The following is a 72,089-nucleotide window of genomic DNA, read 5'->3' on the forward strand; positions in this document are numbered from 1 at the left end:
CGCGACGAAGCCGCTTCCTCGCCTCCGGGAGCAGGAGACAGCGGCAGCTTCCAAAAGGCGAAGTATTAAGCCGCATCACTCAGGTATAGTGTGGGCACCTTCTACACTTTTAGAAAACAGTACTTTACCACTCTCCTGTATTTTCCACTCACATTATATTGGTAAAAGGGAGTTTTGGACAACTCTATATTGCTTCTTTCTAAACACTCTGCACACCTCCTTGAAACTTCTAGAACAAGTTTGGGGACGTTTTCGGAACTGGCACAGTTTCTCCTTGGAAACCATATTGGAAAATCGTTTTGCTAAGTGTTAAACGAGGAGCGAGGCAAAGACGGAGATAAGGAGCTCTCCGAAGCTAAGTGGCTGTCCCGCTCATCTTTCGGCACAAGCCGCTGCCCGGAGCTCACCGCGACCGGCAAAATGCTCTTTGCGCGACGAAGCCGCTTTTTCGCCTCCGGGAGGTGGAGAGAGCGGTAGCTTCCCAAAGGCGAAGAACCAAGCCGCACCACAGCGGTAGATAGCAGTCAGCTTCCAAAGTTATAGAAAACAGTACTTTACCACTCTCTTGCATTTTCCACTCACATTTTATTGGTAAAAAAATTTTTGGACATCTCTATATTGCTTCTTGCTAAACACTCTGGAGACCTCCTCGAAACGTGTGGAACAAGATTGGGGATCTTTTAAGTTCAGGCGCAGTTTTTCTATGCAAGACATATTGGCAAAGCTTGTTGATAAGTGTTAGGCAACAAAAGAGGCAGAAGACGGAGATAAGGAGCTCTCCGAAGATAAGTTCCTGTCCCGGGCATCTTTCGGCACAAGCCGCTGCCCGGTGCTAACCGCGACCGGCACAATGCTGCTTGCGCGAAGAAGACGGTTTTTCGCCTCTGGGAGATGGAGAGAGTGGCAGCTTCCAAAAGGCGACGAACCAAGCCGCACTACAGCGGTAGATAGTATTCATCTTCCAAACTTATAGAAAACAGTACTTTACCACTCTCCTGTATTTTCCACTCACATTATATTGGTAAAAAGGAGTTTTGGACAACTCTATATTGCTTCTTTCTAAACACTCTGGAGACCTCCTCGAAACGTCTTGGACAAGATTGGGGATGTTTTCAGTACTGGCACAGTTTCTCCATGCAAGACATAGTGGAAAAGCTTTTTGCTAAGTGTTAAACGAGAAGCGAGGCAAAGACGGAGATTAGGAGCTCTCCGAAACTAAGTGGCTGTTCCGGGAATCCTTTGGCACAAGCCGCTCTCCGGAGTTCACTGAACCGGCACAATGCTATTTGCGCGAAGAAGCTGCTTCTTCGCCTGCGGGAGACGGAGAGAGCGGCAGCTTCCAAAAGGCGACGAAGCAAGACGCACAAAACTGGTATAATATGGGCAGCTTCCAAACTTAGAGAAAACAGTATTTACCACTCTCCTGCATTTTCCACTCACATTATATTGGTAAAAGGGAATTTTGGAGAACTCAATATTGCTTCTTTCTATACACTCTGCACACCTCCTTGAAACGTCTAGAACAAGTTTGGGGATGTTTTCAGTACAGGCACAGTTTCTGAATGCATGACATTCTGGAAAAGCTTTTTGATAAGTGTTAGGAGACAAAAGAGGCAGAATATGGAGATACAGAGCTCTCCGAAGCTAAGTGGCTGTCCCAGGCATCTTGCGGAACTAGCCGCTGCCCGGAGCTAACCGCGACCGGCACAATGCTCCTTACGCGAAGAAGCTGCTTCTTCGCCTCCGGGAGACGGAGAGAGCGGCAGCTTCCCAAAGGCGAAGAATTAAGCCGCACCACAGTTGTATAGTGTGGGCAGCTTCCAAACTTTTAGAAAACAGTGCTTTACCACTCTCCTAGGTTTTCCACTCACATGATATTGGTAAAAAGGAGTTTTGGAAAAGTCTATATTGCTTCTTGCTAAACAGTCTGCAGACCTCCTTTAAACTTCTAGAACAAGATTGGGGATATTTTCAGTACTGTCACAATTTCTACTTGCACGCCATAGAGGAAAAGCGTTTTGCTAAGTGTTAAATGAAAAGCGAGGCAAAGACGGAGATAAGGAGCTCTCTGAAGCTAAGTGGCGGTCCCGGACATCTTTCGGCACAAGCCGCTGCCCGGACCTTACCGCGACCGGCTCAATGCTCTTTGCGCGACGAAGCCGCTTCCTCGCCTCCGGGAGCAGGAGACAGCGGCAGCTTCCAAAAGGCGAAGTATTAAGCCGCATCACTCAGGTATAGTGTGGGCACCTTCTACACTTTTAGAAAACAGTACTTTACCACTCTCCTGTATTTTCCACTCACATTATATTGGTAAAAGGGAGTTTTGGACAACTCTATATTGCTTCTTTCTAAACACTCTGCACACCTCCTTGAAACTTCTAGAACAAGTTTGGGGACGTTTTCGGAACTGGCACAGTTTCTCCTTGGAAACCATATTGGAAAATCGTTTTGCTAAGTGTTAAACGAGGAGCGAGGCAAAGACGGAGATAAGGAGCTCTCCGAAGCTAAGTGGCTGTCCCGCTCATCTTTCGGCACAAGCCGCTGCCCGGAGCTCACCGCGACCGGCAAAATGCTCTTTGCGCGACGAAGCCGCTTTTTCGCCTCCGGGAGGTGGAGAGAGCGGTAGCTTCCCAAAGGCGAAGAACCAAGCCGCACCACAGCGGTAGATAGCAGTCAGCTTCCAAAGTTATAGAAAACAGTACTTTACCACTCTCTTGCATTTTCCACTCACATTTTATTGGTAAAAAAATTTTTGGACATCTCTATATTGCTTCTTGCTAAACACTCTGGAGACCTCCTCGAAACGTGTGGAACAAGATTGGGGATCTTTTAAGTTCAGGCGCAGTTTTTCTATGCAAGACATATTGGCAAAGCTTGTTGATAAGTGTTAGGCAACAAAAGAGGCAGAAGACGGAGATACAGAGCTCTCCGAAGATAAGTTCCTGTCCCGGGCATCTTTCGGCACAAGCCGCTGCCCGGTGCTAACCGCGACCGGCACAATGCTGTTTGCGCGAAGAAGACGGTTTTTCGCCTCTGGGAGATGGAGAGAGTGGCAGCTTCCAAAAGGCGACGAACCAAGCCGCACTACAGCGGTAGATAGTATTCATCTTCCAAACTTATAGAAAACAGTACTTTACCACTCTCCTGTATTTTCCACTCACATTATATTGGTAAAAAGGAGTTTTGGACAACTCTATATTGCTTCTTTCTAAACACTCTGGAGACCTCCTCGAAACGTCTTGGACAAGATTGGGGATGTTTTCAGTACTGGCACAGTTTCTGAATGCATGACATTCTGGAAAAGCTTTTTGATAAGTGTTAGGAGACAAAAGAGGCAGAATATGGAGATACAGAGCTCTCCGAAGCTAAGTGGCTGTCCCAGGCATCTTGCGGAACTAGCCGCTGCCCGGAGCTAACCGCGACCGGCACAATGCTCCTTACGCGAAGAAGCTGCTTCTTCGCCTCCGGGAGACGGAGAGAGCGGCAGCTTCCCAAAGGCGAAGAATTAAGCCGCACCACAGTTGTATAGTGTGGGCAGCTTCCAAACTTTTAGAAAACAGTGCTTTACCACTCTCCTAGGTTTTCCACTCACATGATATTGGTAAAAAGGAGTTTTGGAAAAGTCTATATTGCTTCTTGCTAAACAGTCTGCAGACCTCCTTTAAACTTCTAGAACAAGATTGGGGATATTTTCAGTACTGTCACAATTTCTACTTGCACGCCATAGAGGAAAAGCGTTTTGCTAAGTGTTAAATGAAAAGCGAGGCAAAGACGGAGATAAGGAGCTCTCTGAATCTAAGTGGCGGTCCCGGACATCTTTCGGCACAAGCCGCTGCCCGGACCTTACCGCGACCGGCTCAATGCTCTTTGCGCGACGAAGCCGCTTCCTCGCCTCCGGGAGCAGGAGACAGCGGCAGCTTCCAAAAGGCGAAGAATTGAGCCGCACCACACTGGTATAGTGTGGGCACCTTCTACACTTTTAGAAAACAGTACTTTACCCCTCTCCTGTGTTTTCCCCTCATATTATATTGGTTAAAGGGAGTTTTGGACAACTCTATATTTCTTCTTGCTAAACAGTCTTCAGACCTCCTCGAAACTTCTAGAACAAGTTTGGGGACGTTTTCGGAACTGGCACAGTTTCTCCTTGGAAACCATATTGGAAAAGCGTTTTGCTAAGTGTTAAACGAGGAGCGAGGCAAAGACGGAGATAAGGAGCTCTCCGAAGCTAAGTGGCTGTCCCGCTCATCTTTCGGCACAAGCCGCTGCCCGGAGCTCACCGCGACCGGCAAAATGCTCTTTGCGCGACGAAGCCGCTTTTTCGCCTCCGGGAGGTGGAGAGAGCGGTAGCTTCCCAAAGGCGAAGAACCAAGCCGCACCACAGCGGTAGATAGCAGTCAGCTTCCAAAGTTATAGAAAACAGTACTTTACCACTCTCTTGCATTTTCCACTCACATTTTATTGGTAAAAAAATTTTTGGACATCTCTATATTGCTTCTTGCTAAACACTCTGGAGACCTCCTCGAAACGTCTTGAACAAGATTGGGGATCTTTTAAGTCAGGCGCAGTTTTTCTATGCAAGACATATTGGCAAAGCTTGTTGATAAGTGTTAGGCAACAAAAGAGGCAGAAGACGGAGATAAGGAGCTCTCCGAAGATAAGTTCCTGTCCCGGGCATCTTTCGGCACAAGCCGCTGCCCGGTGCTAACCGCGACCGGCACAATGCTGCTTGCGCGAAGAAGACGGTTTTTCGCCTCTGGGAGATGGAGAGAGTGGCAGCTTCCAAAAGGCGACGAACCAAGCCGCACCACAGCGGTAGATAGTATTCATCTTCCAAACTTATAGAAAACAGTACTTTACCACTCTCCTGTATTTTCCACTCACATTATATTGGTAAAAAGGAGTTTTGGACAACTCTATATTGCTTCTTTCTAAACACTCTGGAGACCTCCTCGAAACGTCTTGGACAAGATTGGGGATGTTTTCAGTACTGGCACAGTTTCTCCATGCAGGACATAGTGGAAAATCGTTTTGCTAAGTGTTAAACGAGAAGCGAGTCAAAGACGGAGATTAGGAGCTCTCCGAAGCTAAGTGGCTGTTCCGGGAATCCTTTGGCACAAGCCGCTCTCCGGAGTTCACTGAACCGGCACAATGCTATTTGCGCGAAGAAGCTGCTTCTTCGCCTGCGGGAGACGGAGAGAGCGGCAGCTTCCAAAAGGCGACGAAGCAAGACGCACAAAACTGGTATAATATGGGCAGCTTCCAAACTTAGAGAAAACAGTATTTACCACTCTCCTGCATTTTCCACTCACATTATATTGGTAAAAGGGAATTTTGGAGAACTCAATATTGCTTCTTTCTATACACTCTGCACACCTCCTTGAAACGTCTAGAACAAGTTTGGGGATGTTTTCAGTACAGGCACAGTTTCTGAATGCATGACATTCTGGAAAAGCTTTTTGATAAGTGTTAGGAGACAAAAGAGGCAGAATATGGAGATACAGAGCTCGCCGAAGCTAAGTGGCTGTCCCAGGCATCTTGCGGAACTAGCCGCTGCCCGGAGCTAACCGCGACCGGCACAATGCTCCTTACGCGAAGAAGCTGCTTCTTCGCCTCCGGGAGACGGAGAGAGCGGCAGCTTCCCAAAGGCGAAGAATTAAGCCGCACCACAGTTGTATAGTGTGGGCAGCTTCCAAACTTTTAGAAAACAGTGCTTTACCACTCTCCTAGGTTTTCCACTCACATGATATTGGTAAAAAGGAGTTTTGGAAAAGTCTATATTGCTTCTTGCTAAACAGTCTGCAGACCTCCTTTAAACTTCTAGAACAAGATTGGGGATATTTTCAGTACTGTCACAATTTCTACTTGCACGCCATAGAGGAAAAGCGTTTTGCTAAGTGTTAAATGAAAAGCGAGGCAAAGACGGAGATAAGGAGCTCTCTGAAGCTAAGCGGCGGTCCCGGACATCTTTCGGCACAAGCCGCTGCCCGGACCTTACCGCGACCGGCTCAATGCTCTTTGCGCGACGAAGCCGCTTCCTCGCCTCCGGGAGCAGGAGACAGCGGCAGCTTCCAAAAGGCGAAGAATTGAGCCGCACCACACTGGTATAGTGTGGGCACCTTCTACACTTTTAGAAAACAGTACTTTACCCCTCTCCTGTGTTTTCCCCTCATATTATATTGGTTAAAGGGAGTTTTGGACAACTCTATATTTCTTCTTGCTAAACAGTCTTCAGACCTCCTTGAAACTTCTAGAACAAGTTTGGGGACGTTTTCGGAACTGGCACAGTTTCTCCTTGGAAACCATATTGGAAAAGCGTTTTGCTAAGTGTTAAACGAGGAGCGAGGCAAAGACGGAGATAAGGAGCTCTCCGAAGCTAAGTGGCTGTCCCGCTCATCTTTCGGCACAAGCCGCTGCCCGGAGCTCACCGCGACCGGCAAAATGCTCTTTGCGCGACGAAGCCGCTTTTTCGCCTCCGGAAGATGGAGAGAGCGGTAGCTTCCCAAAGGCGAAGAACCAAGCCGCACCACAGCGGTAGAAAGCTTTTAGCTTCCAAAGTTATAGAAAACAGTACTTTACCACTCTCTTGCATTTTCCACTCACATTTTATTGGTAAAAAAATTTTTGGACATCTCTATATTGCTTCTTGCTAAACACTCTGGAGACCTCCTCGAAACGTGTGGAACAAGATTGGGGATCTTTTAAGTTCAGGCGCAGTTTTTCTATGCAAGACATATTGGCAAAGCTTGTTGATAAGTGTTAGGCAACAAAAGAGGCAGAAGACGGAGATACAGAGCTCTCCGAAGATAAGTTCCTGTCCTGGGCATCTTTCGGCACAAGCCGCTGCCCGGTGCTAACCGCGACCGGCACAATGCTGTTTGCGCGAAGAAGACGGTTTTTCGCCTCTGGGAGATGGAGAGAGTGGCAGCTTCCAAAAGGCGACGAACCAAGCCGCACTACAGCGGTAGATAGTATTCATCTTCCAAACTTATAGAAAACAGTACTTTACCACTCTCCTGTATTTTCCACTCACATTATATTGGTAAAAAGGAGTTTTGGACAACTCTATATTGCTTCTTTCTAAACACTCTGGAGACCTCCTCGAAACGTCTTGGACAAGATTGGGGATGTTTTCAGTACTGGCACAGTTTCTCCATGCAGGACATAGTGGAAAAGCTTTTTGCTAATTGTTAAACGAGAAGCGAGGCAAAGACGGAGATTAGGAGCTCTCCGAAACTAAGTGGCTGTTCCGGGAATCCTTTGGCACAAGCCGCTCTCCGGAGTTCACTGAACCGGCACAATGCTATTTGCGCGAAGAAGCTGCTTCTTCGCCTGCGGGAGACGGAGAGAGCGGCAGCTTCCAAAAGGCGACGAACCAAGCCGCACTACAGCGGTAGATAGTATTCATCTTCCAAACTTATAGAAAACAGTACTTTACCACTCTCCTGTATTTTCCACTCACATTATATTGGTAAAAAGGAGTTTTGGACAACTTTATATTGCTTCTTTCTAAACACTCTGGAGACCTCCTCGAAACGTCTAGAACAAGTTTGGGGATGTTTTCAGTACAGGCACAGTTTCTGAATGCATGACATTCTGGAAAAGCTTTTTGATAAGTGTTAGGAGACAAAAGAGGCAGAATATGGAGATACAGAGCTCTCCGAAGCTAAGTGGCTGTCCCAGGCATCTTGCGGAACTAGCCGCTGCCCGGAGCTAACCGCGACCGGCACAATGCTCCTTACGCGAAGAAGCTGCTTCTTCGCCTCCGGGAGACGGAGAGAGCGGCAGCTTCCCAAAGGCGAAGAATTAAGCCGCACCACAGTTGTATAGTGTGGGCAGCTTCCAAACTTTTAGAAAACAGTGCTTTACCACTCTCCTAGGTTTTCCACTCACATGATATTGGTAAAAAGGAGTTTTGGAAAAGTCTATATTGCTTCTTGCTAAACAGTCTGCAGACCTCCTTTAAACTTCTAGAACAAGATTGGGGATATTTTCAGTACTGTCACAATTTCTACTTGCACGCCATAGAGGAAAAGCGTTTTGCTAAGTGTTAAATGAAAAGCGAGGCAAAGACGGAGATAAGGAGCTCTCTGAAGCTAAGTGGCGGTCCCGGACATCTTTCGGCACAAGCCGCTGCCCGGACCTTACCGCGACCGGCTCAATGCTCTTTGCGCGACGAAGCCGCTTCCTCGCCTCCGGGAGCAGGAGACAGCGGCAGCTTCCAAAAGGCGAAGTATTAAGCCGCATCACTCAGGTATAGTGTGGGCACCTTCTACACTTTTAGAAAACAGTACTTTACCACTCTCCTGTATTTTCCACTCACATTATATTGGTAAAAGGGAGTTTTGGACAACTCTATATTGCTTCTTTCTAAACACTCTGCACACCTCCTTGAAACTTCTAGAACAAGTTTGGGGACGTTTTCGGAACTGGCACAGTTTCTCCTTGGAAACCATATTGGAAAATCGTTTTGCTAAGTGTTAAACGAGGAGCGAGGCAAAGACGGAGATAAGGAGCTCTCCGAAGCTAAGTGGCTGTCCCGCTCATCTTTCGGCACAAGCCGCTGCCCGGAGATCACCGCGACCGGCAAAATGCTCTTTGCGCGACGAAGCCGCTTTTTCGCCTCCGGGAGGTGGAGAGAGCGGTAGCTTCCCAAAGGCGAAGAACCAAGCCGCACCACAGCGGTAGATAGCAGTCAGCTTCCAAAGTTATAGAAAACAGTACTTTACCACTCTCTTGCATTTTCCACTCACATTTTATTGGTAAAAAAATTTTTGGACATCTCTATATTGCTTCTTGCTAAACACTCTGGAGACCTCCTCGAAACGTGTGGAACAAGATTGGGGATCTTTTAAGTTCAGGCGCAGTTTTTCTATGCAAGACATATTGGCAAAGCTTGTTGATAAGTGTTAGGCAACAAAAGAGGCAGAAGACGGACATACAGAGCTCTCCGAAGATAAGTTCCTGTCCCGGGCATCTTTCGGCACAAGCCGCTGCCCGGTGCTAACCGCGACCGGCACAATGCTGTTTACGCGAAGAAGACGGTTTTTCGCCTCTGGGAGATGGAGAGAGTGGCAGCTTCCAAAAGGCGACGAACCAAGCCGCACTACAGCGGTAGATAGTATTCATCTTCCAAACTTATAGAAAACAGTACTTTACCACTCTCCTGTATTTTCCACTCACATTATATTGGTAAAAAGGAGTTTTGGACAACTCTATATTGCTTCTTTCTAAACACTCTGGAGACCTCCTCGAAACGTCTTGGACAAGATTGGGGATGTTTTCAGTACTGGCACAGTTTCTCCATGCAAGACATAGTGGAAAAGCTTTTTGCTAAGTGTTAAACGAGAAGCGAGTCAAAGACGGAGATTAGGAGCTCTCCGAAGCTAAGTGGCTGTTCCGGGAATCCTTTGGCACAAGCCGCTCTCCGGAGTTCACTGAACCGGCACAATGCTATTTGCGCGAAGAAGCTGCTTCTTCGCCTGCGGGAGACGGAGAGAGCGGCAGCTTCCAAAAGGCGACGAAGCAAGACGCACAAAACTGGTATAATATGGGCAGCTTCCAAACTTAGAGAAAACAGTATTTACCACTCTCCTGCATTTTCCACTCACATTATATTGGTAAAAGGGAATTTTGGAGAACTCAATATTGCTTCTTTCTATACACTCTGCACACCTCCTTGAAACGTCTAGAACAAGTTTGGGGATGTTTTCAGTACAGGCACAGTTTCTGAATGCATGACATTCTGGAAAAGCTTTTTGATAAGTGTTAGGAGACAAAAGAGGCAGAATATGGAGATACAGAGCTCTCCGAAGCTAAGTGGCTGTCCCAGGCATCTTGCGGAACTAGCCGCTGCCCGGAGCTAACCGCGACCGGCACAATGCTCCTTACGCGAAGAAGCTGCTTCTTCGCCTCCGGGAGACGGAGAGAGCGGCAGCTTCCCAAAGGCGAAGAATTAAGCCGCACCACAGTTGTATAGTGTGGGCAGCTTCCAAACCTTTAGAAAACAGTGCTTTACCACTCTCCTAGGTTTTCCACTCACATGATATTGGTAAAAAGGAGTTTTGGAAAAGTCTATATTGCTTCTTGCTAAACAGTCTGCAGACCTCCTTTAAACTTCTAGAACAAGATTGGGGATATTTTCAGTACTGTCACAATTTCTACTTGCACGCCATAGAGGAAAAGCGTTTTGCTAAGTGTTAAATGAAAAGCGAGGCAAAGACGGAGATAAGGAGCTCTCTGAAGCTAAGTGGCGGTCCCGGACATCTTTCGGCACAAGCCGCTGCCCGGACCTTACCGCGACCGGCTCAATGCTCTTTGCGCGACGAAGCCGCTTCCTCGCCTCCGGGAGCAGGAGACAGCGGCAGCTTCCAAAAGGCGAAGTATTAAGCCGCATCACTCAGGTATAGTGTGGGCACCTTCTACACTTTTAGAAAACAGTACTTTACCACTCTCCTGTATTTTCCACTCACATTATATTGGTAAAAGGGAGTTTTGGACAACTCTATATTGCTTCTTTCTAAACACTCTGCACACCTCCTTGAAACTTCTAGAACAAGTTTGGGGACGTTTTCGGAACTGGCACAGTTTCTCCTTGGAAACCATATTGGAAAATCGTTTTGCTAAGTGTTAAACGAGGAGCGAGGCAAAGACGGAGATAAGGAGCTCTCCGAAGCTAAGTGGCTGTCCCGCTCATCTTTCGGGACAAGCCGCTGCCCGGAGCTCACCGCGACCGGCAAAATGCTCTTTGCGCGACGAAGCCGCTTTTTCGCCTCCGGGAGATGGAGAGAGCGGTAGCTTCCCAAAGGCGAAGAACCAAGCCGCACCACAGCGGTAGAAAGCAGTCAGCTTCCAAAGTTATAGAAAACAGTACTTTACCACTCTCTTGCATTTTCCACTCACATTTTATTGGTAAAAAAATTTTTGGACATCTCTATATTGCTTCTTGCTAAACACTCTGGAGACCTCCTCGAAACGTGTGGAACAAGATTGGGGATCTTTTAAGTTCAGGCGCAGTTTTTCTATGCAAGACATATTGGCAAAGCTTGTTGATAAGTGTTAGGCAACAAAAGAGGCAGAAGACGGAGATAAGGAGCTCTCCGAAGATAAGTTCCTGTCCCGGGCATCTTTCGGCACAAGCCGCTGCCCGGTGCTAACCGCGACCGGCACAATGCTGTTTGCGCGAAGAAGACGGTTTTTCGCCTCTGGGAGATGGAGAGAGTGGCAGCTTCCAAAAGGCGGCGAACCAAGCCGCACCACAGCGGTAGATAGTATTCATCTTCCAAACTTATAGAAAACAGTACTTTACCACTCTCCTGTATTTTCCACTCACATTATATTGGTAAAAAGGAGTTTTGGACAACTTTATATTGCTTCTTTCTAAAACCCTCTGGAGACCTCCTCGAAACGTCTTGGACAAGATTGGGGATGTTTTCAGTACTGGCACAGTTTCTCCATGCAAGACATAGTGGAAAAGCTTTTTGCTAATTGTTAAACGAGAAGCGAGGCAAAGACGGAGATTAGGAGCTCTCCGAAACTAAGTGGCTGTTCCGGGAATCCTTTGGCACAAGCCGCTCTCCGGAGTTCACTGAACCGGCACAATGCTATTTGCGCGAAGAAGCTGCTTCTTCGCCTGCGGGAGACGGAGAGAGCGGCAGCTTCCAAAAGGCGACGAAGCAAGACGCACAAAACTGGTATAATATGGGCAGCTTCCAAACTTAGAGAAAACAGTATTTACCACTCTCCTGCATTTTCCACTCACATTATATTGGTAAAAGGGAATTTTGGAGAACTCAATATTGCTTCTTTCTATACACTCTGCACACCTCCTTGAAACGTCTAGAACAAGTTTGGGGATGTTTTCAGTACTGGCACAGTTTCTGAATGCATGACATTCTGGAAAAGCTTTTTGATAAGTGTTAGGAGACAAAAGAGGCAGAATATGGAGATACAGAGCTCTCCGAAGCTAAGTGGCTGTCCCAGGCATCTTGCGGAACTAGCCGCTGCCCGGAGCTAACCGCGACCGGCACAATGCTCCTTACGCGAAGAAGCTGCTTCTTCGCCTCCGGGAGACAGAGAGAGCGGCAGCTTCCCAAAGGCGAAGAATTAAGCCGCACCACAGTTGTATAGTGTGGGCAGCTTCCAAACTTTTAGAAAACAGTGCTTTACCACTCTCCTGAGTTTTCCACTCACATGATATTGGTAAAAAGGAGTTTTGGACAAGTCTATATTGCTTCTTGCTAAACAGTCTGCAGACCTCCTTTAAACTTCTAGAACAAGATTGGGGATATTTTCAGTACAGTCACAATTTCTACTTGCACGCCATAGAGGAAAAGCGTTTTGCTAAGTGTTAAATGAAAAGCGAGGCAAAGACGGAGATAAGGAGCTCTCTGAAGCTAAGTGGCGGTCCCGGACATCTTTCGGCACAAGCCGCTGCCCGGACCTTACCGCGACCGGCTCAATGCTCTTTGCGCGACGAAGCCGCTTTTTCGCCTCCGGGAGCAGGAGAAAGCGGCAGCTTCCAAAAGGCGAAGTATTAAGCCGCATCACTCAGGTATAGTGTGGGCACCTTCTACACTTTTAGAAAACAGTACTTTACCACTCTCCTGTATTTTCCACTCACATTATATTGGTAAAAGGGAGTTTTGGACAACTCTATATTGCTTCTTTCTAAACACTCTGCACACCTCCTTGAAACTTCTAGAACAAGTTTGGGGACGTTTTCGGAACTGGCACAGTTTCTCCTTGGAAACCATATTGGAAAATCGTTTTGCTAAGTGTTAAACGAGGAGCGAGGCAAAGACGGAGATAAGGAGCTCTCCGAAGCTAAGTGGCTGTCCCGGGCGTCTTTCGGCACAAGCCGCTGCCCGGAGCTCACCGCGACCGGCAAAATGCTCTTTGCGCGACGAAGCCGCTTTTTCGCCTCCGGGAGGTGGAGAGAGCGGTAGCTTCCCAAAGGCGAAGAACCAAGCCGCACCACAGCGGTAGATAGCAGTCAGCTTCCAAAGTTATAGAAAACAGTACTTTTCCACTCTCTTGCATTTTCCACTCACATTTTATTGGTAAAAAAATTTTTGGACATCTCTATATTGCTTCTTGCTAAACACTCTGGAGACCTCCTCGAAACGTGTGGAACAAGATTGGGGATATTTTAAGTTCAGGCGCAGTTTTTCTATGCAAGACATATTGGCAAAGCTTGTTGATAAGTGTTAGGCAACAAAAGAGGCAGAAGACGGAGATACAGAGCTCTCCGAAGATAAGTTCCTGTCCCGGGCATCTTTCGGCACAAGCCGCTGCCCGGTGCTAACCGCGACCGGCACAATGCTGTTTGCGCGAAGAAGACGGTTTTTCGCCTCTGGGAGATGGAGAGAGTGGCAGCTTCCAAAAGGCGACGAACCAAGCCGCACTACAGCGGTAGATAGTATTCATCTTCCAAACTTATAGAAAACAGTACTTTACCACTCTCCTGTATTTTCCACTCACATTATATTGGTAAAAAGGAGTTTTGGACAACTCTATATTGCTTCTTTCTAAACACTCTGGAGACCTCCTCGAAACGTCTTGGACAAGATTGGGGATGTTTTCAGTACTGGCACAGTTTCTGAATGCATGACATTCTGGAAAAGCTTTTTGATAAGTGTTAGGAGACAAAAGAGGCAGAATATGGAGATACAGAGCTCTCCGAAGCTAAGTGGCTGTCCCAGGCATCTTGCGGAACTAGCCGCTGCCCGGAGCTAACCGCGACCGGCACAATGCTCCTTACGCGAAGAAGCTGCTTCTTCGCCTCCGGGAGACGGAGAGAGCGGCAGCTTCCCAAAGGCGAAGAATTAAGCCGCACCACAGTTGTATAGTGTGGGCAGCTTCCAAACTTTTAGAAAACAGTGCTTTACCACTCTCCTAGGTTTTCCACTCACATGATATTGGTAAAAAGGAGTTTTGGAAAAGTCTATATTGCTTCTTGCTAAACAGTCTGCAGACCTCCTTTAAACTTCTAGAACAAGATTGGGGATATTTTCAGTACTGTCACAATTTCTACTTGCACGCCATAGAGGAAAAGCGTTTTGCTAAGTGTTAAATGAAAAGCGAGGCAAAGACGGAGATAAGGAGCTCTCTGAATCTAAGTGGCGGTCCCGGACATCTTTCGGCACAAGCCGCTGCCCGGACCTTACCGCGACCGGCTCAATGCTCTTTGCGCGACGAAGCCGCTTCCTCGCCTCCGGGAGCAGGAGACAGCGGCAGCTTCCAAAAGGCGAAGAATTGAGCCGCACCACACTGGTATAGTGTGGGCACCTTCTACACTTTTAGAAAACAGTACTTTACCCCTCTCCTGTGTTTTCCCCTCATATTATATTGGTTAAAGGGAGTTTTGGACAACTCTATATTTCTTCTTGCTAAACAGTCTTCAGACCTCCTCGAAACTTCTAGAACAAGTTTGGGGACGTTTTCGGAACTGGCACAGTTTCTCCTTGGAAACCATATTGGAAAAGCGTTTTGCTAAGTGTTAAACGAGGAGCGAGGCAAAGACGGAGATAAGGAGCTCTCCGAAGCTAAGTGGCTGTCCCGCTCATCTTTCGGCACAAGCCGCTGCCCGGAGCTCACCGCGACCGGCAAAATGCTCTTTGCGCGACGAAGCCGCTTTTTCGCCTCCGGGAGGTGGAGAGAGCGGTAGCTTCCCAAAGGCGAAGAACCAAGCCGCACCACAGCGGTAGATAGCAGTCAGCTTCCAAAGTTATAGAAAACAGTACTTTACCACTCTCTTGCATTTTCCACTCACATTTTATTGGTAAAAAAATTTTTGGACATCTCTATATTGCTTCTTGCTAAACACTCTGGAGACCTCCTCGAAACGTCTTGAACAAGATTGGGGATCTTTTAAGTCAGGCGCAGTTTTTCTATGCAAGACATATTGGCAAAGCTTGTTGATAAGTGTTAGGCAACAAAAGAGGCAGAAGACGGAGATAAGGAGCTCTCCGAAGATAAGTTCCTGTCCCGGGCATCTTTCGGCACAAGCCGCTGCCCGGTGCTAACCGCGACCGGCACAATGCTGCTTGCGCGAAGAAGACGGTTTTTCGCCTCTGGGAGATGGAGAGAGTGGCAGCTTCCAAAAGGCGACGAACCAAGCCGCACCACAGCGGTAGATAGTATTCATCTTCCAAACTTATAGAAAACAGTACTTTACCACTCTCCTGTATTTTCCACTCACATTATATTGGTAAAAAGGAGTTTTGGACAACTCTATATTGCTTCTTTCTAAACACTCTGGAGACCTCCTCGAAACGTCTTGGACAAGATTGGGGATGTTTTCAGTACTGGCACAGTTTCTCCATGCAGGACATAGTGGAAAATCGTTTTGCTAAGTGTTAAACGAGAAGCGAGTCAAAGACGGAGATTAGGAGCTCTCCGAAGCTAAGTGGCTGTTCCGGGAATCCTTTGGCACAAGCCGCTCTCCGGAGTTCACTGAACCGGCACAATGCTATTTGCGCGAAGAAGCTGCTTCTTCGCCTGCGGGAGACGGAGAGAGCGGCAGCTTCCAAAAGGCGACGAAGCAAGACGCACAAAACTGGTATAATATGGGCAGCTTCCAAACTTAGAGAAAACAGTATTTACCACTCTCCTGCATTTTCCACTCACATTATATTGGTAAAAGGGAATTTTGGAGAACTCAATATTGCTTCTTTCTATACACTCTGCACACCTCCTTGAAACGTCTAGAACAAGTTTGGGGATGTTTTCAGTACAGGCACAGTTTCTGAATGCATGACATTCTGGAAAAGCTTTTTGATAAGTGTTAGGAGACAAAAGAGGCAGAATATGGAGATACAGAGCTCGCCGAAGCTAAGTGGCTGTCCCAGGCATCTTGCGGAACTAGCCGCTGCCCGGAGCTAACCGCGACCGGCACAATGCTCCTTACGCGAAGAAGCTGCTTCTTCGCCTCCGGGAGACGGAGAGAGCGGCAGCTTCCCAAAGGCGAAGAATTAAGCCGCACCACAGTTGTATAGTGTGGGCAGCTTCCAAACTTTTAGAAAACAGTGCTTTACCACTCTCCTAGGTTTTCCACTCACATGATATTGGTAAAAAGGAGTTTTGGAAAAGTCTATATTGCTTCTTGCTAAACAGTCTGCAGACCTCCTTTAAACTTCTAGAACAAGATTGGGGATATTTTCAGTACTGTCACAATTTCTACTTGCACGCCATAGAGGAAAAGCGTTTTGCTAAGTGTTAAATGAAAAGCGAGGCAAAGACGGAGATAAGGAGCTCTCTGAAGCTAAGTGGCGGTCCCGGACATCTTTCGGCACAAGCCGCTGCCCGGACCTTACCGCGACCGGCTCAATGCTCTTTGCGCGACGAAGCCGCTTCCTCGCCTCCGGGAGCAGGAGACAGCGGCAGCTTCCAAAAGGCGAAGAATTGAGCCGCACCACACTGGTATAGTGTGGGCACCTTCTACACTTTTAGAAAACAGTACTTTACCCCTCTCCTGTGTTTTCCCCTCATATTATATTGGTTAAAGGGAGTTTTGGACAACTCTATATTTCTTCTTGCTAAACAGTCTTCAGACCTCCTTGAAACTTCTAGAACAAGTTTGGGGACGTTTTCGGAACTGGCACAGTTTCTCCTTGGAAACCATATTGGAAAAGCGTTTTGCTAAGTGTTAAACGAGGAGCGAGGCAAAGACGGAGATAAGGAGCTCTCCGAAGCTAAGTGGCTGTCCCGCTCATCTTTCGGCACAAGCCGCTGCCCGGAGCTCACCGCGACCGGCAAAATGCTCTTTGCGCGACGAAGCCGCTTTTTCGCCTCCGGAAGATGGAGAGAGCGGTAGCTTCCCAAAGGCGAAGAACCAAGCCGCACCACAGCGGTAGAAAGCTTTTAGCTTCCAAAGTTATAGAAAACAGTACTTTACCACTCTCTTGCATTTTCCACTCACATTTTATTGGTAAAAAAATTTTTGGACATCTCTATATTGCTTCTTGCTAAACACTCTGGAGACCTCCTCGAAACGTGTGGAACAAGATTGGGGATCTTTTAAGTTCAGGCGCAGTTTTTCTATGCAAGACATATTGGCAAAGCTTGTTGATAAGTGTTAGGCAACAAAAGAGGCAGAAGACGGAGATACAGAGCTCTCCGAAGATAAGTTCCTGTCCTGGGCATCTTTCGGCACAAGCCGCTGCCCGGTGCTAACCGCGACCGGCACAATGCTGTTTGCGCGAAGAAGACGGTTTTTCGCCTCTGGGAGATGGAGAGAGTGGCAGCTTCCAAAAGGCGACGAACCAAGCCGCACTACAGCGGTAGATAGTATTCATCTTCCAAACTTATAGAAAACAGTACTTTACCACTCTCCTGTATTTTCCACTCACATTATATTGGTAAAAAGGAGTTTTGGACAACTCTATATTGCTTCTTTCTAAACACTCTGGAGACCTCCTCGAAACGTCTTGGACAAGATTGGGGATGTTTTCAGTACTGGCACAGTTTCTCCATGCAGGACATAGTGGAAAAGCTTTTTGCTAATTGTTAAACGAGAAGCGAGGCAAAGACGGAGATTAGGAGCTCTCCGAAACTAAGTGGCTGTTCCGGGAATCCTTTGGCACAAGCCGCTCTCCGGAGTTCACTGAACCGGCACAATGCTATTTGCGCGAAGAAGCTGCTTCTTCGCCTGCGGGAGACGGAGAGAGCGGCAGCTTCCAAAAGGCGACGAACCAAGCCGCACTACAGCGGTAGATAGTATTCATCTTCCAAACTTATAGAAAACAGTACTTTACCACTCTCCTGTATTTTCCACTCACATTATATTGGTAAAAAGGAGTTTTGGACAACTTTATATTGCTTCTTTCTAAACACTCTGGAGACCTCCTCGAAACGTCTAGAACAAGTTTGGGGATGTTTTCAGTACAGGCACAGTTTCTGAATGCATGACATTCTGGAAAAGCTTTTTGATAAGTGTTAGGAGACAAAAGAGGCAGAATATGGAGATACAGAGCTCTCCGAAGCTAAGTGGCTGTCCCAGGCATCTTGCGGAACTAGCCGCTGCCCGGAGCTAACCGCGACCGGCACAATGCTCCTTACGCGAAGAAGCTGCTTCTTCGCCTCCGGGAGACGGAGAGAGCGGCAGCTTCCCAAAGGCGAAGAATTAAGCCGCACCACAGTTGTATAGTGTGGGCAGCTTCCAAACTTTTAGAAAACAGTGCTTTACCACTCTCCTAGGTTTTCCACTCACATGATATTGGTAAAAAGGAGTTTTGGAAAAGTCTATATTGCTTCTTGCTAAACAGTCTGCAGACCTCCTTTAAACTTCTAGAACAAGATTGGGGATATTTTCAGTACTGTCACAATTTCTACTTGCACGCCATAGAGGAAAAGCGTTTTGCTAAGTGTTAAATGAAAAGCGAGGCAAAGACGGAGATAAGGAGCTCTCTGAAGCTAAGTGGCGGTCCCGGACATCTTTCGGCACAAGCCGCTGCCCGGACCTTACCGCGACCGGCTCAATGCTCTTTGCGCGACGAAGCCGCTTCCTCGCCTCCGGGAGCAGGAGACAGCGGCAGCTTCCAAAAGGCGAAGTATTAAGCCGCATCACTCAGGTATAGTGTGGGCACCTTCTACACTTTTAGAAAACAGTACTTTACCACTCTCCTGTATTTTCCACTCACATTATATTGGTAAAAGGGAGTTTTGGACAACTCTATATTGCTTCTTTCTAAACACTCTGCACACCTCCTTGAAACTTCTAGAACAAGTTTGGGGACGTTTTCGGAACTGGCACAGTTTCTCCTTGGAAACCATATTGGAAAATCGTTTTGCTAAGTGTTAAACGAGGAGCGAGGCAAAGACGGAGATAAGGAGCTCTCCGAAGCTAAGTGGCTGTCCCGGGCGTCTTTCGGCACAAGCCGCTGCCCGGAGCTCACCGCGACCGGCAAAATGCTCTTTGCGCGACGAAGCCGCTTTTTCGCCTCCGGGAGGTGGAGAGAGCGGTAGCTTCCCAAAGGCGAAGAACCAAGCCGCACCACAGCGGTAGATAGCAGTCAGCTTCCAAAGTTATAGAAAACAGTACTTTACCACTCTCTTGCATTTTCCACTCACATTTTATTGGTAAAAAAATTTTTGGACATCTCTATATTGCTTCTTGCTAAACACTCTGGAGACCTCCTCGAAACGTCTTGAACAAGATTGGGGATCTTTTAAGTTCAGGCGCAGTTTTTCTATGCAAGACATATTGGCAAAGCTTGTTGATAAGTGTTAGGCAACAAAAGAGGCAGAAGACGGAGATACAGAGCTCTCCGAAGATAAGTTCCTGTCCCGGGCATCTTTCGGCACAAGCCGCTGCCCGGTGCTAACCGCGACCGGCACAATGCTGTTTACGCGAAGAAGACGGTTTTTCGCCTCTGGGAGATGGAGAGAGTGGCAGCTTCCAAAAGGCGACGAACCAAGCCGCACTACAGCGGTAGATAGTATTCATCTTCCAAACTTATAGAAAACAGTACTTTACCACTCTCCTGTATTTTCCACTCACATTATATTGGTAAAAAGGAGTTTTGGACAACTCTATATTGCTTCTTTCTAAACACTCTGGAGACCTCCTCGAAACGTCTTGGACAAGATTGGGGATGTTTTCAGTACTGGCACAGTTTCTCCATGCAAGACATAGTGGAAAAGCTTTTTGCTATGTGTTAAACGAGAAGCGAGGCAAAGACGGAGATTAGGAGCTCTCCGAAGCTAAGTGGCTGTTCCGGGAATCCTTTGGCACAAGCCGCTCTCCGGAGTTCACTGAACCGGCACAATGCTATTTGCGCGAAGAAGCTGCTTCTTCGCCTGCGGGAGACGGAGAGAGCGGCAGCTTCCAAAAGGCGACGAAGCAAGACGCACAAAACTGGTATAATATGGGCAGCTTCCAAACTTAGAGAAAACAGTATTTACCACTCTCCTGCATTTTCCACTCACATTATATTGGTAAAAGGGAATTTTGGAGAACTCAATATTGCTTCTTTCTATACACTCTGCACACCTCCTTGAAACGTCTAGAACAAGTTTGGGGATGTTTTCAGTACAGGCACAGTTTCTGAATGCATGACATTCTGGAAAAGCTTTTTGATAAGTGTTAGGAGACAAAAGAGGCAGAATATGGAGATACAGAGCTCTCCGAAGCTAAGTGGCTGTCCCAGGCATCTTGCGGAACTAGCCGCTGCCCGGAGCTAACCGCGACCGGCACAATGCTCCTTACGCGAAGAAGCTGCTTCTTCGCCTCCGGGAGACGGAGAGAGCGGCAGCTTCCCAAAGGCGAAGAATTAAGCCGCACCACAGTTGTATAGTGTGGGCAGCTTCCAAACCTTTAGAAAACAGTGCTTTACCACTCTCCTAGGTTTTCCACTCACATGATATTGGTAAAAAGGAGTTTTGGAAAAGTCTATATTGCTTCTTGCTAAACAGTCTGCAGACCTCCTTTAAACTTCTAGAACAAGATTGGGGATATTTTCAGTACTGTCACAATTTCTACTTGCACGCCATAGAGGAAAAGCGTTTTGCTAAGTGTTAAATGAAAAGCGAGGCAAAGACGGAGATAAGGAGCTCTCTGAAGCTAAGTGGCGGTCCCGGACATCTTTCGGCACAAGCCGCTGCCCGGACCTTACCGCGACCGGCTCAATGCTCTTTGCGCGACGAAGCCGCTTCCTCGCCTCCGGGAGCAGGAGACAGCGGCAGCTTCCAAAAGGCGAAGTATTAAGCCGCATCACTCAGGTATAGTGTGGGCACCTTCTACACTTTTAGAAAACAGTACTTTACCACTCTCCTGTATTTTCCACTCACATTATATTGGTAAAAGGGAGTTTTGGACAACTCTATATTGCTTCTTTCTAAACACTCTGCACACCTCCTTGAAACTTCTAGAACAAGTTTGGGGACGTTTTCGGAACTGGCACAGTTTCTCCTTGGAAACCATATTGGAAAATCGTTTTGCTAAGTGTTAAACGAGGAGCGAGGCAAAGACGGAGATAAGGAGCTCTCCGAAGCTAAGTGGCTGTCCCGCTCATCTTTCGGGACAAGCCGCTGCCCGGAGCTCACCGCGACCGGCAAAATGCTCTTTGCGCGACGAAGCCGCTTTTTCGCCTCCGGGAGATGGAGAGAGCGGTAGCTTCCCAAAGGCGAAGAACCAAGCCGCACCACAGCGGTAGAAAGCAGTCAGCTTCCAAAGTTATAGAAAACAGTACTTTACCACTCTCTTGCATTTTCCACTCACATTTTATTGGTAAAAAAATTTTTGGACATCTCTATATTGCTTCTTGCTAAACACTCTGGAGACCTCCTCGAAACGTGTGGAACAAGATTGGGGATCTTTTAAGTTCAGGCGCAGTTTTTCTATGCAAGACATATTGGCAAAGCTTGTTGATAAGTGTTAGGCAACAAAAGAGGCAGAAGACGGAGATAAGGAGCTCTCCGAAGATAAGTTCCTGTCCCGGGCATCTTTCGGCACAAGCCGCTGCCCGGTGCTAACCGCGACCGGCACAATGCTGTTTGCGCGAAGAAGACGGTTTTTCGCCTCTGGGAGATGGAGAGAGTGGCAGCTTCCAAAAGGCGGCGAACCAAGCCGCACCACAGCGGTAGATAGTATTCATCTTCCAAACTTATAGAAAACAGTACTTTACCACTCTCCTGTATTTTCCACTCACATTATATTGGTAAAAAGGAGTTTTGGACAACTTTATATTGCTTCTTTCTAAAACCCTCTGGAGACCTCCTCGAAACGTCTTGGACAAGATTGGGGATGTTTTCAGTACTGGCACAGTTTCTCCATGCAAGACATAGTGGAAAAGCTTTTTGCTAATTGTTAAACGAGAAGCGAGGCAAAGACGGAGATTAGGAGCTCTCCGAAACTAAGTGGCTGTTCCGGGAATCCTTTGGCACAAGCCGCTCTCCGGAGTTCACTGAACCGGCACAATGCTATTTGCGCGAAGAAGCTGCTTCTTCGCCTGCGGGAGACGGAGAGAGCGGCAGCTTCCAAAAGGCGACGAAGCAAGACGCACAAAACTGGTATAATATGGGCAGCTTCCAAACTTAGAGAAAACAGTATTTACCACTCTCCTGCATTTTCCACTCACATTATATTGGTAAAAGGGAATTTTGGAGAACTCAATATTGCTTCTTTCTATACACTCTGCACACCTCCTTGAAACGTCTAGAACAAGTTTGGGGATGTTTTCAGTACTGGCACAGTTTCTGAATGCATGACATTCTGGAAAAGCTTTTTGATAAGTGTTAGGAGACAAAAGAGGCAGAATATGGAGATACAGAGCTCTCCGAAGCTAAGTGGCTGTCCCAGGCATCTTGCGGAACTAGCCGCTGCCCGGAGCTAACCGCGACCGGCACAATGCTCCTTACGCGAAGAAGCTGCTTCTTCGCCTCCGGGAGACGGAGAGAGCGGCAGCTTCCCAAAGGCGAAGAATTAAGCCGCACCACAGTTGTATAGTGTGGGCAGCTTCCAAACTTTTAGAAAACAGTGCTTTACCACTCTCCTGAGTTTTCCACTCACATGATATTGGTAAAAAGGAGTTTTGGACAAGTCTATATTGCTTCTTGCTAAACAGTCTGCAGACCTCCTTTAAACTTCTAGAACAAGATTGGGGATATTTTCAGTACAGTCACAATTTCTACTTGCACGCCATAGAGGAAAAGCGTTTTGCTAAGTGTTAAATGAAAAGCGAGGCAAAGACGGAGATAAGGAGCTCTCTGAAGCTAAGTGGCGGTCCCGGACATCTTTCGGCACAAGCCGCTGCCCGGACCTTACCGCGACCGGCTCAATGCTCTTTGCGCGACGAAGCCGCTTTTTCGCCTCCGGGAGCAGGAGAAAGCGGCAGCTTCCAAAAGGCGAAGTATTAAGCCGCATCACTCAGGTATAGTGTGGGCACCTTCTACACTTTTAGAAAACAGTACTTTACCACTCTCCTGTATTTTCCACTCACATTATATTGGTAAAAGGGAGTTTTGGACAACTCTATATTGCTTCTTTCTAAACACTCTGCACACCTCCTTGAAACTTCTAGAACAAGTTTGGGGACGTTTTCGGAACTGGCACAGTTTCTCCTTGGAAACCATATTGGAAAATCGTTTTGCTAAGTGTTAAACGAGGAGCGAGGCAAAGACGGAGATAAGGAGCTCTCCGAAGCTAAGTGGCTGTCCCGCTCATCTTTCGGCACAAGCCGCTGCCCGGAGCTCACCGCGACCGGCAAAATGCTCTTTGCGCGACGAAGCCGCTTTTTCGCCTCCGGGAGGTGGAGAGAGCGGTAGCTTCCCAAAGGCGAAGAACCAAGCCGCACCACAGCGGTAGATAGCAGTCAGCTTCCAAAGTTATAGAAAACAGTACTTTTCCACTCTCTTGCATTTTCCACTCACATTTTATTGGTAAAAAAATTTTTGGACATCTCTATATTGCTTCTTGCTAAACACTCTGGAGACCTCCTCGAAACGTGTGGAACAAGATTGGGGATATTTTAAGTTCAGGCGCAGTTTTTCTATGCAAGACATATTGGCAAAGCTTGTTGATAAGTGTTAGGCAACAAAAGAGGCAGAAGACGGAGATACAGAGCTCTCCGAAGATAAGTTCCTGTGCCGGGCATCTTTCGGCACAAGCCGCTGCCCGGTGCTAACCGCGACCGGCACAATGCTGTTTGCGCGAAGAAGACGGTTTTTCGCCTCTGGGAGATGGAGAGAGTGGCAGCTTCCAAAAGGCGACGAACCAAGCCGCACTACAGCGGTAGATAGTATTCATCTTCCAAACGTATAGAAAACAGTACTTTACCACTCTCCTGTATTTTCCACTCACATTATATTGGTAAAAAGGAGTTTTGGACAACTCTATATTGCTTCTTTCTAAACACTCTGGAGACCTCCTCGAAACGTCTTGGACAAGATTGGGGATGTTTTCAGTACTGGCACAGTTTCTCCATGCAAGACATAGTGGAAAAGCTTTTTGCTAAGTGTTAAACGAGAAGCGAGTCAAAGACGGAGATTAGGAGCTCTCCGAAGCTAAGTGGCTGTTCCGGGAATCCTTTGGCACAAGCCGCTCTCCGGAGTTCACTGAACCGGCACAATGCTATTTGCGCGAAGAAGCTGCTTCTTCGCCTGCGGGAGACGGAGAGAGCGGCAGCTTCCAAAAGGCGACGAAGCAAGACGCACAAAACTGGTATAATATGGGCAGCTTCCAAACTTAGAGAAAACAGTATTTACCACTCTCCTGCATTTTCCACTCACATTATATTGGTAAAAGGGAATTTTGGAGAACTCAATATTGCTTCTTTCTATACACTCTGCACACCTCCTTGAAACGTCTAGAACAAGTTTGGGGATGTTTTCAGTACAGGCACAGTTTCTGAATGCATGACATTCTGGAAAAGCTTTTTGATAAGTGTTAGGAGACAAAAGAGGCAGAATATGGAGATACAGAGCTCTCCGAAGCTAAGTGGCTGTCCCAGGCATCTTGCGGAACTAGCCGCTGCCCGGAGCTAACCGCGACCGGCACAATGCTCCTTACGCGAAGAAGCTGCTTCTTCGCCTCCGGGAGACGGAGAGAGCGGCAGCTTCCCAAAGGCGAAGAATTAAGCCGCACCACAGTTGTATAGTGTGGGCAGCTTCCAAACCTTTAGAAAACAGTGCTTTACCACTCTCCTAGGTTTTCCACTCACATGATATTGGTAAAAAGGAGTTTTGGAAAAGTCTATATTGCTTCTTGCTAAACAGTCTGCAGACCTCCTTTAAACTTCTAGAACAAGATTGGGGATATTTTCAGTACTGTCACAATTTCTACTTGCACGCCATAGAGGAAAAGCGTTTTGCTAAGTGTTAAATGAAAAGCGAGGCAAAGACGGAGATAAGGAGCTCTCTGAAGCTAAGTGGCGGTCCCGGACATCTTTCGGCACAAGCCGCTGCCCGGACCTTACCGCGACCGGCTCAATGCTCTTTGCGCGACGAAGCCGCTTCCTCGCCTCCGGGAGCAGGAGACAGCGGCAGCTTCCAAAAGGCGAAGTATTAAGCCGCATCACTCAGGTATAGTGTGGGCACCTTCTACACTTTTAGAAAACAGTACTTTACCACTCTCCTGTATTTTCCACTCACATTATATTGGTAAAAGGGAGTTTTGGACAACTCTATATTGCTTCTTTCTAAACACTCTGCACACCTCCTTGAAACTTCTAGAACAAGTTTGGGGACGTTTTCGGAACTGGCACAGTTTCTCCTTGGAAACCATATTGGAAAATCGTTTTGCTAAGTGTTAAACGAGGAGCGAGGCAAAGACGGAGATAAGGAGCTCTCCGAAGCTAAGTGGCTGTCCCGCTCATCTTTCGGCACAAGCCGCTGCCCGGAGCTCACCGCGACCGGCAAAATGCTCTTTGCGCGACGAAGCCGCTTTTTCGCCTCCGGGAGGTGGAGAGAGCGGTAGCTTCCCAAAGGCGAAGAACCAAGCCGCACCACAGCGGTAGATAGCAGTCAGCTTCCAAAGTTATAGAAAACAGTACTTTACCACTCTCTTGCATTTTCCACTCACATTTTATTGGTAAAAAAATTTTTGGACATCTCTATATTGCTTCTTGCTAAACACTCTGGAGACCTCCTCGAAACGTCTTGAACAAGATTGGGGATCTTTTAAGTTCAGGCGCAGTTTTTCTATGCAAGACATATTGGCAAAGCTTGTTGATAAGTGTTAGGCAACAAAAGAGGCAGAAGACGGAGATACAGAGCTCTCCGAAGATAAGTTCCTGTCCCGGGCATCTTTCGGCACAAGCCGCTGCCCGGTGCTAACCGCGACCGGCACAATGCTGTTTGCGCGAAGAAGACGGTTTTTCGCCTCTGGGAGATGGAGAGAGTGGCAGCTTCCAAAAGGCGACGAACCAAGCCGGACTACAGCGGTAGATAGTATTCATCTTCCAAACTTATAGAAAACAGTACTTTACCACTCTCCTGTATTTTCCACTCACATTATATTGGTAAAAAGGAGTTTTGGACAACTCTATATTGCTTCTTTCTAAACACTCTGGAGACCTCCTCGAAACGTCTTGGACAAGATTGGGGATGTTTTCAGTACTGGCACAGTTTCTCCATGCAAGACATAGTGGAAAAGCTTTTTGCTAAATGTTAAACGAGAAGCGAGGCAAAGTCGGAGATTAGGAGCTCTCCGAAGCTAAGTGGCTGTTCCGGGAATCCTTTGGCACAAGCCGCTCTCCGGAGTTCACTGAACCGGCACAATGCTATTTGCGCGAAGAAGCTGCTTCTTCGCCTGCGGGAGACGGAGAGAGCGGCAGCTTCCAAAAGGCGACGAAGCAAGACGCACAAAACTGGTATAATATGGGCAGCTTCCAAACTTAGAGAAAACAGTATTTACCACTCTCCTGCATTTTCCACTCACATTATATTGGTAAAAGGGAATTTTGGAGAACTCAATATTGCTTCTTTCTATACACTCTGCACACCTCCTTGAAACGTCTAGAACAAGTTTGGGGATGTTTTCAGTACAGGCACAGTTTCTGAATGCATGACATTCTGGAAATGCTTTTTGATAAGTGTTAGGCGACAAAAGAGGCAGAATATGGAGATACAGAGCTCTCCGAAGATATGTTCCTGTGCCGGGCATCTTTCGGCACAAGCCGCTGCCCGGAGCTAACCGCGACCGGCACAATGCTCCTTACGCGAAGAAGCTGCTTCTTCGCCTCCGGGAGATGGAGAGAGCGGCAGCTTCCCAAAGGCGAAGAATTAAGCCGCACCACAGTTGTATAGTGTGGGCAGCTTCCAAACTTTTAGAAAACAGTGTTTACCTCTCTCCTAGGTATTCCACTCACATGATATTGGTAAAAAGGAGTTTTGGACAAGTCTATATTGCTTCTTGCTAAACAGTCTGCAGACCTCCTTTAAACTTCTAGAACAAGATTGGGGATATTTTCAGTACAGTCACAATTTCTACTTGCACGCCATAGAGGAAAAGCTTTTTGCTAAGTGTTAAATGAAAAGCGAGGCAAAGACGGAGATAAGGAGCTCTCTGAAGCTAAGTGGCGGTCCCGGACATCTTTCGGCACAAGCCGCTGCCCGGACCTTACCGCGACCGGCTCAATGCTCTTTGCGCGACGAAGCCGCTTCCTCGCCTCCGGGAGCAGGAGACAGCGGCAGCTTCCAAAAGGCGAAGAATTGAGCCGCACCACACTGGTATAGTGTGGGCACCTTCTACACTTTTAGAAAACAGTACTTTACCCCTCTCCTGTGTTTTCCCCTCATATTATATTGGTTAAAGGGAGTTTTGGACAACTCTATATTTCTTCTTGCTAAACAGTCTTCAGACCTCCTTGAAACTTCTAGAACAAGTTTGGGGACGTTTTCGGAACTGGCACAGTTTCTCCTTGGAAACCATATTGGAAAAGCGTTTTGCTAAGTGTTAAACGAGGAGCGAGGCAAAGACGGAGATAAGGAGCTCTCCGAAGCTAAGTGGCTGTCCCGCTCATCTTTCGGCACAAGCCGCTGCCCGGAGCTCACCGCGACCGGCAAAATGCTCTTTGCGCGACGAAGCCGCTTTTTCGCCTCCGGAAGATGGAGAGAGCGGTAGCTTCCCAAAGGCGAAGAACCAAGCCGCACCACAGCGGTAGAAAGCTTTTAGCTTCCAAAGTTATAGAAAACAGTACTTTACCACTCTCTTGCATTTTCCACTCACATTTTATTGGTAAAAAAATTTTTGGACATCTCTATATTGCTTCTTGCTAAACACTCTGGAGACCTCCTCGAAACGTGTGGAACAAGATTGGGGATCTTTTAAGTTCAGGCGCAGTTTTTCTATGCAAGACATATTGGCAAAGCTTGTTGATAAGTGTTAGGCAACAAAAGAGGCAGAAGACGGAGATACAGAGCTCTCCGAAGATAAGTTCCTGTCCTGGGCATCTTTCGGCACAAGCCGCTGCCCGGTGCTAACCGCGACCGGCACAATGCTGTTTGCGCGAAGAAGACGGTTTTTCGCCTCTGGGAGATGGAGAGAGTGGCAGCTTCCAAAAGGCGACGAACCAAGCCGCACTACAGCGGTAGATAGTATTCATCTTCCAAACTTATAGAAAACAGTACTTTACCACTCTCCTGTATTTTCCACTCACATTATATTGGTAAAAAGGAGTTTTGGACAACTCTATATTGCTTCTTTCTAAACACTCTGGAGACCTCCTCGAAACGTCTTGGACAAGATTGGGGATGTTTTCAGTACTGGCACAGTTTCTCCATGCAGGACATAGTGGAAAATCTTTTTGCTAATTGTTAAACGAGAAGCGAGGCAAAGACGGAGATTAGGAGCTCTCCGAAACTAAGTGGCTGTTCCGGGAATCCTTTGGCACAAGCCGCTCTCCGGAGTTCACTGAACCGGCACAATGCTATTTGCGCGAAGAAGCTGCTTCTTCGCCTGCGGGAGACGGAGAGAGCGGCAGCTTCCAAAAGGCGACGAACCAAGCCGCACTACAGCGGTAGATAGTATTCATCTTCCAAACTTATAGAAAACAGTACTTTACCACTCTCCTGTATTTTCCACTCACATTATATTGGTAAAAAGGAGTTTTGGACAACTTTATATTGCTTCTTTCTAAACACTCTGGAGACCTCCTCGAAACGTCTAGAACAAGTTTGGGGATGTTTTCAGTACAGGCACAGTTTCTGAATGCATGACATTCTGGAAAAGCTTTTTGATAAGTGTTAGGAGACAAAAGAGGCAGAATATGGAGATACAGAGCTCTCCGAAGCTAAGTGGCTGTCCCAGGCATCTTGCGGAACTAGCCGCTGCCCGGAGCTAACCGCGACCGGCACAATGCTCCTTACGCGAAGAAGCTGCTTCTTCGCCTCCGGGAGACGGAGAGAGCGGCAGCTTCCCAAAGGCGAAGAATTAAGCCGCACCACAGTTGTATAGTGTGGGCAGCTTCCAAACTTTTAGAAAACAGTGCTTTACCACTCTCCTAGGTTTTCCACTCACATGATATTGGTAAAAAGGAGTTTTGGAAAAGTCTATATTGCTTCTTGCTAAACAGTCTGCAGACCTCCTTTAAACTTCTAGAACAAGATTGGGGATATTTTCAGTACTGTCACAATTTCTACTTGCACGCCATAGAGGAAAAGCGTTTTGCTAAGTGTTAAATGAAAAGCGAGGCAAAGACGGAGATAAGGAGCTCTCTGAAGCTAAGTGGCGGTCCCGGACATCTTTCGGCACAAGCCGCTGCCCGGACCTTACCGCGACCGGCTCAATGCTCTTTGCGCGACGAAGCCGCTTCCTCGCCTCCGGGAGCAGGAGACAGCGGCAGCTTCCAAAAGGCGAAGTATTAAGCCGCATCACTCAGGTATAGTGTGGGCACCTTCTACACTTTTAGAAAACAGTACTTTACCACTCTCCTGTATTTTCCACTCACATTATATTGGTAAAAGGGAGTTTTGGACAACTCTATATTGCTTCTTTCTAAACACTCTGCACACCTCCTTGAAACTTCTAGAACAAGTTTGGGGACGTTTTCGGAACTGGCACAGTTTCTCCTTGGAAACCATATTGGAAAATCGTTTTGCTAAGTGTTAAACGAGGAGCGAGGCAAAGACGGAGATAAGGAGCTCTCCGAAGCTAAGTGGCTGTCCCGGGCGTCTTTCGGCACAAGCCGCTGCCCGGAGCTCACCGCGACCGGCAAAATGCTCTTTGCGCGACGAAGCCGCTTTTTCGCCTCCGGGAGGTGGAGAGAGCGGTAGCTTCCCAAAGGCGAAGAACCAAGCCGCACCACAGCGGTAGATAGCAGTCAGCTTCCAAAGTTATAGAAAACAGTACTTTACCACTCTCTTGCATTTTCCACTCACATTTTATTGGTAAAAAAATTTTTGGACATCTCTATATTGCTTCTTGCTAAACACTCTGGAGACCTCCTCGAAACGTCTTGAACAAGATTGGGGATCTTTTAAGTTCAGGCGCAGTTTTTCTATGCAAGACATATTGGCAAAGCTTGTTGATAAGTGTTAGGCAACAAAAGAGGCAGAAGACGGAGATACAGAGCTCTCCGAAGATAAGTTCCTGTCCCGGGCATCTTTCGGCACAAGCCGCTGCCCGGTGCTAACCGCGACCGGCACAATGCTGTTTGCGCGAAGAAGACGGTTTTTCGCCTCTGGGAGATGGAGAGAGTGGCAGCTTCCAAAAGGCGACGAACCAAGCCGCACTACAGCGGTAGATAGTATTCATCTTCCAAACTTATAGAAAACAGTACTTTACCACTCTCCTGTATTTTCCACTCACATTATATTGGTAAAAAGGAGTTTTGGACAACTCTATATTGCTTCTTTCTAAACACTCTGGAGACCTCCTCGAAACGTCTTGGACAAGATTGGGGATGTTTTCAGTACTGGCACAGTTTCTCCATGCAAGACATAGTGGAAAAGCTTTTTGCTAAGTGTTAAACGAGAAGCGAGTCAAAGACGGAGATTAGGAGCTCTCCGAAGCTAAGTGGCTGTTCCGGGAATCCTTTGGCACAAGCCGCTCTCCGGAGTTCACTGAACCGGCACAATGCTATTTGCGCGAAGAAGCTGCTTCTTCGCCTGCGGGAGACGGAGAGAGCGGCAGCTTCCAAAAGGCGACGAAGCAAGACGCACAAAACTGGTATAATATGGGCAGCTTCCAAACTTAGAGAAAACAGTATTTACCACTCTCCTGCATTTTCCACTCACATTATATTGGTAAAAGGGAATTTTGGAGAACTCAATATTGCTTCTTTCTATACACTCTGCACACCTCCTTGAAACGTCTAGAACAAGTTTGGGGATGTTTTCAGTACAGGCACAGTTTCTGAATGCATGACATTCTGGAAAAGCTTTTTGATAAGTGTTAGGAGACAAAAGAGGCAGAATATGGAGATACAGAGCTCTCCGAAGCTAAGTGGCTGTCCCAGGCATCTTGCGGAACTAGCCGCTGCCCGGAGCTAACCGCGACCGGCACAATGCTCCTTACGCGAAGAAGCTGCTTCTTCGCCTCCGGGAGACGGAGAGAGCGGCAGCTTCCCAAAGGCGAAGAATTAAGCCGCACCACAGTTGTATAGTGTGGGCAGCTTCCAAACCTTTAGAAAACAGTGCTTTACCACTCTCCTAGGTTTTCCACTCACATGATATTGGTAAAAAGGAGTTTTGGAAAAGTCTATATTGCTTCTTGCTAAACAGTCTGCAGACCTCCTTTAAACTTCTAGAACAAGATTGGGGATATTTTCAGTACTGTCACAATTTCTACTTGCACGCCATAGAGGAAAAGCGTTTTGCTAAGTGTTAAATGAAAAGCGAGGCAAAGACGGAGATAAGGAGCTCTCTGAAGCTAAGTGGCGGTCCCGGACATCTTTCGGCACAAGCCGCTGCCCGGACCTTACCGCGACCGGCTCAATGCTCTTTGCGCGACGAAGCCGCTTCCTCGCCTCCGGGAGCAGGAGACAGCGGCAGCTTCCAAAAGGCGAAGTATTAAGCCGCATCACTCAGGTATAGTGTGGGCACCTTCTACACTTTTAGAAAACAGTACTTTACCACTCTCCTGTATTTTCCACTCACATTATATTGGTAAAAGGGAGTTTTGGACAACTCTATATTGCTTCTTTCTAAACACTCTGCACACCTCCTTGAAACTTCTAGAACAAGTTTGGGGACGTTTTCGGAACTGGCACAGTTTCTCCTTGGAAACCATATTGGAAAATCGTTTTGCTAAGTGTTAAACGAGGAGCGAGGCAAAGACGGAGATAAGGAGCTCTCCGAAGCTAAGTGGCTGTCCCGCTCATCTTTCGGCACAAGCCGCTGCCCGGAGCTCACCGCGACCGGCAAAATGCTCTTTGCGCGACGAAGCCGCTTTTTCGCCTCCGGGAGGTGGAGAGAGCGGTAGCTTCCCAAAGGCGAAGAACCAAGCCGCACCACAGCGGTAGATAGCAGTCAGCTTCCAAAGTTATAGAAAACAGTACTTTACCACTCTCTTGCATTTTCCACTCACATTTTATTGGTAAAAAAATTTTTGGACATCTCTATATTGCTTCTTGCTAAACACTCTGGAGACCTCCTCGAAACGTCTTGAACAAGATTGGGGATCTTTTAAGTTCAGGCGCAGTTTTTCTATGCAAGACATATTGGCAAAGCTTGTTGATAAGTGTTAGGCAACAAAAGAGGCAGAAGACGGAGATACAGAGCTCTCCGAAGATAAGTTCCTGTCCCGGGCATCTTTCGGCACAAGCCGCTGCCCGGTGCTAACCGCGACCGGCACAATGCTGTTTGCGCGAAGAAGACGGTTTTTCGCCTCTGGGAGATGGAGAGAGTGGCAGCTTCCAAAAGGCGACGAACCAAGCCGGACTACAGCGGTAGATAGTATTCATCTTCCAAACTTATAGAAAACAGTACTTTACCACTCTCCTGTATTTTCCACTCACATTATATTGGTAAAAAGGAGTTTTGGACAACTCTATATTGCTTCTTTCTAAACACTCTGGAGACCTCCTCGAAACGTCTTGGACAAGATTGGGGATGTTTTCAGTACTGGCACAGTTTCTCCATGCAAGACATAGTGGAAAAGCTTTTTGCTAAATGTTAAACGAGAAGCGAGGCAAAGTCGGAGATTAGGAGCTCTCCGAAGCTAAGTGGCTGTTCCGGGAATCCTTTGGCACAAGCCGCTCTCCGGAGTTCACTGAACCGGCACAATGCTATTTGCGCGAAGAAGCTGCTTCTTCGCCTGCGGGAGACGGAGAGAGCGGCAGCTTCCAAAAGGCGACGAAGCAAGACGCACAAAACTGGTATAATATGGGCAGCTTCCAAACTTAGAGAAAACAGTATTTACCACTCTCCTGCATTTTCCACTCACATTATATTGGTAAAAGGGAATTTTGGAGAACTCAATATTGCTTCTTTCTATACACTCTGCACACCTCCTTGAAACGTCTAGAACAAGTTTGGGGATGTTTTCAGTACAGGCACAGTTTCTGAATGCATGACATTCTGGAAATGCTTTTTGATAAGTGTTAGGCGACAAAAGAGGCAGAATATGGAGATACAGAGCTCTCCGAAGATATGTTCCTGTGCCGGGCATCTTTCGGCACAAGCCGCTGCCCGGAGCTAACCGCGACCGGCACAATGCTCCTTACGCGAAGAAGCTGCTTCTTCGCCTCCGGGAGATGGAGAGAGCGGCAGCTTCCCAAAGGCGAAGAATTAAGCCGCACCACAGTTGTATAGTGTGGGCAGCTTCCAAACTTTTAGAAAACAGTGTTTACCTCTCTCCTAGGTTTTCCACTCACATGATATTGGTAAAAAGGAGTTTTGGACAAGTCTATATTGCTTCTTGCTAAACAGTCTGCAGACCTCCTTTAAACTTCTAGAACAAGATTGGGGATATTTTCAGTACAGTCACAATTTCTACTTGCACGCCATAGAGGAAAAGCTTTTTGCTAAGTGTTAAATGAAAAGCGAGGCAAAGACGGAGATAAGGAGCTCTCTGAAGCTAAGTGGCGGTCCCGGGCATCTTGCGGCACAAGCCGCTGCCCGGACCTTACCGCGACCGGCTCAACGCTCTTCGCGCGACGAAGCCGCTTCCTCGCCTCCGGGAGCAGGAGAGAGCGGCAGCTTCCAAAAGGCGAAGAATTAAGCCGCCTCACTCAGGTATAGTGTGGGCACCTTCTACACTTTTAGAAAACAGTACTTTACCACTCTCCTGTATTTTCCACTCACATTATATTGGTAAAAGGGAGTTTTGGACAACTCTATATTGCTTCTTTCTAAACACTCTGCACACCTCCTTGAAACTTCTAGAACAAGTTTGGGGACGTTTTCGGAACTGGCACAGTTTCTCCTTGGAAACCATATTGGAAAATCGTTTTGCTAAGTGTTAAACGAGGAGCGAGGCAAAGACGGAGATAAGGAGCTCTCCGAAGCTAAGTGGCTGTCCCGCTCATCTTTCGGCACAAGCCGCTGCCCGGAGCTCACCGCGACCGGCAAAATGCTCTTTGCGCGACGAAGCCGCTTTTTCGCCTCCGGGAGGTGGAGAGAGCGGTAGCTTCCCAAAGGCGAAGAACCAAGCCGCACCACAGCGGTAGATAGCAGTCAGCTTCCAAAGTTATAGAAAACAGTACTTTTCCACTCTCTTGCATTTTCCACTCACATTTTATTGGTAAAAAAATTTTTGGACATCTCTATATTGCTTCTTGCTAAACACTCTGGAGACCTCCTCGAAACGTGTGGAACAAGATTGGGGATATTTTAAGTTCAGGCGCAGTTTTTCTATGCAAGACATATTGGCAAAGCTTGTTGATAAGTGTTAGGCAACAAAAGAGGCAGAAGACGGAGATACAGAGCTCTCCGAAGATAAGTTCCTGTCCCGGGCATCTTTCGGCACAAGCCGCTGCCCGGTGCTAACCGCGACCGGCACAATGCTGTTTGCGCGAAGAAGACGGTTTTTCACCTCTGGGAGATGGAGAGAGTGGCAGCTTCCAAAAGGCGACGAACCAAGCCGCACCACAGCGGTAGATAGTATTCATCTTCCAAACTTATAGAAAACAGTACTTTACCACTCTCCTGTATTTTCCACTCACATTATATTGGTAAAAAGGAGTTTTGGACAACTCTATATTGCTTCTTTCTAAACACTCTGGAGACCTCCTCGAAACGTCTTGGACAATATTGGGGATGTTTTCAGTACTGGCACAGTTTCTCCATGCAGGACATAGTGGAAAAGCTTTTTGCTAAGTGTTAAACGAGAAGCGAGTCAAAGACGGAGATTAGGAGCTCTCCGAAGCTAAGTGGCTGTTCCGGGAATCCTTTGGCACAAGCCGCTCTCCGGAGTTCACTGAACCGGCACAATGCTATTTGCGCGAAGAAGCTGCTTCTTCGCCTGCGGGAGACGGAGAGAGCGGCAGCTTCCAAAAGGCGACGAAGCAAGACGCACAAAACTGGTATAATATGGGCAGCTTCCAAACTTAGAGAAAACAGTATTTACCACTCTCCTGCATTTTCCACTCACATTATATTGGTAAAAGGGAATTTTGGAGAACTCAATATTGCTTCTTTCTATACACTCTGCACACCTCCTTGAAACGTCTAGAACAAGTTTGGGGATGTTTTCAGTACAGGCACAGTTTCTGAATGCATGACATTCTGGAAAAGCTTTTTGATAAGTGTTAGGAGACAAAAGAGGCAGAATATGGAGATACAGAGCTCTCCGAAGCTAAGTGGCTGTCCCAGGCATCTTGCGGAACTAGCCGCTGCCCGGAGCTAACCGCGACCGGCACAATGCTCCTTACGCGAAGAAGCTGCTTCTTCGCCTCCGGGAGACGGAGAGAGCGGCAGCTTCCCAAAGGCGAAGAATTAAGCCGCACCACAGTTGTATAGTGTGGGCAGCTTCCAAACTTTTAGAAAACAGTGCTTTACCACTCTCCTAGGTTTTCCACTCACATGATATTGGTAAAAAGGAGTTTTGGAAAAGTCTATATTGCTTCTTGCTAAACAGTCTGCAGACCTCCTTTAAACTTCTAGAACAAGATTGGGGATATTTTCAGTACTGTCACAATTTCTACTTGCACGCCATAGAGGAAAAGCGTTTTGCTAAGTGTTAAATGAAAAGCGAGGCAAAGACGGAGATAAGGAGCTCTCTGAAGCTAAGTGGCGGTCCCGGACATCTTTCGGCACAAGCCGCTGCCCGGACCTTACCGCGACCGGCTCAATGCTCTTTGCGCGACGAAGCCGCTTCCTCGCCTCCGGGAGCAGGAGACAGCGGCAGCTTCCAAAAGGCGAAGTATTAAGCCGCATCACTCAGGTATAGTGTGGGCACCTTCTACACTTTTAGAAAACAGTACTTTACCACTCTCCTGTATTTTCCACTCACATTATATTGGTAAAAGGGAGTTTTGGACAACTCTATATTGCTTCTTTCTAAACACTCTGCACACCTCCTTGAAACTTCTAGAACAAGTTTGGGGACGTTTTCGGAACTGGCACAGTTTCTCCTTGGAAACCATATTGGAAAATCGTTTTGCTAAGTGTTAAACGAGGAGCGAGGCAAAGACGGAGATAAGGAGCTCTCCGAAGCTAAGTGGCTGTCCCGCTCATCTTTCGGCACAAGCCGCTGCCCGGAGCTCACCGCGACCGGCAAAATGCTCTTTGCGCGACGAAGCCGCTTTTTCGCCTCCGGGAGGTGGAGAGAGCGGTAGCTTCCCAAAGGCGAAGAACCAAGCCGCACCACAGCGGTAGATAGCAGTCAGCTTCCAAAGTTATAGAAAACAGTACTTTTCCACTCTCTTGCATTTTCCACTCACATTTTATTGGTAAAAAAATTTTTGGACATCTCTATATTGCTTCTTGCTAAACACTCTGGAGACCTCCTCGAAACGTGTGGAACAAGATTGGGGATATTTTAAGTTCAGGCGCAGTTTTTCTATGCAAGACATATTGGCAAAGCTTGTTGATAAGTGTTAGGCAACAAAAGAGGCAGAAGACGGAGATACAGAGCTCTCCGAAGATAAGTTCCTGTGCCGGGCATCTTTCGGCACAAGCCGCTGCCCGGTGCTAACCGCGACCGGCACAATGCTGTTTGCGCGAAGAAGACGGTTTTTCGCCTCTGGGAGATGGAGAGAGTGGCAGCTTCCAAAAGGCGACGAACCAAGCCGCACTACAGCGGTAGATAGTATTCATCTTCCAAACGTATAGAAAACAGTACTTTACCACTCTCCTGTATTTTCCACTCACATTATATTGGTAAAAAGGAGTTTTGGACAACTCTATATTGCTTCTTTCTAAACACTCTGGAGACCTCCTCGAAACGTCTTGGACAAGATTGGGGATGTTTTCAGTACTGGCACAGTTTCTCCATGCAAGACATAGTGGAAAAGATTTTTGCTAAGTGTTAAACGAGAAGCGAGTCAAAGACGGAGATTAGGAGCTCTCCGAAGCTAAGTGGCTGTTCCGGGAATCCTTTGGCACAAGCCGCTCTCCGGAGTTCACTGAACCGGCACAATGCTATTTGCGCGAAGAAGCTGCTTCTTCGCCTGCGGGAGACGGAGAGAGCGGCAGCTTCCAAAAGGCGACGAAGCAAGACGCACAAAACTGGTATAATATGGGCAGCTTCCAAACTTAGAGAAAACAGTATTTACCACTCTCCTGCATTTTCCACTCACATTATATTGGTAAAAGGGAATTTTGGAGAACTCAATATTGCTTCTTTCTATACACTCTGCACACCTCCTTGAAACGTCTAGAACAAGTTTTGGGATGTTTTCAGTACAGGCACAGTTTCTGAATGCATGACATTCTGGAAAAGCTTTTTGATAAGTGTTAGGAGACAAAAGAGGCAGAATATGGAGATACAGAGCTCTCCGAAGCTAAGTGGCTGTCCCAGGCATCTTGCGGAACTAGCCGCTGCCCGGAGCTAACCGCGACCGGCACAATGCTCCTTACGCGAAGAAGCTGCTTCTTCGCCTCCGGGAGACGGAGAGAGCGGCAGCTTCCCAAAGGCGAAGAATTAAGCCGCACCACAGTTGTATAGTGTGGGCAGCTTCCAAACCTTTAGAAAACAGTGCTTTACCACTCTCCTAGGTTTTCCACTCACATGATATTGGTAAAAAGGAGTTTTGGAAAAGTCTATATTGCTTCTTGCTAAACAGTCTGCAGACCTCCTTTAAACTTCTAGAACAAGATTGGGGATATTTTCAGTACTGTCACAATTTCTACTTGCACGCCATAGAGGAAAAGCGTTTTGCTAAGTGTTAAATGAAAAGCGAGGCAAAGACGGAGATAAGGAGCTCTCTGAAGCTAAGTGGCGGTCCCGGACATCTTTCGGCACAAGCCGCTGCCCGGACCTTACCGCGACCGGCTCAATGCTCTTTGCGCGACGAAGCCGCTTCCTCGCCTCCGGGAGCAGGAGACAGCGGCAGCTTCCAAAAGGCGAAGTATTAAGCCGCATCACTCAGGTATAGTGTGGGCACCTTCTACACTTTTAGAAAACAGTACTTTACCACTCTCCTGTATTTTCCACTCACATTATATTGGTAAAAGGGAGTTTTGGACAACTCTATATTGCTTCTTTCTAAACACTCTGCACACCTCCTTGAAACTTCTAGAACAAGTTTGGGGACGTTTTCGGAACTGGCACAGTTTCTCCTTGGAAACCATATTGGAAAATCGTTTTGCTAAGTGTTAAACGAGGAGCGAGGCAAAGACGGAGATAAGGAGCTCTCCGAAGCTAAGTGGCTGTCCCGCTCATCTTTCGGCACAAGCCGCTGCCCGGAGCTCACCGCGACCGGCAAAATGCTCTTTGCGCGACGAAGCCGCTTTTTCGCCTCCGGGAGGTGGAGAGAGCGGTAGCTTCCCAAAGGCGAAGAACCAAGCCGCACCACAGCGGTAGATAGCAGTCAGCTTCCAAAGTTATAGAAAACAGTACTTTACCACTCTCTTGCATTTTCCACTCACATTTTATTGGTAAAAAAATTTTTGGACATCTCTATATTGCTTCTTGCTAAACACTCTGGAGACCTCCTCGAAACGTCTTGAACAAGATTGGGGATCTTTTAAGTTCAGGCGCAGTTTTTCTATGCAAGACATATTGGCAAAGCTTGTTGATAAGTGTTAGGCAACAAAAGAGGCAGAAGACGGAGATACAGAGCTCTCCGAAGATAAGTTCCTGTCCCGGGCATCTTTCGGCACAAGCCGCTGCCCGGTGCTAACCGCGACCGGCACAATGCTGTTTGCGCGAAGAAGACGGTTTTTCGCCTCTGGGAGATGGAGAGAGTGGCAGCTTCCAAAAGGCGACGAACCAAGCCGGACTACAGCGGTAGATAGTATTCATCTTCCAAACTTATAGAAAACAGTACTTTACCACTCTCCTGTATTTTCCACTCACATTATATTGGTAAAAAGGAGTTTTGGACAACTCTATATTGCTTCTTTCTAAACACTCTGGAGACCTCCTCGAAACGTCTTGGACAAGATTGGGGATGTTTTCAGTACTGGCACAGTTTCTCCATGCAAGACATAGTGGAAAAGCTTTTTGCTAAATGTTAAACGAGAAGCGAGGCAAAGTCGGAGATTAGGAGCTCTCCGAAGCTAAGTGGCTGTTCCGGGAATCCTTTGGCACAAGCCGCTCTCCGGAGTTCACTGAACCGGCACAATGCTATTTGCGCGAAGAAGCTGCTTCTTCGCCTGCGGGAGACGGAGAGAGCGGCAGCTTCCAAAAGGCGACGAAGCAAGACGCACAAAACTGGTATAATATGGGCAGCTTCCAAACTTAGAGAAAACAGTATTTACCACTCTCCTGCATTTTCCACTCACATTATATTGGTAAAAGGGAATTTTGGAGAACTCAATATTGCTTCTTTCTATACACTCTGCACACCTCCTTGAAACGTCTAGAACAAGTTTGGGGATGTTTTCAGTACAGGCACAGTTTCTGAATGCATGACATTCTGGAAATGCTTTTTGATAAGTGTTAGGCGACAAAAGAGGCAGAATATGGAGATACAGAGCTCTCCGAAGATATGTTCCTGTGCCGGGCATCTTTCGGCACAAGCCGCTGCCCGGAGCTAACCGCGACCGGCACAATGCTCCTTACGCGAAGAAGCTGCTTCTTCGCCTCCGGGAGATGGAGAGAGCGGCAGCTTCCCAAAGGCGAAGAATTAAGCCGCACCACAGTTGTATAGTGTGGGCAGCTTCCAAACTTTTAGAAAACAGTGTTTACCTCTCTCCTAGGTTTTCCACTCACATGATATTGGTAAAAAGGAGTTTTGGACAAGTCTATATTGCTTCTTGCTAAACAGTCTGCAGACCTCCTTTAAACTTCTAGAACAAGATTGGGGATATTTTCAGTACAGTCACAATTTCTACTTGCACGCCATAGAGGAAAAGCTTTTTGCTAAGTGTTAAATGAAAAGCGAGGCAAAGACGGAGATAAGGAGCTCTCTGAAGCTAAGTGGCGGTCCCGGGCATCTTGCGGCACAAGCCGCTGCCCGGACCTTACCGCGACCGGCTCAACGCTCTTCGCGCGACGAAGCCGCTTCCTCGCCTCCGGGAGCAGGAGAGAGCGGCAGCTTCCAAAAGGCGAAGAATTAAGCCGCCTCACTCAGGTATAGTGTGGGCACCTTCTACACTTTTAGAAAACAGTACTTTACCACTCTCCTGTATTTTCCACTCACATTATATTGGTAAAAGGGAGTTTTGGACAACTCTATATTGCTTCTTTCTAAACACTCTGCACACCTCCTTGAAACTTCTAGAACAAGTTTGGGGACGTTTTCGGAACTGGCACAGTTTCTCCTTGGAAACCATATTGGAAAATCGTTTTGCTAAGTGTTAAACGAGGAGCGAGGCAAAGACGGAGATAAGGAGCTCTCCGAAGCTAAGTGGCTGTCCCGCTCATCTTTCGGCACAAGCCGCTGCCCGGAGCTCACCGCGACCGGCAAAATGCTCTTTGCGCGACGAAGCCGCTTTTTCGCCTCCGGGAGGTGGAGAGAGCGGTAGCTTCCCAAAGGCGAAGAACCAAGCCGCACCACAGCGGTAGATAGCAGTCAGCTTCCAAAGTTATAGAAAACAGTACTTTTCCACTCTCTTGCATTTTCCACTCACATTTTATTGGTAAAAAAATTTTTGGACATCTCTATATTGCTTCTTGCTAAACACTCTGGAGACCTCCTCGAAACGTGTGGAACAAGATTGGGGATATTTTAAGTTCAGGCGCAGTTTTTCTATGCAAGACATATTGGCAAAGCTTGTTGATAAGTGTTAGGCAACAAAAGAGGCAGAAGACGGAGATACAGAGCTCTCCGAAGATAAGTTCCTGTCCCGGGCATCTTTCGGCACAAGCCGCTGCCCGGTGCTAACCGCGACCGGCACAATGCTGTTTGCGCGAAGAAGACGGTTTTTCACCTCTGGGAGATGGAGAGAGTGGCAGCTTCCAAAAGGCGACGAACCAAGCCGCACCACAGCGGTAGATAGTATTCATCTTCCAAACTTATAGAAAACAGTACTTTACCACTCTCCTGTATTTTCCACTCACATTATATTGGTAAAAAGGAGTTTTGGACAACTCTATATTGCTTCTTTCTAAACACTCTGGAGACCTCCTCGAAACGTCTTGGACAATATTGGGGATGTTTTCAGTACTGGCACAGTTTCTCCATGCAGGACATAGTGGAAAAGCTTTTTGCTAAGTGTTAAACGAGAAGCGAGTCAAAGACGGAGATTAGGAGCTCTCCGAAGCTAAGTGGCTGTTCCGGGAATCCTTTGGCACAAGCCGCTCTCCGGAGTTCACTGAACCGGCACAATGCTATTTGCGCGAAGAAGCTGCTTCTTCGCCTGCGGGAGACGGAGAGAGCGGCAGCTTCCAAAAGGCGACGAAGCAAGACGCACAAAACTGGTATAATATGGGCAGCTTCCAAACTTAGAGAAAACAGTATTTACCACTCTCCTGCATTTTCCACTCACATTATATTGGTAAAAGGGAATTTTGGAGAACTCAATATTGCTTCTTTCTATACACTCTGCACACCTCCTTGAAACGTCTAGAACAAGTTTGGGGATGTTTTCAGTACAGGCACAGTTTCTGAATGCATGACATTCTGGAAAAGCTTTTTGATAAGTGTTAGGAGACAAAAGAGGCAGAATATGGAGATACAGAGCTCTCCGAAGCTAAGTGGCTGTCCCAGGCATCTTGCGGAACTAGCCGCTGCCCGGAGCTAACCGCGACCGGCACAATGCTCCTTACGCGAAGAAGCTGCTTCTTCGCCTCCGGGAGACGGAGAGAGCGGCAGCTTCCCAAAGGCGAAGAATTAAGCCGCACCACAGTTGTATAGTGTGGGCAGCTTCCAAACTTTTAGAAAACAGTGCTTTACCACTCTCCTAGGTTTTCCACTCACATGATATTGGTAAAAAGGAGTTTTGGAAAAGTCTATATTGCTTCTTGCTAAACAGTCTGCAGACCTCCTTTAAACTTCTAGAACAAGATTGGGGATATTTTCAGTACTGTCACAATTTCTACTTGCACGCCATAGAGGAAAAGCGTTTTGCTAAGTGTTAAATGAAAAGCGAGGCAAAGACGGAGATAAGGAGCTCTCTGAAGCTAAGTGGCGGTCCCGGACATCTTTCGGCACAAGCCGCTGCCCGGACCTTACCGCGACCGGCTCAATGCTCTTTGCGCGACGAAGCCGCTTCCTCGCCTCCGGGAGCAGGAGACAGCGGCAGCTTCCAAAAGGCGAAGTATTAAGCCGCATCACTCAGGTATAGTGTGGGCACCTTCTACACTTTTAGAAAACAGTACTTTACCACTCTCCTGTATTTTCCACTCACATTATATTGGTAAAAGGGAGTTTTGGACAACTCTATATTGCTTCTTTCTAAACACTCTGCACACCTCCTTGAAACTTCTAGAACAAGTTTGGGGACGTTTTCGGAACTGGCACAGTTTCTCCTTGGAAACCATATTGGAAAATCGTTTTGCTAAGTGTTAAACGAGGAGCGAGGCAAAGACGGAGATAAGGAGCTCTCCGAAGCTAAGTGGCTGTCCCGCTCATCTTTCGGGACAAGCCGCTGCCCGGAGCTCACCGCGACCGGCAAAATGCTCTTTGCGCGACGAAGCCGCTTTTTCGCCTCCGGGAGATGGAGAGAGCGGTAGCTTCCCAAAGGCGAAGAACCAAGCCGCACCACAGCGGTAGAAAGCAGTCAGCTTCCAAAGTTATAGAAAACAGTACTTTACCACTCTCTTGCATTTTCCACTCACATTTTATTGGTAAAAAAATTTTTGGACATCTCTATATTGCTTCTTGCTAAACACTCTGGAGACCTCCTCGAAACGTGTGGAACAAGATTGGGGATCTTTTAAGTTCAGGCGCAGTTTTTCTATGCAAGACATATTGGCAAAGCTTGTTGATAAGTGTTAGGCAACAAAAGAGGCAGAAGACGGAGATAAGGAGCTCTCCGAAGATAAGTTCCTGTCCCGGGCATCTTTCGGCACAAGCCGCTGCCCGGTGCTAACCGCGACCGGCACAATGCTGTTTGCGCGAAGAAGACGGTTTTTCGCCTCTGGGAGATGGAGAGAGTGGCAGCTTCCAAAAGGCGGCGAACCAAGCCGCACCACAGCGGTAGATAGTATTCATCTTCCAAACTTATAGAAAACAGTACTTTACCACTCTCCTGTATTTTCCACTCACATTATATTGGTAAAAAGGAGTTTTGGACAACTTTATATTGCTTCTTTCTAAAACCCTCTGGAGACCTCCTCGAAACGTCTTGGACAAGATTGGGGATGTTTTCAGTACTGGCACAGTTTCTCCATGCAAGACATAGTGGAAAAGCTTTTTGCTAATTGTTAAACGAGAAGCGAGGCAAAGACGGAGATTAGGAGCTCTCCGAAACTAAGTGGCTGTTCCGGGAATCCTTTGGCACAAGCCGCTCTCCGGAGTTCACTGAACCGGCACAATGCTATTTGCGCGAAGAAGCTGCTTCTTCGCCTGCGGGAGACGGAGAGAGCGGCAGCTTCCAAAAGGCGACGAAGCAAGACGCACAAAACTGGTATAATATGGGCAGCTTCCAAACTTAGAGAAAACAGTATTTACCACTCTCCTGCATTTTCCACTCACATTATATTGGTAAAAGGGAATTTTGGAGAACTCAATATTGCTTCTTTCTATACACTCTGCACACCTCCTTGAAACGTCTAGAACAAGTTTGGGGATGTTTTCAGTACTGGCACAGTTTCTGAATGCATGACATTCTGGAAAAGCTTTTTGATAAGTGTTAGGAGACAAAAGAGGCAGAATATGGAGATACAGAGCTCTCCGAAGCTAAGTGGCTGTCCCAGGCATCTTGCGGAACTAGCCGCTGCCCGGAGCTAACCGCGACCGGCACAATGCTCCTTACGCGAAGAAGCTGCTTCTTCGCCTCCGGGAGACGGAGAGAGCGGCAGCTTCCCAAAGGCGAAGAATTAAGCCGCACCACAGTTGTATAGTGTGGGCAGCTTCCAAACTTTTAGAAAACAGTGCTTTACCACTCTCCTGAGTTTTCCACTCACATTATATTGGTAAAAAGGAGTTTTGGACAAGTCTATATTGCTTCTTGCTAAACAGTCTGCAGACCTCCTTTAAACTTCTAGAACAAGATTGGGGATATTTTCAGTACAGTCACAATTTCTACTTGCACGCCATAGAGGAAAAGCGTTTTGCTAAGTGTTAAATGAAAAGCGAGGCAAAGACGGAGATAAGGAGCTCTCTGAAGCTAAGTGGCGGTCCCGGACATCTTTCGGCACAAGCCGCTGCCCGGACCTTACCGCGACCGGCTCAATGCTCTTTGCGCGACGAAGCCGCTTTTTCGCCTCCGGGAGCAGGAGAAAGCGGCAGCTTCCAAAAGGCGAAGTATTAAGCCGCATCACTCAGGTATAGTGTGGGCACCTTCTACACTTTTAGAAAACAGTACTTTACCACTCTCCTGTATTTTCCACTCACATTATATTGGTAAAAGGGAGTTTTGGACAACTCTATATTGCTTCTTTCTAAACACTCTGCACACCTCCTTGAAACTTCTAGAACAAGTTTGGGGACGTTTTCGGAACTGGCACAGTTTCTCCTTGGAAACCATATTGGAAAATCGTTTTGCTAAGTGTTAAACGAGGAGCGAGGCAAAGACGGAGATAAGGAGCTCTCCGAAGCTAAGTGGCTGTCCCGCTCATCTTTCGGCACAAGCCGCTGCCCGGAGCTCACCGCGACCGGCAAAATGCTCTTTGCGCGACGAAGCCGCTTTTTCGCCTCCGGGAGGTGGAGAGAGCGGTAGCTTCCCAAAGGCGAAGAACCAAGCCGCACCACAGCGGTAGATAGCAGTCAGCTTCCAAAGTTATAGAAAACAGTACTTTTCCACTCTCTTGCATTTTCCACTCACATTTTATTGGTAAAAAAATTTTTGGACATCTCTATATTGCTTCTTGCTAAACACTCTGGAGACCTCCTCGAAACGTGTGGAACAAGATTGGGGATATTTTAAGTTCAGGCGCAGTTTTTCTATGCAAGACATATTGGCAAAGCTTGTTGATAAGTGTTAGGCAACAAAAGAGGCAGAAGACGGAGATACAGAGCTCTCCGAAGATAAGTTCCTGTGCCGGGCATCTTTCGGCACAAGCCGCTGCCCGGTGCTAACCGCGACCGGCACAATGCTGTTTGCGCGAAGAAGACGGTTTTTCGCCTCTGGGAGATGGAGAGAGTGGCAGCTTCCAAAAGGCGACGAACCAAGCCGCACTACAGCGGTAGATAGTATTCATCTTCCAAACGTATAGAAAACAGTACTTTACCACTCTCCTGTATTTTCCACTCACATTATATTGGTAAAAAGGAGTTTTGGACAACTCTATATTGCTTCTTTCTAAACACTCTGGAGACATCCTCGAAACGTCTTGGACAAGATTGGGGATGTTTTCAGTACTGGCACAGTTTCTCCATGCAAGACATAGTGGAAAAGCTTTTTGCTAATTGTTAAACGAGAAGCGAGGCAAAGACGGAGATTAGGAGCTCTCCGAAGCTAAGTGGCTGTTCCGGGAATCCTTTGGCACAAGCCGCTCTCCGGAGTTCACTGAACCGGCACAATGCTATTTGCGCGAAGAAGCTGCTTCTTCGCCTGCGGGAGACGGAGAGAGCGGCAGCTTCCAAAAGGCGACGAAGCAAGACGCACAAAACTGGTATAATATGGGCAGCTTCCAAACTTAGAGAAAACAGTATTTACCACTCTCCTGCATTTTCCACTCACATTATATTGGTAAAAGGGAATTTTGGAGAACTCAATATTGCTTCTTTCTATACACTCTGCACACCTCCTTGAAACGTCTAGAACAAGTTTGGGGATGTTTTCAGTACTGGCACAGTTTCTGAATGCATGACATTCTGGAAAAGCTTTTTGATAAGTGTTAGGAGACAAAAGAGGCAGAATATGGAGATACAGAGCTCTCCGAAGCTAAGTGGCTGTCCCAGGCATCTTGCGGAACTAGCCGCTGCCCGGAGCTAACCGCGACCGGCACAATGCTCCTTACGCGAAGAAGCTGCTTCTTCGCCTCCGGGAGACGGAGAGAGCGGCAGCTTCCCAAAGGCGAAGAATTAAGCCGCACCACAGTTGTATAGTGTGGGCAGCTTCCAAACTTTTAGAAAACAGTGCTTTACCACTCTCCTGAGTTTTCCACTCACATTATATTGGTAAAAAGGAGTTTTGGACAAGTCTATATTGCTTCTTGCTAAACAGTCTGCAGACCTCCTTTAAACTTCTAGAACAAGATTGGGGATATTTTCAGTACAGTCACAATTTCTACTTGCACGCCATAGAGGAAAAGCGTTTTGCTAAGTGTTAAATGAAAAGCGAGGCAAAGACGGAGATAAGGAGCTCTCTGAAGCTAAGTGGCGGTCCCGGACATCTTTCGGCACAAGCCGCTGCCCGGAGCTCACCGCGACCGGCAAAATGCTCTTTGCGCGACGAAGCCGCTTTTTCGCCTCCGGGAGGTGGAGAGAGCGGTAGCTTCCCAAAGGCGAAGAACCAAGCCGCACCACAGCGGTAGATAGCAGTCAGCTTCCAAAGTTATAGAAAACAGTACTTTACCACTCTCTTGCATTTTCCACTCACATTTTATTGGTAAAAAAATTTTTGGACATCTCTATATTGCTTCTTGCTAAACACTCTGGAGACCTCCTCGAAACGTCTTGAACAAGATTGGGGATCTTTTAAGTTCAGGCGCAGTTTTTCTATGCAAGACATATTGGCAAAGCTTGTTGATAAGTGTTAGGCAACAAAAGAGGCAGAAGACGGAGATAAGGAGCTCTCCGAAGATAAGTTCCTGTCCCGGGAATCTTTCGGCACAAGCCGCTGCCCGGTGCTAACCGCGACCGGCACAATGCTGTTTGCGCGAAGAAGACGGTTTTTCGCCTCTGGGAGATGGAGAGAGTGGCAGCTTCCAAAAGGCGGCGAACCAAGCCGCACCACAGCGGTAGATAGTATTCATCTTCCAAACTTATAGAAAACAGTACTTTACCACTCTCCTGTATTTTCCACTCACATTATATTGGTAAAAAGGAGTTTTGGACAACTTTATATTGCTTCTTTCTAAACACTCTGGAGACCTCCTCGAAACATCTTGGACAAGATTGGGGATGTTTTCAGTACTGGCACAGTTTGTCCATGCAAGACATAGTGGAAAAGCTTTTTGCTAATTGTTAAACGAGAAGCGAGGCAAAGATGGAGATTAGGAGCTCTCCGAAACTAAGTGGCTGTCCCGCTCATCTTTCGGCACAAGCCGCTGCCCGGAGCTCACCGCGACCGGCAAAATGCTCTTTGCGCGACGAAGCCGCTTTTTCGCCTCCGGGAGGTGGAGAGAGCGGTAGCTTCCCAAAGGCGAAGAACCAAGCCGCACCACAGCGGTAGATAGCAGTCAGCTTCCAAAGTTATAGAAAACAGTACTTTACCACTCTCTTGCATTTTCCACTCACATTTTATTGGTAAAAAAATTTTTGGACATCTCTATATTGCTTCTTGCTAAACACTCTGGAGACCTCCTCGAAACGTGTGGAACAAGATTGGGGATCTTTTAAGTTCAGGCGCAGTTTTTCTATGCAAGACATATTGGCAAAGCTTGTTGATAAGTGTTAGGCAACAAAAGAGGCAGAAGACGGAGATACAGAGCTCTCCGAAGATAAGTTCCTGTCCCGGGCATCTTTCGGCACAAGCCGCTGCCCGGTGCTAACCGCGACCGGCACAATGCTGTTTGCGCGAAGAAGACGGTTTTTCGCCTCTGGGAGATGGAGAGAGTGGCAGCTTCCAAAAGGCGACGAACCAAGCCGCACTACAGCGGTAGATAGTATTCATCTTCCAAACTTATAGAAAACAGTACTTTACCACTCTCCTGTATTTTCCACTCACATTATATTGGTAAAAAGGAGTTTTGGACAACTCTATATTGCTTCTTTCTAAACACTCTGGAGACCTCCTCGAAACGTCTTGGACAAGATTGGGGATGTTTTCCGTACTGGCACAGTTTCTCCATGCAAGACATAGTGGAAAAGCTTTTTGCTAAGTGTTAAACGAGAAGCGAGGCAAAGACAGAGATTAGGAGCTCTCCGAAACTAAGTGGCTGTTCCGGGAATCCTTTGGCACAAGCCGCTCTCCGGAGTTCACTGAACCGGCACAATGCTATTTGCGCGAAGAAGCTGCTTCTTCGCCTGCGGGAGACGGAGAGAGCGGCAGCTTCCAAAAGGCGACGAAGCAAGACGCACAAAACTGGTATAATATGGGCAGCTTCCAAACTTAGAGAAAACAGTATTTACCACTCTCCTGCATTTTCCACTCACATTATATTGGTAAAAGGGAATTTTGGAGAACTCAATATTGCTTCTTTCTATACACTCTGCACACCTCCTTGAAACGTCTAGAACAAGTTTGGGGATGTTTTCAGTACTGGCACAGTTTCTGAATGCATGACATTCTGGAAAAGCTTTTTGATAAGTGTTAGGAGACAAAAGAGGCAGAATATGGAGATACAGAGCTCTCCGAAGCTAAGTGGCTGTCCCAGGAATCTTGCGGAACTAGCCGCTGCCCGGAGCTAACCGCGACCGGCACAATGCTCCTTACGTGAAGAAGCTGCTTCTTCGCCTCCGGGAGACGGAGAGAGCGGCAGCTTCCCAAAGGCGAAGAATTAAGCCGCACCACAGTTGTATAGTGTGGGCAGCTTCCAAACTTTTAGAAAACAGTGCTTTACCACTCTCCTAGGTTTTCCACTCACATGATATTGGTAAAAAGGAGTTTTGGTAAAGTCTATATTGCTTCTTGCTAAACAGTCTGCAGACCTCCTTTAAACTTCTAGAACAAGATTGGGGATATTTTCAGTACAGTCACAATTTCTACTTGCACGCCATAGAGGAAAAGCATTTTGCTAAGTGTTAAATGAAAAGCGAGGCAAAGACGGAGATAAGGAGCTCTCTGAAGCTAAGTGGCGGTCCCGGACATCTTTCGGCACAAGCCGCTGCCCGGACCTTACCGCGACCGGCTCAATGCTCTTTGCGCGACGAAGCCGCTTCCTCGCCTCCGGGAGCAGGAGACAGCGGCAGCTTCCAAAAGGCGAAGTATTAAGCCGCATCACTCAGGTATAGTGTGGGCACCTTCTACACTTTTAGAAAACAGTACTTTACCACTCTCCTGTATTTTCCACTCACATTATATTGGTAAAAGGGAGTTTTGGACAACTCTATATTGCTTCTTTCTAAACACTCTGCACACCTCCTTGAAACTTCTAGAACAAGTTTGGGGACGTTTTCGGAACTGGCACAGTTTCTCCTTGGAAACCATATTGGAAAATCATTTTGCTAAGTGTTAAACGAGGAGCGAGGCAAAGACGGAGATAAGGAGCTCTCCGAAGCTAAGTGGCTGTCCCGCTCATCTTTCGGCACAAGCCGCTGCCCGGAGCTCACCGCGACCGGCAAAATGCTCTTTGCGCGACGAAGCCGCTTTTTCGCCTCCGGGGGATGGAGAGAGCGGTAGCTTCCCAAAGGCGAAGAACCAAGCCGCACCACAGCGGTAGATAGCAGTCAGCTTCCAAAGTTATAGAAAACAGTACTTTACCACTCTCTTGCATTTTCCACTCACATTTTATTGGTAAAAAAATTTTTGGACATCTCTATATTGCTTCTTGCTAAACACTCTGGAGACCTCCTCGAAACGTGTGGAACAAGATTGGGGATCTTTTAAGTTCAGGCGCAGTTTTTCTATGCAAGACATATTGGCAAAGCTTGTTGATAAGTGTTAGGCAACAAAAGAGGCAGAAGACGGAGATACAGAGCTCTCCGAAGATAAGTTCCTGTCCCGGGCATCTTTCGGCACAAGCCGCTGCCCGGTGCTAACCGCGACCGGCACAATGCTGTTTGCGCGAAGAAGACGGTTTTTCGCCTCTGGGAGATGGAGAGAGTGGCAGCTTCCAAAAGGAGACGAACCAAGCCGCACTACAGCGGTAGATAGTATTCATCTTCCAAACTTATAGAAAACAGTACTTTACCACTCTCCTGTATTTTCCACTCACATTATATTGGTAAAAAGGAGTTTTGGACAACTTTATATTGCTTCTTTCTAAACACTCTGGAGACCTCCTCGAAACGTCTTGGACAAGATTGGGGATGTTTTCAGTACTGGCACAGTTTCTCCATGCAGGACATAGTGGAAAAGCTTTTTGCTATGTGTTAAACGAGAAGCGAGGCAAAGACGGAGATTAGGAGCTCTCCGAAGCTAAGTGGCTGTTCCGGGAATCCTTTGGCACAAGCCGCTCTCCGGAGTTCACTGAACCGGCACAATGCTATTTGCGCGAAGAAGCTGCTTCTTCGCCTGCGGGAGACGGAGAGAGCGGCAGCTTCCAAAAGGCGACGAAGCAAGACGCACAAAACTGGTATAATATGGGCAGCTTCCAAACTTAGAGAAAACAGTATTTACCACTCTCCTGCATTTTCCACTCACATTATATTGGTAAAAGGGAATTTTGGAGAACTCAATATTGCTTCTTTCTATACACTCTGCACACCTCCTTGAAACGTCTAGAACAAGTTTGGGGATGTTTTCAGTACAGGCACAGTTTCTGAATGCATGACATTCTGGAAAAGCTTTTTGATAAGTGTTAGGAGACAAAAGAGGCAGAATATGGAGATACAGAGCTCTCCGAAGCTAAGTGGCTGTCCCAGGAATCTTGCGGAACTAGCCGCTGCCCGGAGCTAACCGCGACCGGCACAATGCTCCTTACGTGAAGAAGCTGCTTCTTCGCCTCCGGGAGACGGAGAGAGCGGCAGCTTCCCAAAGGCGAAGAATTAAGCCGCACCACAGTTGTATAGTGTGGGCAGCTTCCAAACTTTTAGAAAACAGTGCTTTACCACTCTCCTGAGTTTTCCACTCACATTATATTGGTAAAAAGGAGTTTTGGTAAAGTCTATATTGCTTCTTGCTAAACAGTCTGCAGACCTCCTTTAAACTTCTAGAACAAGATTGGGGATATTTTCAGTACAGTCACAATTTCTACTTGCACGCCATAGAGGAAAAGCGTTTTGCTAAGTGTTAAATGAAAAGCGAGGCAAAGACGGAGATAAGGAGCTCTCTGAAGCTAAGTGGCGGTCCCGGACATCTTTCGGCACAAGCCGCTGCCCGGACCTTACCGCGACCGGCTCAATGCTCTTTGCGCGACGAAGCCGCTTCCTCGCCTCCGGGAGCAGGAGACAGCGGCAGCTTCCAAAAGGCGAAGTATTAAGCCGCATCACTCAGGTATAGTGTGGGCACCTTCTACACTTTTAGAAAACAGTACTTTACCACTCTCCTGTATTTTCCACTCACATTATATTGGTAAAAGGGAGTTTTGGACAACTCTATATTGCTTCTTTCTAAACACTCTGCACACCTCCTTGAAACTTCTAGAACAAGTTTGGGGACGTTTTCGGAACTGGCACAGTTTGTCCTTGGAAACCATATTGGAAAATCGTTTTGCTAAGTGTTAAACGAGGAGCGAGGCAAAGACGGAGATAAGGAGCTCTCCGAAGCTAAGTGGCTGTCCCGCTCATCTTTCGGCACAAGCCGCTGCCCGGAGCTCACCGCGACCGGCAAAATGCTCTTTGCGCGACGAAGCCGCTTTTTCGCCTCCGGGAGGTGGAGAGAGCGGTAGCTTCCCAAAGGCGAAGAACCAAGCCGCACCACAGCGGTAGATAGCAGTCAGCTTCCAAAGTTATAGAAAACAGTACTTTACCACTCTCTTGCATTTTCCACTCACATTTTATTGGTAAAAAAATTTTTGGACATCTCTATATTGCTTCTTGCTAAACACTCTGGAGACCTCCTCGAAACGTCTTGAACAAGATTGGGGATCTTTTAAGTTCAGGCGCAGTTTTTCTATGCAAGACATATTGGCAAAGCTTGTTGATAAGTGTTAGGCAACAAAAGAGGCAGAAGACGGAGATACAGAGCTCTCCGAAGATAAGTTCCTGTCCCGGGCATCTTTCGGCACAAGCCGCTGCCCGGTGCTAACCGCGACCGGCACAATGCTGTTTGCGCGAAGAAGACGGTTTTTCGCCTCTGGGAGATGGAGAGAGTGGCAGCTTCCAAAAGGAGACGAACCAAGCCGCACTACAGCGGTAGATAGTATTCATCTTCCAAACTTATAGAAAACAGTACTTTACCACTCTCCTGTATTTTCCACTCACATTATATTGGTAAAAAGGAGTTTTGGACATCTCTATATTGCTTCTTTCTAAACACTCTGGAGACCTCCTCGAAACGTCTTGGACAACATTGGGGATGTTTTCAGTACTGGCACAGTTTCTCCATGCAGGACATAGTGGAAAAGCTTTTTGCTATGTGTTAAACGAGAAGCGAGGCAAAGACGGAGATTAGGAGCTCTCCGAAGCTAAGTGGCTGTTCCGGGAATCCTTTGGCACAAGCCGCTCTCCGGAGTTCACTGAACCGGCACAATGCTATTTGCGCGAAGAAGCTGCTTCTTCGCCTGCGGGAGACGGAGAGAGCGGCAGCTTCCAAAAGGCGACGAAGCAAGACGCACAAAACTGGTATAATATGGGCAGCTTCCAAACTTAGAGAAAACAGTATTTACCACTCTCCTGCATTTTCCACTCACATTATATTGGTAAAAGGGAATTTTGGAGAACTCAATATTGCTTCTTTCTATACACTCTGCACACCTCCTTGAAACGTCTAGAACAAGTTTGGGGATGTTTTCAGTACAGGCACAGTTTCTGAATGCATGACATTCTGGAAAAGCTTTTTGATAAGTGTTAGGAGACAAAAGAGGCAGAATATGGAGATACAGCGCTCTCCGAAGCTAAGTGGCTGTCCCAGGCATCTTGCGGAACTAGCCGCTGCCCGGAGCTAACCGCGACCGGCACAATGCTCCTTACGCGAAGAAGCTGCTTCTTCGCCTCCGGGAGACGGAGAGAGCGGCAGCTTCCCAAAGGCGAAGAATTAAGCCGCACCACAGTTGTATAGTGTGGGCAGCTTCCAAACTTTTAGAAAACAGTGCTTTACCACTCTCCTAGGTTTTCCACTCACATGATATTGGTAAAAAGGAGTTTTGGAAAAGTCTATATTGCTTCTTGCTAAACAGTCTGCAGACCTCCTTTAAACTTCTAGAACAAGATTGGGGATATTTTCAGTACTGTCACAATTTCTACTTGCACGCCATAGAGGAAAAGCGTTTTGCTAAGTGTTAAATGAAAAGCGAGGCAAAGACGGAGATAAGGAGCTCTCTGAAGCTAAGTGGCGGTCCCGGACATCTTTCGGCACAAGCCGCTGCCCGGACCTTACCGCGACCGGCTCAATGCTCTTTGCGCGACGAAGCCGCTTCCTCGCCTCCGGGAGCAGGAGACAGCGGCAGCTTCCAAAAGGCGAAGTATTAAGCCGCATCACTCAGGTATAGTGTGGGCACCTTCTACACTTTTAGAAAACAGTACTTTACCACTCTCCTGTATTTTCCACTCACATTATATTGGTAAAAGGGAGTTTTGGACAACTCTATATTGCTTCTTTCTAAACACTCTGCACACCTCCTTGAAACTTCTAGAACAAGTTTGGGGACGTTTTCGGAACTGGCACAGTTTCTCCTTGGAAACCATATTGGAAAATCATTTTGCTAAGTGTTAAACGAGGAGCGAGGCAAAGACGGAGATAAGGAGCTCTCCGAAGCTAAGTGGCTGTCCCGCTCATCTTTCGGCACAAGCCGCTGCCCGGAGCTCACCGCGACCGGCAAAATGCTCTTTGCGCGACGAAGCCGCTTTTTCGCCTCCGGGGGATGGAGAGAGCGGTAGCTTCCCAAAGGCGAAGAACCAAGCCGCACCACAGCGGTAGATAGCAGTCAGCTTCCAAAGTTATAGAAAACAGTACTTTACCACTCTCTTGCATTTTCCACTCACATTTTATTGGTAAAAAAATTTTTGGACATCTCTATATTGCTTCTTGCTAAACACTCTGGAGACCTCCTCGAAACGTGTGGAACAAGATTGGGGATCTTTTAAGTTCAGGCGCAGTTTTTCTATGCAAGACATATTGGCAAAGCTTGTTGATAAGTGTTAGGCAACAAAAGAGGCAGAAGACGGAGATACAGAGCTCTCCGAAGATAAGTTCCTGTCCCGGGCATCTTTCGGCACAAGCCGCTGCCCGGTGCTAACCGCGACCGGCACAATGCTGTTTGCGCGAAGAAGACGGTTTTTCGCCTCTGGGAGATGGAGAGAGTGGCAGCTTCCAAAAGGAGACGAACCAAGCCGCACTACAGCGGTAGATAGTATTCATCTTCCAAACTTATAGAAAACAGTACTTTACCACTCTCCTGTATTTTCCACTCACATTATATTGGTAAAAAGGAGTTTTGGACAACTTTATATTGCTTCTTTCTAAACACTCTGGAGACCTCCTCGAAACGTCTTGGACAAGATTGGGGATGTTTTCAGTACTGGCACAGTTTCTCCATGCAGGACATAGTGGAAAAGCTTTTTGCTATGTGTTAAACGAGAAGCGAGGCAAAGACGGAGATTAGGAGCTCTCCGAAGCTAAGTGGCTGTTCCGGGAATCCTTTGGCACAAGCCGCTCTCCGGAGTTCACTGAACCGGCACAATGCTATTTGCGCGAAGAAGCTGCTTCTTCGCCTGCGGGAGACGGAGAGAGCGGCAGCTTCCAAAAGGCGACGAAGCAAGACGCACAAAACTGGTATAATATGGGCAGCTTCCAAACTTAGAGAAAACAGTATTTACCACTCTCCTGCATTTTCCACTCACATTATATTGGTAAAAGGGAATTTTGGAGAACTCAATATTGCTTCTTTCTATACACTCTGCACACCTCCTTGAAACGTCTAGAACAAGTTTGGGGATGTTTTCAGTACAGGCACAGTTTCTGAATGCATGACATTCTGGAAAAGCTTTTTGATAAGTGTTAGGAGACAAAAGAGGCAGAATATGGAGATACAGAGCTCTCCGAAGCTAAGTGGCTGTCCCAGGAATCTTGCGGAACTAGCCGCTGCCCGGAGCTAACCGCGACCGGCACAATGCTCCTTACGTGAAGAAGCTGCTTCTTCGCCTCCGGGAGACGGAGAGAGCGGCAGCTTCCCAAAGGCGAAGAATTAAGCCGCACCACAGTTGTATAGTGTGGGCAGCTTCCAAACTTTTAGAAAACAGTGCTTTACCACTCTCCTGAGTTTTCCACTCACATTATATTGGTAAAAAGGAGTTTTGGTAAAGTCTATATTGCTTCTTGCTAAACAGTCTGCAGACCTCCTTTAAACTTCTAGAACAAGATTGGGGATATTTTCAGTACAGTCACAATTTCTACTTGCACGCCATAGAGGAAAAGCGTTTTGCTAAGTGTTAAATGAAAAGCGAGGCAAAGACGGAGATAAGGAGCTCTCTGAAGCTAAGTGGCGGTCCCGGACATCTTTCGGCACAAGCCGCTGCCCGGACCTTACTGCGACCGGCTCAATGCTCTTTGCGCGACGAAGCCGCTTCCTCGCCTCCGGGAGCAGGAGACAGCGGCAGCTTCCAAAAGGCGAAGTATTAAGCCGCATCACTCAGGTATAGTGTGGGCACCTTCTACACTTTTAGAAAACAGTACTTTACCACTCTCCTGTATTTTCCACTCACATTATATTGGTAAAAGGGAGTTTTGGACAACTCTATATTGCTTCTTTCTAAACACTCTGCACACCTCCTTGAAACTTCTAGAACAAGTTTGGGGACGTTTTCGGAACTGGCACAGTTTGTCCTTGGAAACCATATTGGAAAATCGTTTTGCTAAGTGTTAAACGAGGAGCGAGGCAAAGACGGAGATAAGGAGCTCTCCGAAGCTAAGTGGCTGTCCCGCTCATCTTTCGGCACAAGCCGCTGCCCGGAGCTCACCGCGACCGGCAAAATGCTCTTTGCGCGACGAAGCCGCTTTTTCGCCTCCGGGAGGTGGAGAGAGCGGTAGCTTCCCAAAGGCGAAGAACCAAGCCGCACCACAGCGGTAGATAGCAGTCAGCTTCCAAAGTTATAGAAAACAGTACTTTACCACTCTCTTGCATTTTCCACTCACATTTTATTGGTAAAAAAATTTTTGGACATCTCTATATTGCTTCTTGCTAAACACTCTGGAGACCTCCTCGAAACGTCTTGAACAAGATTGGGGATCTTTTAAGTTCAGGCGCAGTTTTTCTATGCAAGACATATTGGCAAAGCTTGTTGATAAGTGTTAGGCAACAAAAGAGGCAGAAGACGGAGATACAGAGCTCTCCGAAGATAAGTTCCTGTCCCGGGCATCTTTCGGCACAAGCCGCTGCCCGGTGCTAACCGCGACCGGAACAATGCTGTTTGCGCGAAGAAGACGGTTTTTCGCCTCTGGGAGATGGAGAGAGTGGCAGCTTCCAAAAGGAGACGAACCAAGCCGCACTACAGCGGTAGATAGTATTCATCTTCCAAACTTATAGAAAACAGTACTTTACCACTCTCCTGTATTTTCCACTCACATTATATTGGTAAAAAGGAGTTTTGGAAAACTTTATATTGCTTCTTTCTAAACACTCTGGAGACCTCCTCGAAACGTCTTGGACAAGATTGGGGATGTTTTCAGTACTGGCACAGTTTCTCCATGCAAGACATAGTGGAAAAGCTTTTTGCTAAGTGTTAAACGAGAAGCGAGGCAAAGACGGAGATTAGGAGCTCTCCGAAGCTAAGTGGCTGTTCCGGGAATCCTTTGGCACAAGCCGCTCTCCGGAGTTCACTGAACCGGCACAATGCTATTTGCGCGAAGAAGCTGCTTCTTCGCCTGCGGGAGACGGAGAGAGCGGCAGCTTCCAAAAGGCGACGAAGCAAGACGCACAAAACTGGTATAATATGGGCAGCTTCCAAACTTAGAGAAAACAGTATTTACCACTCTCCTGCATTTTCCACTCACATTATATTGGTAAAAGGGAATTTTGGAGAACTCAATATTGCTTCTTTCTATACACTCTGCACACCTCCTTGAAACGTCTAGAACAAGTTTGGGGATGTTTTCAGTACAGGCACAGTTTCTGAATGCATGACATTCTGGAAAAGCTTTTTGATAACTGTTAGGAGACAAAAGAGGCAGAATATGGAGATACAGAGCTCTCCGAAGCTAAGTGGCTGTCCCAGGCATCTTGCGGAACTAGCCGCTGCCCGGAGCTAACCGCGACCGGCACAATGCTCCTTACGCGAAGAAGCTGCTTCTTCGCCTCCGGGAGAGGGAGAAAGCGGCAGCTTCCAAAAGGCGAAGTATTAAGCCGCATCACTCAGGTATAGTGTGGGCACCTTCTACACTTTTAGAAAACAGTACTTTACCCCTCTCCTGTGTTTTCCACTCACATTATATTGGTAAAAGGGAGTTTTGGACAACTCTATATTTCTTCTTGCTAAACAGTCTTCAGACCTCCTCGAAACTTCTAGAACAAGTTTGGGGACGTTTTCGGAACTGGCACAGTTTCTCCTTGGAAACCATATTGGAAAAGCGTTTTGCTAAGTGTTAAACGAGGAGCGAGGCAAAGACGGAGATAAGGAGCTCTCCGAAGCTAAGTGGCTGTCCCGCTCATCTTTCGGCACAAGCCGCTGCCCGGAGCTCACCGCGACCGGCAAAATGCTCTTTGCGCGACGAAGCCGCTTTTTCGCCTCCGGGAGGTGGAGAGAGCGGTAGCTTCCCAAAGGCGAAGAACCAAGCCGCACCACAGCGGTAGAAAGCTTTTAGCTTCCAAAGTTATAGAAAACAGTACTTTACCACTCTCTTGCATTTTCCACTCACATTTTATTGGTAAAAAAATTTTTGGACATCTCTATATTGCTTCTTGCTAAACACTCTGGAGACCTCCTCGAAACGTGTGGAACAAGATTGGGGATCTTTTAAGTTCAGGCGCAGTTTTTCTATGCAAGACATATTGGCAAAGCTTGTTGATAAGTGTTAGGCAACAAAAGAGGCAGAAGACGGAGATAAGGAGCTCTCCGAAGATAAGTTCCTGTCCCGGGCATCTTTCGGCACAAGCCGCTGCCCGGTGCTAACCGCGACCGGCACAATGCTGTTTGCGCGAAGAAGACGGTTTTTCGCCTCTGGGAGATGGAGAGAGTGGCAGCTTCCAAAAGGCGACGAACCAAGCCGCACTACAGCGGTAGATAGTATTCATCTTCCAAACTTATAGAAAACAGTACTTTACCACTCTCCTGTATTTTCCACTCACATTATATTGGTAAAAAGGAGTTTTGGACAACTTTATATTGCTTCTTTCTAAACACTCTGGAGACCTCCTCGAAACGTCTTGGACAAGATTGGGGATGTTTTCAGTACTGGCACAGTTTCTCCATGCAAGACATAGTGGAAAAGCTTTTTGCTAAATGTTAAACGAGAAGCGAGGCAAAGTCGGAGATTAGGAGCTCTCCGAAGCTAAGTGGCTGTTCCGGGAATCCTTTGGCACAAGCCGCTCTCCGGAGTTCACTGAACCGGCACAATGCTATTTGCGCGAAGAAGCTGCTTCTTCGCCTGCGGGAGACGGAGAGAGCGGCAGCTTCCAAAAGGCGACGAACCAAGCCGCACTACAGCGGTAGATAGTATTCATCTTCCAAACTTATAGAAAACAGTACTTTACCACTCTCCTGTATTTTCCACTCACATTATATTGGTAAAAAGGAGTTTTGGACAACTCTATATTGCTTCTTTCTAAACACTCTGGAGACCTCCTCGAAACGTCTTGGACAAGATTGGGGATGTTTTCAGTACTGGCACAGTTTCTCCATGCAGGACATAGTGGAAAAGCTTTTTGCTATGTGTTAAACGAGAAGCGAGGCAAAGACGGAGATTAGGAGCTCTCCGAAGCTAAGTGGCTGTTCCGGGAATCCTTTGGCACAAGCCGCTCTCCGGAGTTCACTGAACCGGCACAATGCTATTTGCGCGAAGAAGCTGCTTCTTCGCCTGCGGGAGACGGAGAGAGCGGCAGCTTCCAAAAGGCGACGAACCAAGACGCACAAAACTGGTATAATATGGGCAGCTTCCAAACTTAGAGAAAACAGTATTTACCACTCTCCTGCATTTTCCACTCACATTATATTGGTAAAAGGGAATTTTGGAGAACTCAATATTGCTTCTTTCTATACACTCTGCACACCTCCTTGAAACGTCTAGAACAAGTTTGGGGATGTTTTCAGTACAGGCACAGTTTCTGAATGCATGACATTCTGGAAAAGCTTTTTGATAAGTGTTAGGAGACAAAAGAGGCAGAATATGGAGATACAGAGCTCTCCGAAGCTAAGTGGCTGTCCCAGGCATCTTGCGGAACTAGCCGCTGCCCGGAGCTAACCGCGACCGGCACAATGCTCCTTACGCGAAGAAGCTGCTTCTTCGCCTCCGGGAGACGGAGAGAGCGGCAGCTTCCCAAAGGCGAAGAATTAAGCCGCACCACAGTTGTATAGTGTGGGCAGCTTCCAAACTTTTAGAAAACAGTGCTTTACCACTCTCCTAGGTTTTCCACTCACATGATATTGGTAAAAAGGAGTTTTGGAAAAGTCTATATTGCTTCTTGCTAAACAGTCTGCAGACCTCCTTTAAACTTCTAGAACAAGATTGGGGATATTTTCAGTACAGTCACAATTTCTACTTGCACGCCATAGAGGAAAAGCGTTTTGCTAAGTGTTAAATGAAAAGCGAGGCAAAGACGGAGATAAGGAGCTCTCTGAAGCTAAGTGGCGGTCCCGGACATCTTTCGGCACAAGCCGCTGCCCGGACCTTACCGCGACCGGCTCAATGCTCTTTGCGCGACGAAGCCGCTTCCTCGCCTCCGGGAGCAGGAGACAGCGGCAGCTTCCAAAAGGCGAAGTATTAAGCCGCATCACTCAGGTATAGTGTGGGCACCTTCTACACTTTTAGAAAACAGTACTTTACCACTCTCCTGTATTTTCCACTCACATTATATTGGTAAAAGGGAGTTTTGGACAACTCTATATTGCTTCTTTCTAAACACTCTGCACACCTCCTTGAAACTTCTAGAACAAGTTTGGGGACGTTTTCGGAACTGGCACAGTTTCTCCTTGGAAACCATATTGGAAAAGCGTTTTGCTAAGTGTTAAACGAGGAGCGAGGCAAAGACGGAGATAAGGAGCTCTCCGAAGCTAAGTGGCTGTCCCGCTCATCTTTCGGCACAAGCCGCTGCCCGGAGCTCACCGCGACCGGCAAAATGCTCTTTGCGCGACGAAGCCGCTTTTTCGCCTCCGGGAGGTGGAGAGAGCGGTAGCTTCCCAAAGGCGAAGAACCAAGCCGCACCACAGCGGTAGATAGCAGTCAGCTTCCAAAGTTATAGAAAACAGTACTTTACAACTCTCTTGCATTTTCCACTCACATTTTATTGGTAAAAAAATTTTTGGACATCTCTATATTGCTTCTTGCTAAACACTCTGGAGACCTCCTCGAAACGTCTTGAACAAGATTGGGGATATTTTAAGTTCAGGCGCAGTTTTTCTATGCAAGACATATTGGCAAAGCTTGTTGATAAGTGTTAGGCAACAAAAGAGGCAGAAGACGGAGATACAGAGCTCTCCGAAGATAAGTTCCTGTCCCGGGCATCTTTCGGCACAAGCCGCTGCCCGGTGCTAACCGCGACCGGAACAATGCTGTTTGCGCGAAGAAGACGGTTTTTCGCCTCTGGGAGATGGAGAGAGTGGCAGCTTCCAAAAGGAGACGAACCAAGCCGCACTACAGCGGTAGATAGTATTCATCTTCCAAACTTATAGAAAACAGTACTTTACCACTCTCCTGTATTTTCCACTCACATTATATTGGTAAAAAGGAGTTTTGGACAACTTTATATTGCTTCTTTCTAAACACTCTGGAGACCTCCTCGAAACGTCTTGGACAAGATTGGGGATGTTTTCAGTACTGGCACAGTTTCTCCATGCAGGACATAGTGGAAAAGCTTTTTGCTATGTGTTAAACGAGAAGCGAGGCAAAGACGGAGATTAGGAGCTCTCCGAAGCTAAGTGGCTGTTCCGGGAATCCTTTGGCACAAGCCGCTCTCCGGAGTTCACTGAACCGGCACAATGCTATTTGCGCGAAGAAGCTGCTTCTTCGCCTGCGGGAGACGGAGAGAGCGGCAGCTTCCAAAAGGCGACGAAGCAAGACGCACAAAACTGGTATAATATGGGCAGCTTCCAAACTTAGAGAAAACAGTATTTACCACTCTCCTGCATTTTCCACTCACATTATATTGGTAAAAGGGAATTTTGGAGAACTCAATATTGCTTCTTTCTATACACTCTGCACACCTCCTTGAAACGTCTAGAACAAGTTTGGGGATGTTTTCAGTACAGGCACAGTTTCTGAATGCATGACATTCTGGAAAAGCTTTTTGATAAGTGTTAGGAGACAAAAGAGGCAGAATATGGAGATACAGCGCTCTCCGAAGCTAAGTGGCTGTCCCAGGCATCTTGCGGAACTAGCCGCTGCCCGGAGCTAACCGCGACCGGCACAATGCTCCTTACGCGAAGAAGCTGCTTCTTCGCCTCCGGGAGACGGAGAGAGCGGCAGCTTCCCAAAGGCGAAGAATTAAGCCGCACCACAGTTGTATAGTGTGGGCAGCTTCCAAACTTTTAGAAAACAGTGCTTTACCACTCTCCTAGGTTTTCCACTCACATGATATTGGTAAAAAGGAGTTTTGGAAAAGTCTATATTGCTTCTTGCTAAACAGTCTGCAGACCTCCTTTAAACTTCTAGAACAAGATTGGGGATATTTTCAGTACTGTCACAATTTCTACTTGCACGCCATAGAGGAAAAGCGTTTTGCTAAGTGTTAAATGAAAAGCGAGGCAAAGACGGAGATAAGGAGCTCTCTGAAGCTAAGTGGCGGTCCCGGACATCTTTCGGCACAAGCCGCTGCCCGGACCTTACCGCGACCGGCTCAATGCTCTTTGCGCGACGAAGCCGCTTCCTCGCCTCCGGGAGCAGGAGACAGCGGCAGCTTCCAAAAGGCGAAGTATTAAGCCGCATCACTCAGGTATAGTGTGGGCACCTTCTACACTTTTAGTAAACAGTACTTTACCACTCTCCTGTATTTTCCACTCACATTATATTGGTAAAAGGGAGTTTTGGACAACTCTATATTTCTTCTTGCTAAACAGTCTTCAGACCTCCTCGAAACTTCTAGAACAAGTTTGGGGACGTTTTCGGAACTGGCACAGTTTCTCCTTGGAAACCATATTGGAAAAGCGTTTTTCTAAGTGTTAAACGAGGAGCGAGGCAAAGACGGAGATAAGGAGCTCTCCGAAGCTAAGTGGCTGTCCCGCTCATCTTTCGGCACAAGCCGCTGCCCGGAGCTCACCGCGACCGGCAAAATGCTCTTTGCGTGACGAAGCCGCTTTTTCGCCTCCGGGAGGTGGAGAGAGCGGTAGCTTCCCAAAGGCGAAGAACCAAGCCGCACCACAGCGGTAGAAAGCTTTTAGCTTCCAAAGTTATAGAAAACAGTACTTTACCACTCTCTTGCATTTTCCACTCACATTTTATTGGTAAAAAAATTTTTGGACATCTCTATATTGCTTCTTGCTAAACACTCTGGAGACCTCCTCGAAACGTGTGGAACAAGATTGGGGATCTTTTAAGTTCAGGCGCAGTTTTTCTATGCAAGACATATTGGCAAAGCTTGTTGATAAGTGTTAGGCAACAAAAGAGGCAGAAGACGGAGATAAGGAGCTCTCCGAAGATAAGTTCCTGTCCCGGGCATCTTTCGGCACAAGCCGCTGCCCGGTGCTAACCGCGACCGGCACAATGCTGTTTGCGCGAAGAAGACGGTTTTTCGCCTCTGGGAGATGGAGAGAGTGGCAGCTTCCAAAAGGCGGCGAACCAAGCCGCACCACAGCGGTAGATAGTATTCATCTTCCAAACTTATAGAAAACAGTACTTTACCACTCTCCTGTATTTTCCACTCACATTATATTGGTAAAAAGGAGTTTTGGACAACTTTATATTGCTTCTTTCTAAACACTCTGGAGACCTCCTCGAAACGTCTTGGACAAGATTGGGGATGTTTTCAGTACTGGCACAGTTTCTCCATGCAAGACATAGTGGAAAAGCTTTTTGCTAAGTGTTAAACGAGAAGCGAGGCAAAGTCGGAGATTAGGAGCTCTCCGAAACTAAGTGGCTGTTCCGGGAATCCTTTGGCACAAGCCGCTCTCCGGAGTTCACTGAACCGGCACAATGCTATTTGCGCGAAGAAGCTGCTTCTTCGCCTGCGGGAGACGGAGAGAGCGGCAGCTTCCAAAAGGCGACGAACCAAGCCGCACTACAGCGGTAGATAGTATTCATCTTCCAAACTTATAGAAAACAGTACTTTACCACTCTCCTGTATTTTCCACTCACATTATATTGGTAAAAAGGAGTTTTGGACAACTTTATATTGCTTCTTTCTAAACACTCTGGAGACCTCCTCGAAACGTCTTGGACAAGATTGGGGATGTTTTCAGTACTGGCACAGTTTCTCCATGCAAGACATAGTGGAAAAGCTTTTTGCTAAATGTTAAACGAGAAGCGAGGCAAAGTCGGAGATTAGGAGCTCTCCGAAGCTAAGTGGCTGTTCCGGGAATCCTTTGGCACAAGCCGCTCTCCGGAGTTCACTGAACCGGCACAATGCTATTTGCGCGAAGAAGCTGCTTCTTCGCCTGCGGGAGACGGAGAGAGCGGCAGCTTCCAAAAGGCGACGAACCAAGCCGCACTACAGCGGTAGATAGTATTCATCTTCCAAACTTATAGAAAACAGTACTTTACCACTCTCCTGTATTTTCCACTCACATTATATTGGTAAAAAGGAGTTTTGGACAACTCTATATTGCTTCTTTCTAAACACTCTGGAGACCTCCTCGAAACGTCTTGGACAAGATTGGGGATGTTTTCAGTACTGGCACAGTTTCTCCATGCAGGACATAGTGGAAAAGCTTTTTGCTATGTGTTAAACGAGAAGCGAGGCAAAGACGGAGATTAGGAGCTCTCCGAAGCTAAGTGGCTGTTCCGGGAATCCTTTGGCACAAGCCGCTCTCCGGAGTTCACTGAACCGGCACAATGCTATTTGCGCGAAGAAGCTGCTTCTTCGCCTGCGGGAGACGGAGAGAGCGGCAGCTTCCAAAAGGCGACGAAGCAAGACGCACAAAACTGGTATAATATGGGCAGCTTCCAAACTTAGAGAAAACAGTATTTACCACTCTCCTGCATTTTCCACTCACATTATATTGGTAAAAGGGAATTTTGGAGAACTCAATATTGCTTCTTTCTATACACTCTGCACACCTCCTTGAAACGTCTAGAACAAGTTTGGGGATGTTTTCAGTACAGGCACAGTTTCTGAATGCATGACATTCTGGAAAAGCTTTTTGATAAGTGTTAGGAGACAAAAGAGGCAGAATATGGAGATACAGAGCTCTCCGAAGCTAAGTGGCTGTCCCAGGCATCTTGCGGAACTAGCCGCTGCCCGGAGCTAACCGCGACCGGCACAATGCTCCTTACGCGAAGAAGCTGCTTCTTCGCCTCCGGGAGACGGAGAGAGCGGCAGCTTCCCAAAGGCGAAGAATTAAGCCGCACCACAGTTGTATAGTGTGGGCAGCTTCCAAACTTTTAGAAAACAGTGCTTTACCACTCTCCTAGGTTTTCCACTCACATGATATTGGTAAAAAGGAGTTTTGGAAAAGTCTATATTGCTTCTTGCTAAACAGTCTGCAGACCTCCTTTAAACTTCTAGAACAAGATTGGGGATATTTTCAGTACAGTCACAATTTCTACTTGCACGCCATAGAGGAAAAGCGTTTTGCTAAGTGTTAAATGAAAAGCGAGGCAAAGACGGAGATAAGGAGCTCTCTGAAGCTAAGTGGCGGTCCCGGACATCTTTCGGCACAAGCCGCTGCCCGGACCTTACCGCGACCGGCTCAATGCTCTTTGCGCGACGAAGCCGCTTCCTCGCCTCCGGGAGCAGGAGACAGCGGCAGCTTCCAAAAGGCGAAGTATTAAGCCGCATCACTCAGGTATAGTGTGGGCACCTTCTACACTTTTAGAAAACAGTACTTTACCACTCTCCTGTATTTTCCACTCACATTATATTGGTAAAAGGGAGTTTTGGACAACTCTATATTGCTTCTTTCTAAACACTCTGCACACCTCCTTGAAACTTCTAGAACAAGTTTGGGGACGTTTTCGGAACTGGCACAGTTTCTCCTTGGAAACCATATTGGAAAAGCGTTTTGCTAAGTGTTAAACGAGGAGCGAGGCAAAGACGGAGATAAGGAGCTCTCCGAAGCTAAGTGGCTGTCCCGCTCATCTTTCGGCACAAGCCGCTGCCCGGAGCTCACCGCGACCGGCAAAATGCTCTTTGCGCGACGAAGCCGCTTTTTCGCCTCCGGGAGGTGGAGAGAGCGGTAGCTTCCCAAAGGCGAAGAACCAAGCCGCACCACAGCGGTAGATAGCAGTCAGCTTCCAAAGTTATAGAAAACAGTACTTTACAACTCTCTTGCATTTTCCACTCACATTTTATTGGTAAAAAAATTTTTGGACATCTCTATATTGCTTCTTGCTAAACACTCTGGAGACCTCCTCGAAACGTCTTGAACAAGATTGGGGATATTTTAAGTTCAGGCGCAGTTTTTCTATGCAAGACATATTGGCAAAGCTTGTTGATAAGTGTTAGGCAACAAAAGAGGCAGAAGACGGAGATACAGAGCTCTCCGAAGATAAGTTCCTGTCCCGGGCATCTTTCGGCACAAGCCGCTGCCCGGTGCTAACCGCGACCGGAACAATGCTGTTTGCGCGAAGAAGACGGTTTTTCGCCTCTGGGAGATGGAGAGAGTGGCAGCTTCCAAAAGGAGACGAACCAAGCCGCACTACAGCGGTAGATAGTATTCATCTTCCAAACTTATAGAAAACAGTACTTTACCACTCTCCTGTATTTTCCACTCACATTATATTGGTAAAAAGGAGTTTTGGACAACTTTATATTGCTTCTTTCTAAACACTCTGGAGACCTCCTCGAAACGTCTTGGACAAGATTGGGGATGTTTTCAGTACTGGCACAGTTTCTCCATGCAGGACATAGTGGAAAAGCTTTTTGCTATGTGTTAAACGAGAAGCGAGGCAAAGACGGAGATTAGGAGCTCTCCGAAGCTAAGTGGCTGTTCCGGGAATCCTTTGGCACAAGCCGCTCTCCGGAGTTCACTGAACCGGCACAATGCTATTTGCGCGAAGAAGCTGCTTCTTCGCCTGCGGGAGACGGAGAGAGCGGCAGCTTCCAAAAGGCGACGAAGCAAGACGCACAAAACTGGTATAATATGGGCAGCTTCCAAACTTAGAGAAAACAGTATTTACCACTCTCCTGCATTTTCCACTCACATTATATTGGTAAAAGGGAATTTTGGAGAACTCAATATTGCTTCTTTCTATACACTCTGCACACCTCCTTGAAACGTCTAGAACAAGTTTGGGGATGTTTTCAGTACAGGCACAGTTTCTGAATGCATGACATTCTGGAAAAGCTTTTTGATAAGTGTTAGGAGACAAAAGAGGCAGAATATGGAGATACAGCGCTCTCCGAAGCTAAGTGGCTGTCCCAGGCATCTTGCGGAACTAGCCGCTGCCCGGAGCTAACCGCGACCGGCACAATGCTCCTTACGCGAAGAAGCTGCTTCTTCGCCTCCGGGAGACGGAGAGAGCGGCAGCTTCCCAAAGGCGAAGAATTAAGCCGCACCACAGTTGTATAGTGTGGGCAGCTTCCAAACTTTTAGAAAACAGTGCTTTACCACTCTCCTAGGTTTTCCACTCACATGATATTGGTAAAAAGGAGTTTTGGAAAAGTCTATATTGCTTCTTGCTAAACAGTCTGCAGACCTCCTTTAAACTTCTAGAACAAGATTGGGGATATTTTCAGTACTGTCACAATTTCTACTTGCACGCCATAGAGGAAAAGCGTTTTGCTAAGTGTTAAATGAAAAGCGAGGCAAAGACGGAGATAAGGAGCTCTCTGAAGCTAAGTGGCGGTCCCGGACATCTTTCGGCACAAGCCGCTGCCCGGACCTTACCGCGACCGGCTCAATGCTCTTTGCGCGACGAAGCCGCTTCCTCGCCTCCGGGAGCAGGAGACAGCGGCAGCTTCCAAAAGGCGAAGTATTAAGCCGCATCACTCAGGTATAGTGTGGGCACCTTCTACACTTTTAGTAAACAGTACTTTACCACTCTCCTGTATTTTCCACTCACATTATATTGGTAAAAGGGAGTTTTGGACAACTCTATATTTCTTCTTGCTAAACAGTCTTCAGACCTCCTCGAAACTTCTAGAACAAGTTTGGGGACGTTTTCGGAACTGGCACAGTTTCTCCTTGGAAACCATATTGGAAAAGCATTTTTCTAAGTGTTAAACGAGGAGCGAGGCAAAGACGGAGATAAGGAGCTCTCCGAAGCTAAGTGGCTGTCCCGCTCATCTTTCGGCACAAGCCGCTGCCCGGAGCTCACCGCGACCGGCAAAATGCTCTTTGCGTGACGAAGCCGCTTTTTCGCCTCCGGGAGGTGGAGAGAGCGGTAGCTTCCCAAAGGCGAAGAACCAAGCCGCACCACAGCGGTAGAAAGCTTTTAGCTTCCAAAGTTATAGAAAACAGTACTTTACCACTCTCTTGCATTTTCCACTCACATTTTATTGGTAAAAAAATTTTTGGACATCTCTATATTGCTTCTTGCTAAACACTCTGGAGACCTCCTCGAAACGTGTGGAACAAGATTGGGGATCTTTTAAGTTCAGGCGCAGTTTTTCTATGCAAGACATATTGGCAAAGCTTGTTGATAAGTGTTAGGCAACAAAAGAGGCAGAAGACGGAGATAAGGAGCTCTCCGAAGATAAGTTCCTGTCCCGGGCATCTTTCGGCACAAGCCGCTGCCCGGTGCTAACCGCGACCGGCACAATGCTGTTTGCGCGAAGAAGACGGTTTTTCGCCTCTGGGAGATGGAGAGAGTGGCAGCTTCCAAAAGGCGGCGAACCAAGCCGCACCACAGCGGTAGATAGTATTCATCTTCCAAACTTATAGAAAACAGTACTTTACCACTCTCCTGTATTTTCCACTCACATTATATTGGTAAAAAGGAGTTTTGGACAACTTTATATTGCTTCTTTCTAAACACTCTGGAGACCTCCTCGAAACGTCTTGGACAAGATTGGGGATGTTTTCAGTACTGGCACAGTTTCTCCATGCAAGACATAGTGGAAAAGCTTTTTGCTAAGTGTTAAACGAGAAGCGAGGCAAAGTCGGAGATTAGGAGCTCTCCGAAACTAAGTGGCTGTTCCGGGAATCCTTTGGCACAAGCCGCTCTCCGGAGTTCACTGAACCGGCACAATGCTATTTGCGCGAAGAAGCTGCTTCTTCGCCTGCGGGAGACGGAGAGAGCGGCAGCTTCCAAAAGGCGACGAACCAAGCCGCACTACAGCGGTAGATAGTATTCATCTTCCAAACTTATAGAAAACAGTACTTTACCACTCTCCTGTATTTTCCACTCACATTATATTGGTAAAAAGGAGTTTTGGACAACTTTATATTGCTTCTTTCTAAACACTCTGGAGACCTCCTCGAAACGTCTTGGACAAGATTGGGGATGTTTTCAGTACTGGCACAGTTTCTCCATGCAAGACATAGTGGAAAAGCTTTTTGCTAAATGTTAAACGAGAAGCGAGGCAAAGTCGGAGATTAGGAGCTCTCCGAAGCTAAGTGGCTGTTCCGGGAATCCTTTGGCACAAGCCGCTCTCCGGAGTTCACTGAACCGGCACAATGCTATTTGCGCGAAGAAGCTGCTTCTTCGCCTGCGGGAGACGGAGAGAGCGGCAGCTTCCAAAAGGCGACGAACCAAGCCGCACTACAGCGGTAGATAGTATTCATCTTCCAAACTTATAGAAAACAGTACTTTACCACTCTCCTGTATTTTCCACTCACATTATATTGGTAAAAAGGAGTTTTGGACAACTCTATATTGCTTCTTTCTAAACACTCTGGAGACCTCCTCGAAACGTCTTGGACAAGATTGGGGATGTTTTCAGTACTGGCACAGTTTCTCCATGCAGGACATAGTGGAAAAGCTTTTTGCTATGTGTTAAACGAGAAGCGAGGCAAAGACGGAGATTAGGAGCTCTCCGAAGCTAAGTGGCTGTTCCGGGAATCCTTTGGCACAAGCCGCTCTCCGGAGTTCACTGAACCGGCACAATGCTATTTGCGCGAAGAAGCTGCTTCTTCGCCTGCGGGAGACGGAGAGAGCGGCAGCTTCCAAAAGGCGACGAAGCAAGACGCACAAAACTGGTATAATATGGGCAGCTTCCAAACTTAGAGAAAACAGTATTTACCACTCTCCTGCATTTTCCACTCACATTATATAGGTAAAAGGGAATTTTGGAGAACTCAATATTGCTTCTTTCTATACACTCTGCACACCTCCTTGAAACGTCTAGAACAAGTTTGGGGATGTTTTCAGTACAGGCACAGTTTCTGAATGCATGACATTCTGGAAAAGCTTTTTGATAAGTGTTAGGAGACAAAAGAGGCAGAATATGGAGATACAGAGCTCTCCGAAGCTAAGTGGCTGTCCCAGGCATCTTGCGGAACTAGCCGCTGCCCGGAGCTAACCGCGACCGGCACAATGCTCCTTACGCGAAGAAGCTGCTTCTTCGCCTCCGGGAGACGGAGAGAGCGGCAGCTTCCCAAAGGCGAAGAATTAAGCCGCACCACAGTTGTATAGTGTGGGCAGCTTCCAAACTTTTAGAAAAGAGTGCTTTACCACTCTCCTAGGTTTTCCACTCACATGATATTGGTAAAAAGGAGTTTTGGAAAAGTCTATATTGCTTCTTGCTAAACAGTCTGCAGACCTCCTTTAAACTTCTAGAACAAGATTGGGGATATTTTCAGTACAGTCACAATTTCTACTTGCACGCCATAGAGGAAAAGCGTTTTGCTAAGTGTTAAATGAAAAGCGAGGCAAAGACGGAGATAAGGAGCTCTTTGAAGCTAAGTGGCGGTCCCGGACATCTTTCGGCACAAGCCGCTGCCCGGACCTTACCGCGACCGGCTCAATGCTCTTTGCGCGACGAAGCCGCTTCCTCGCCTCCGGGAGCAGGAGACAGCGGCAGCTTCCAAAAGGCGAAGTATTAAGCCGCATCACTCAGGTATAGTGTGGGCACCTTCTACACTTTTAGAAAACAGTACTTTACCCCTCTCCTGTATTTTCCACTCACATTATATTGGTAAAAGGGAGTTTTGGACAACTCTATATTGCTTCTTTCTAAACACTCTGCACACCTCCTTGAAACTTCTAGAACAAGTTTGGGGACGTTTTCGGAACTGGCACAGTTTCTCCTTGGAAACCATATTGGAAAATCGTTTTGCTAAGTGTTAAACGAGGAGCGAGGCAAAGACGGAGATAAGGAGCTCTCCGAAGCTAAGTGGCTGTCCCGCTCATCTTTCGGCACAAGCCGCTGCCCGGAGCTCACCGCGACTGGCAAAATGCTCTTTGCGCGACGAAGCCGCTTTTTCGCCTCCGGGAGGTGGAGAGAGCGGTAGCTTCCCAAAGGCGAAGAACCAAGCCGCACCACAGCGGTAGATAGCAGTCAGCTTCCAAAGTTATAGAAAACAGTACTTTACCACTCTCTTGCATTTTCCACTCACATTTTATTGGTAAAAAAATTTTTGGACATCTCTATATTGCTTCTTGCTAAGCACTCTGGAGACCTCCTCGAAACGTCTTGAACAAGATTGGGGATCTTTTAAGTTCAGGCGCAGTTTTTCTATGCAAGACATATTGCCAAAGCTTGTTGATAAGTGTTAGGCAACAAAAGAGGCAGAAGACGGAGATACAGAGCTCTCCGAAGATAAGTTCCTGTCCCGGGCATCTTTCGGCACAAGCCGCTGCCCGGTGCTAACCGCGACCGGCACAATGCTGTTTGCGCGAAGAAGACGGTTTTTCGCCTCTGGGAGATGGAGAGAGTGGCAGCTTCCAAAAGGCGACGAACCAAGCCGCACTACAGCGGTAGATAGTATTCATCTTCCAAACTTATAGAAAACAGTACTTTACCACTCTCCTGTATTTTCCACTCACATTATATTGGTAAAAAGGAGTTTTGGACAACTCTATATTGCTTCTTTCTAAACACTCTGGAGACCTCCTCGAAACGTCTTGGACAAGATTGGGGATGTTTTCAGTACTGGCACAGTTTCTCCATGCAAGACATAGTGGAAAAGCTTTTTGCTAAGTGTTAAATGAGAAGCGAGGCAAAGTCGGAGATTAGGAGCTCTCCGAAACTAAGTGGCTGTTCCGGGAATCCTTTGGCACAAGCCGCTCTCCGGAGTTCACTGAACCGGCACAATGCTATTTGCGCGAAGAAGCTGCTTCTTCGCCTGCGGGAGACGGAGAGAGCGGCAGCTTCCAAAAGGCGACGAAGCAAGACGCACAAAACTGGTATAATATGGGCAGCTTCCAAACTTAGAGAAAACAGTATTTACCACTCTCCTGCATTTTCCACTCACATTATATTGGTAAAAGGGAATTTTGGAGAACTCAATATTGCTTCTTTCTATACACTCTGCACACCTCCTTGAAACGTCTAGAACAAGTTTGGGGATGTTTTCAGTACTGGCACAGTTTCTGAATGCATGACATTCTGGAAAAGCTTTTTGATAAGTGTTAGGCGACAAAAGAGGCAGAATATGGAGATACAGAGCTCTCCGAAGCTAAGTGGCTGTCCCAGGCATCTTGCGGAACTAGCCGCTGCCCGGAGCTAACCACGACCGGCACAATGCTCCTTACGCGAAGAAGCTGCTTCTTCGCCTCCGGGAGACGGAGAGAGCGGCAGCTTCCCAAAGGCGAAGAATTAAGCCGCACCACAGTTGTATAGTGTGGGCAGCTTCCAAACTTTTAGAAAACAGTGCTTTACCTCTCTCCTGAGTTTTCCACTCACATTATATTGGTAAAAAGGAGTTTTGGACAAGTCTATATTGCTTCTTGCTAAACAGTCTGCAGACCTCCTTTAAACTTCTAGAACAAGATTGGGGATATTTTCAGTACTGTCACAATTTCTACTTGCACGCCATAGAGGAAAAGCGTTTTGCTAAGTGTTA

This window comes from Agelaius phoeniceus, chromosome W (genome assembly GCF_051311805.1).
Source record: "Agelaius phoeniceus isolate bAgePho1 chromosome W, bAgePho1.hap1, whole genome shotgun sequence".
Lineage (NCBI taxonomy): Eukaryota > Metazoa > Chordata > Aves > Passeriformes > Icteridae > Agelaius > Agelaius phoeniceus.